The following is a 72,089-nucleotide window of genomic DNA, read 5'->3' on the forward strand; positions in this document are numbered from 1 at the left end:
ATCTCCATCAAGAGCCAGAGTCTGCCACCATTACTCACATTGAGTAGTACCTTAAGTAGTCCTTTGGAAATCAACAGGGTTGCTTGTTTGAGTGACTGCTCCCCAGTATAAAGAAAGGGTTCACAATCTGACCCTATATATGTAAGAAATGCAGCGATAAAAACCTGAAACTGGAGCTGTACCTACCTGTTTTTTTGTGGTATTTGTGTATTACAAAGCTACTTATGTATTATGGCCAAAATGTTCAAATGTGGGAGCTTGTTCATCTAAGGGTTTTTTGTAGCACCCACTACCATCACTCGAATACAATTGTTAGGTAAAAAGCAAGTCCTTACTCACCTCTCCAGCACCCGAGTTCGTGCGGAGTTGGTATGGGCTCACAATCTGTCAGAGACCAGACACCAATTCATTGATCAACGGGCTCACACTATCCTTAGCTTAAAAGGCTTCAGAGTAATGTGGCAAGTTTATTAGGGGTGAGCATCAATATTTATACACAGAAGTAAACAAAGTGATTAACAGATCATAATGGTCATGCATAATCAATCAAGATTCTACAAGATAAAACAGGTTAAAATGTAGATTCAAAAAGACAAAAGGGGAGATGGCTACTTAAGGGGAGGGGGTGTCATGAGTAGTTCGCAGGTCAGAGCTTTGATTAAAAGTTCAGACAGAGACATCAAGTCTGGGTTAAGTTTAAGCTCATCAAAAGTTCAGACTCAACACTATAGTGATGAGTATGGTATAAGAATCTATATAGAGTAGAATTATAAGAGTGTGATTCCCCCGCTCGCATACGCATATTCATGCCAATTCTCATTGAACTACCATGAATATAAATAGCAGTGTAGCTGCAATAGCATGGCTAGCAGCAGTGGCAACATGGCTTAGCCATACCAGATATGTACCCAGGGGGTTCAAGCAGGTTTGTACTCAGCACAGCTAAACTGGCCTGTGCCTCTGCCACCACTACCTATATTATGGCAGCTAAACTACTATATATACTGGTGATAGCATGGAGTATGTTACCTAATCAGAGGAAGTCACACCCCTAGCTCATGGCCTTAGACACCTAAATGAAAGTGGTCTGAATGTTAACATTCCTGAAAACCTAATGTTCCCATAAAAAAAAAATAAAAAAACAGGTCACCTTCATTTAGGTACATAAATGAAGACAAAAACAATGAGGAGTCCTTGTGGCACCTTAGAGGCTAACAAATTTATTTGGGCATAAGCTTTCCTGAGCTAAAACCCAAGCTTATGCCCAAATAAATTTGTTAGTCTCTAAGGTGCCACAAGGACGCCTCGTTGTTTTTGCTGATACAGATTAACAGGGCTACCACTCTAAATTAAGACAGACACTGAACCTTGAAAACTTTGGATATATACTACCAAAAGAAAAGCTAATCTCCTTATCTAGACACTCAAACTTCCCTAAACTCTACACTGTTAGAAAGATAAGAGCCTCAGAGAAGTGTGTGGAATGCTAGTAGCTCATGAATTTGCTTAGAAGAGCTTTTGTTACTCGTGTAAGAGCAAATTTGGAGTCATTAGAGCATGGTGCTTTTAAGAATTAAGGTTGCTAAACAGATTCAGTTATAATTTTTTTTAATGGTCATAATTTTCTGAAACCTTCACTCTTTGAACTGAAAATGTGCATGGTTGATCTATGCCTTGAGATTAAATTTTTGGAACGTTAAAGCAAAATCATTTCAGCTATTTGAGTTCAGCAAGTTAAAAAAAATCACATTTCCCATTATAATATTCAAATTATATTCTTTTTTAGACGGGGCTACACCAAAAAATAATTAAGTTTGAAAATTGGCTTGGAGTGCTCATTCAGTTCTAGTGCCTTTGTTGGATCAAAAAAATATTTTTACAAAGATCTATGACCTTTTGAAAACTGTATAATTGGTGTATGTAGAAAAAAGTCCTTAAACATACATACACTGTACATGAATGCACAGCTAGCTGATAGCCTACTTGTAAATTGCATACATCAAATAGCTGTATAGCAAGGAATGGTATCAAGAGGACAGTTTGGCCCCAGAAAGGTAAAGCTCTGATTTCGTGTGTCCTCTCAAGGCCCAAAGCAAACAAACTGAAACTTACATATTTTTGATTTAAGGTTTGGGAAGGCTAAAAAGATGTGGTGGTTGGGGAGAGGTGAGAAGAACAGGCAGTGGGTTGGTGAGGTGTGCAGAGGACATAAATTTGTGAAGGATGTATGAAATAGGTAGGGGGTGAAGACTGGTGAAGTGTGGGTGAAAGATGGCAAATGAGCCAGACTGGTGAAAGCTGGCAAGGAGAGACAGGTTAATGCATGCTGGGTGAGGAAAGCAGGGAACAAGGTTAATGATGGCAGAGTCAGGCAAACAGAGGAGAAAGGTCAGTGAAGAGATACATTAAACAAAGCAAATAGGAGCAAAGCAAATGTGAACAGAAGGAAATCTTAGTTTTGCTTCACACTCCCTTTTAGGCCTGGTATAGAGGAGCAAAGTGTCTTAGCAGTTAAAATTAGAAACATACTGTACATGGCAGTACAAAAAAGCCATGACCAATGTAGCACAATCCAGCTGACCTAAAGCCATCACACAATGCACGCTCAGTGTCCTCTTATCTATTTTCATTTTTTTAAACAGAGGTGTGTTAGTTTGAAAGGTGGGGGCAGGGAAGGGAGGAGAGCAAAAGAAAGAAACCTAATTTGTGTGGACAAAAAAACCTAGAGAAACAAAGAAGTTTTATAGAATTACTATAAAAATGAGCATATTGTAATTATTAGAAAACAATGATTGTTCTTAAAAAGGTATGCCTCAAGGTGAAGCTTTTCAATGGGAAATTGGCATTTAAGTTCCTAGACCAGAGGTGGGCAAACTACGGCCCACTCGCCACATCCGGCCCATGGGACCATCCTGCATGGCCCCTGAGCTCCCGCCTGGGGAGGCTAGCCCCCAGCCCCTCCCCTGCTGTCCATTCCCCAGCAGCCACGCTGCCGCAAAAGGAGCACTCTGGCCCACCGCTCCTGCCAGGCTGTGTGGCTTGTGCCCGCCCACCTCCCAGGCTTTCCAATAAGTCAGTCCTGCCGCTCTGAGTGGCATGGCAAGGGCCGGGAGATAAGGGGTTGGGGTCCTGGGGGGCAGTCAGGGGACAGGGAGCGGTTGGATAGGGGGTGGGGTCCCGGGGGGTGATCAGGGGACAGGGATCAGGGGGCGGTTGGATGGGGAGGAGGTTCTGGGGTGGTGGTGGTCAGGGGATGGGGAACAGGGGGGTTGGATAGGCATGGGAGTCCCGGGGGGCTGTCAGGGGGCGGGGTTGTGGACAGGGGGCGGGACAGTCAGGGGACAGGGAGCAGGGGGGAGGGGTTGGATAGGGGGTGGTCCCGGAAGGGGGCGGTCAGGGGACAAGGAGCGGGGGGGTTGGATGGGTTGGGGGCTCTAAGGGGGGCAGTCAGGGGGCGGGAAGTGGGCAGATAGGGGGCAGGGGCCAGGCTGTTTGGGGAGGCACAGCCTTCCCTACCCGGCCCTCCATACCATTTTGCAACCCCGATGTGGCCCTCAGGCCAAAATGTTTGCCCACCCCGTCCTACACTCTTTCGAATGTCCCAGCTTAATGCCAGGAGACCATGCTAGAACACTGATGCTTGTAAGTAATTCCATCATGAGTGTAAAGGTGTGAAAAACGTCTGCTCTTTGATATTGTGCAGTTTTGCCAGGAACATTTTGCAAAGGATTTGCAGGGAGAAATGTTTCCATGTTTCCTCAAATGTCAAGAATTTGACATCATTTCAACGTGTGTCACCATCCATTTTGCCAAAAGGTGTGGAAATTACAAGTTGGAAAAAACAAAGCAACTTTAGCAAAACTGTCTTTTACTTGTAGCAAAATCATCTGAAATGTAAACATTAAAACATGAGTCCCCTCCCCCTTCTGGGGTGTGTGTCTTTATTTCAAAAGCCATGAAAAAAGCCCAAAATGTGTCAGGTTTACTGTGTGAAACTTCAGGCTTGGTCTGCTCACACTGAAATCGATAGCAAAACTCCTAATGATTTAAATGGAGTGAAGATCATTATTAAATAATAAAGCTATCCCTTTACAGTGTACTTCAGAGTTAGCATGTGGTATATTTGAGGAAGGCTATACTTAGGATTATTGTTTACTTGTTAGTAATGATCAGTGTAGTATGGTTTCCTTCGGGTAGGCCTGTTGTAGATTCTAAAACACAATAGTCATAGGAGACCTGTTCCATTAACCATTGAAGTAAGTAGAAAGGCTCCCACTGAACTCAATGGGCTTTGTACTTGTCTACAGTGGAAAAGGAACTGCCAACTTCCTCAATCCTGTCAGTCACTACAAGGAAAATCAAGTCAGCCATTACATAATCTGTTTTAAAGTGTTAGCCCAGGATTGTCATAGTCTGAACACTTCTGCAACTACTTCTCTGGCAAATGCTGGAAGGTATTCTCATTACGAGTAAACACATTGACCTGAGACATATAATTCAGGAAACCAAACTCCTGATTAAGTACTCCTTCTAGGCTCAATTGTGTCACTTCAGCACAGCACAGCACTGGGGATGGTAAGGAGCTGCTCTGTTCTAAGGCAGCTTGGGAAGAATTAAATCTCAGGAAGGCAGAATTTTTCCTGGAGCTTCATGTCATGCCAGAAGCAAATCCAAGCTGCGACAGTCCTTCAGGGTGCAGCACTCTCCTATTAACAGCGATCCTCCTCCACTGACCTGGGGACACTGGTTTCTCCTCCTCTTGAATGTCTTATGACTCACTGGGAACCCAGAGGGAGCAGTCTTTGTGCTCCAAGGAGTGCAAGGAAAGCAATTGGGCCTGGCGTTATTTATTTATTTATTTTAGTTGTGTCTTTTTATTATTTTCTCTCAGACTACAAAGGTGAGGGGGTTGATAGATATCCCCCTGAAGGCAACATGCCAACCAATAGCCAGGCAAATGTTTCCAGTCCGATATGATCTGCTATACCTGACCCCAGGACAACTTCTATCCTTCAGTCTGATATCATGAGGCATCCGTAGGTAAAAGAAGGGCAGGAGGATGCAATTGATGTGACTGGTGATCATTCACATGAACCTCATGGTTCACCTTCTCAGGACAGAGCAAGTCCTGAGATGAGCAAAGAGGACTTACGGAATGTAGAAAAGAATGCTGTAGGTAATTGAGCTATGGAGGACTTGTTTCCTGATTTGAAGACTCAAAAGACAGTGATATGGAATCAGGTGATGTCATGGATACAGCTAGTGGAGATGAAACAGCGGCACCATCTGGACTTAGGACAATAAGAATGGCCATATGGGGTCAGATTACTGATCCATCTAGCCTAGTATCCTGTCTTCTGACAGTGGCCAGTGCCAGATGCTTCAGAGGGAATGAACAAAATAGGGCAATTATCAAGTGATGCAGCCCATCATCCAGTCCTAGCAGGTGGCAGCCAAAGGCTTAGGGACACCCAGAGCATGGGATTCCATCCCTGGCCATCTCGGCCAATAACCATTGATGGACCTATCCTTCATGAATTTATCTAATTCTTTTTTAAAATCCAGTTATAGTTTTGGCCTTCACAACATCCCCTGGCAACAAGTTCCACAGGTTGACTGTGCATTGTGTGAAGAAGTACTTCCTTATGTTTGTTTTAAACCTGCTGACTATTAACACAAGAACCAGGGATCACTCGGTGATATTAAGTGTTATTTACCCTTTCATGTATTCACTTTCTCCACACCATTCATTATTTTATAGACCTCTATCATTACTCCCCCCTCCCATTTGTGTCTTTTCCAAGCTATCTAATCCCAGACTTTTTAAATTTCTGCTCATCTTCCTAAACAGGACCTCCTGGTGGACGGCATACTGAACCCGTACACAAAGCTAGCATTGGAGTAGCTCAATGGAATATTTGCTTTTCTCATCTAATATTTATGTTCTGGAAAGGGTTTACCTTGAAGGAAAGAATGGCTACCAGCAAAGTCTGAAGGACATTCTGTTGAGGGTGAAAGGCCCACGGAAACTCACAACATATACATTTAAGTATGCAGGCCAATCCACTAGCAGTTGTATGAATTCTCTGTAACCTGATGTCCTTAAACCATGATATAAGGACTTCAAAAACTCAGCCAGAGGTTAGGGGTCTATTTCAGGAGTGGGTGGGTGACATGCTCTGTCCTGCAATCAGGGCTGCCCAGAGGATTCAGGGGGCCTAGGGCAAAGCGGGGGAGTGGACATAAAAAAAGGCGCCACCCGCTGAGGTGCTTGTACTCACCGGGCGGCGCTCCGAGTCTGCGGTGGCGGCGGGTCCTTCACTCGCTCCATGTCTTCGGCAGCACTGAAGGACCCGCGGCCAAAATGCCACCGAAGACCCGGACCGCCGCCGGGTGAGTAGCCAGGGAAGGAATTCTCAGCCAGGGCTTGCGGGGCCTCTGTAGGGCCTGGGGCAAATTGCCCCGCTTACCCCCCCCCCCCCCCCCCGCCCCCCGGGCTGCCCTGCTTGCAATGTGCAGGAGGTCAGACTAGATGATTATGATGGCCCCATCTGACCTTAAAGTCTAGGAGTATGACAAACCTATTTCTGGCCCCCTGACAGTGCAGACAAAAGCAGTGCAACTGTCAGCACCTGGAGTACTTGTTGTGATGAGAATAATTCCAGAGAGTAAATGAGAGAGACATGAATATCAAGCACATGAAGGACTTGCTAGGGATGGCCCTACAGACATAAAACCACAGAAAAATGAAGCAAACAGCCAAGTTGGAGAGGAGAGGAAAAGGAAGACGCAGATCTCAAAAGGGCACCAGAGGATATTACAAAATGTTCATTAAATTATATTTCCAGTGTCTTGAACCTGAGTGTAAGCACTTGAGTTATAAGGGGCATGTGCAGTTGCACAATTAACTGTTGCTTAAATGTGAAGTAGCAATTGCATATTAAATTGTTCATTTTTTTCTACTGAGTAAGTATTCCTGATTCAGAAACACTGTTGTGCTCTTTTTATTGTAAGAATTACTATAAAATGAAGAGTGCTAGACATGGCCATGAAATCCACTGTTCTTGATTAAATTGGTTTAATTTTCATTGCACACCCAGGTAATTTCCTGGAGACAACATTTGCATTTAAGAAGACTATGAATCTGTTATCTCTTGTCTTTCCATTATCTAGGAGAGAAAGAACAAGTACAGCACTTGGTTAAATGTAGACTGTTCCCATGCTTTTTTTACTAGGTGATGCACATGTGCCCAAACTCTACATACCTGTTTTCCTTGTCAGGCAGCTTCTGTATAGGAGCCAGCCTCTATATTTTGAGTCCAAACTTACACTATCAGCATATTCTTTAAATTCTCTGAATCTGAGATTCCACATTTCTGAAATGGGGATATTAATGCATACCTGATAGGGGTCTTGCAAGAATTAACTAACTAGTGTTTGTACAGTTCTTTGAAAATGCTAAGTTCAATTATATAGGGAGTTTTTATTGATTTGTACATGTATCAAAACTTCAGTACACACACAATTTTTTCAAGCACGTTTGCCTTAGTGGTGTTTGTGTCATTTGTATTTACTTGACATGAATATTATACCAAATGACTTATTAGGAGGAAGGTTTGCAGAAACAGTAAATTGTATGACTAGTACAGATTAACAACAGAAAGCATTTTTTAATTCAAAATTCACATTGTACTATGCACCGGAGAGCCAGCTCATCCAATCAAGGAACAGAATACCATCATGTAACCTATGAATCGATTCCAAGTCATCCAACACCTCATGAATATTAAAATGATCTTCAATGACTACTTTGTTTGTATCAAATTTCTGCTTCCAAACAAGCTATAGACTAAGAATTATTCAGTGAATAATTTTGAATAATGGATACATTTAAGAAAATTGTGAACAGAAAAAAAAATAAATATTTCCAAATAAGTGATTTGCCATAAATAATTTATTCACCTCTAGTCAAAAGTGCATAGCATGAAGGAGAGAGAAGAAAAAACATCTCAAAGTAGTAATTATTGTCGTTATATTAATCAAAGGAGTCATGTGTGACAAGTATGCAAAATAAACTTTACTGGAAATCCACACACTTATTTGTCCTCAAAAGAGGGGGCAGGAATGCTAGATCTTGATTTCAGGGAGAGTTCTTGATTTCCGGTCATCCAGCTGATTGATGGTTTGAAAGTGAGAGCTATGCAACACTAATATTTTCTCACTTTCTAGCAGTACGGTTTAATTCGTGTGGTAGTCTCTATATTTCTTTACGCCCTGCAGAGGTCTATAACATCCAACAATCAGATTAATCAAAATATGTGGTGCTCAGTGTTCAAACATTCTTTAGAAAGAATGCAACAGAAAAATACTGTGTTGAAGGAGGAAAACATTGGAATTTTCAATAAATACACGCCAAATAACCATTATAGGAAATGAAACCACATTCAGATTTTACAGTTCTTCCATAGCAACTTGTCTGTGTGTTATTTTTAATGCTGATACACTACTTTGAGGTAAATCTTTAGTTAATGCAATGTTCCGGGTGAGAATCATGATGCTAAATGTGTATAAGTTATGAACAACAGGCTATCTAGGAATAGCTACTTCACAGTTCTGTAGGCTTTCCTTTTCATCTAGCATGTCTTGCAAAGGAAGGAAAGGGGAAAGGAAGTAACTGCCCACTTCTTCTAATTTCCTTTCAATTCTCCTGGGAAGGAAATACTACGACATCAGGTTTTACTAGCTCTTCAAAAAGTTTGTTTTGGTCTCTAACAATAGTGTGACCTGCTGGAAAACCAGGGAGATTTCCTTGTTTTATTTTCACAAAGCAGTCAGCTAGACCTCAATTTAGCAAAATATTTAAGGCTGTGGTTAATGCTATCTGTAGAAAGGGACTGGTAGGTCAGAGCCCTAATGATCAAACTCTAAAGACTAAGGCTAGGTCTACACTACCCGCCTGAATCGGCGGGTAGAAATCGACCTCTCGGGGATCGATTTATCGCGTCCCGTCAGGACGCGACAATCGATCCCCGAATCGACGCTCTTACTCCACCAGCGAAGGTGGGAGTAAGAGCCGTTGACGGGAAGCCACGGAGGTCGATTTTGCCACCGTCCTTACAGCGGGGTAAGTCGGCTGCGATATGTCGAATTCAGCTACGCTATTCGCGTAGCTGAATTTGCATATCTTAAATCGACCCCCCCCGTAGTGAAGACGTAGCCTAAGTATCTGGAATCAATACACGTTGAAATATAGAACAATATGTACTTCCTAAAACTGAGAGATAATTACTCAGAACTATTTTAGCTGCAGCATTTAGAAACTTTATAGCTGAAGAGAGGTGAACTGAAGCCTTGACCTTAAAAAAAAAAAAAAAAAAAGGGTTTTGTAAATGGGAGTCACTGTCAAATTCAGTGCCTGGATAAATGAAGTCAAATTCTCATGCTTTGAGGAGAAAAAAATATGGTATAAAGTGTACTAAAATGTGGGAGGATCAGAAAAAACACTAGAGAGACGTTTTTCTTTCATAGAGAATTGCAGGAGAAGTGAATAGGAAGGATCATGGGACAAGAGAAGCCCCAACAAAATTAATACTGGATTTGGCTAGGTGGAGTATGGAGAGATGTGTGATAGTGAATAGTTCCCATGTTTCAAAACAAACTAATGACCTTCTCCCCTACCCCACGTTTGGGTATATATTTTTTCCTACTTTATCTTAAATACAGTATCATCAGACATAAAAAGGTGTATTGGAGCAGCAGCTAGACCACTGAACAGTCTGCAAGCAAAATCTAAGAATGGCATATTCTGACGCATGCTGCCTTGAATCGCCAGTGAAGGCAGATAAGTAAGAACTACCACAAGTCATGACCATGAAGTGGAAAGGCAGCGTTTACATGCAAAAACCAAAAAATGATCAACATGGAACTCCAAACAGCATCAGGATAGTTATTACTAGTACAATGGCAATTGGAAAAAAGCCAGATATGTTAAGGGCAGCAGAAATACAGCACAAAAGAGTCTGATTGTGAAGGGGAACTTGGAGAGTAATGCCCACGGTTCCTCACTGCCTTCATGCCATGCCTCAGTCAATATGCATGAATAATATGCAGCAATAGTTAAGAAGCCACACAAGACAGAGACCATGACTTAGAAAATAGCAGGAATATTTCAGATACTGTGATGTGGGTAACCATTCGTACATTTTAACTTTAGAATGAAGATTACTGTTCTTATGTATTGCACACCTGTGTCTTAAAAACAAAATTTTCTAATCCTTAGAATCTCTTGCTCATTTCCACACTCCATACAGCCATAAAGAGAGAGGGGGAGTCATCCCACCATCATCTTGTTAAAGCAGAAAGTTTCTTCTACATGTTTATAGAAGGAGGTTGTCATTCAGAAAACATCTGGGTAAGAGTTATCCTAGGAAACACTGTTCAATACCCTATAGCTATTTTGGCCAACAACAGTCTGAGAGGAAACTTCCACTGCCAGCAATAATTCAGCCACTCCAAAAAACAACAGATCAGGAAAAGCAAGTATCAGGACTCAGCCAGATATCACTTCTGCATTCCATTACATCCTGCAGAGCCTTTTAAATTCCCAAAGGCAGATGTAAACTGATCATTTTCTGAAAGGCTTCAGTGTGTCAGTGGCTTGACTTTGGGGAATTAATTGCACCAAATTGACATCTTAATATACTACCTGAGAACCAAAGCAACTGTCATCCTAAAGAGCCTCTGACTCAGCACCATCCCATCTTAAACTTAATACAGATAAGAACTGCAATGCTATCTGAGCCCAGACAATCTCTAATATGAATGATTTATTTACATTGTTTAATGATTTACTCTACTAAATACTGAAATCTTTGAAGAAATTTGTGAGCTGCTACTAATACATATAATTTTTTTATGTGAATTGAGTTTAAACTGAGGAGGAGTATGAGATATTCAATCACATTTTCGAAGTTGTTGGGAAAGGCTTGGGTTGTCTCCCACAAAAACAAGTCGGCATGGACATGGAATACTTCGTTTCAGGTAGAAATGATTGTCTGAAGAAATGGATTACCTGGTGATGTAGTCTCTTTTCATAGCAGTATTAACAACTAACTCAATTATTTCCACCAAATGTGGAGTTCTGTCTCTCTCTCGTTTATCTTGACATTAAACTGCATTCACACTAATAAAAAAAAAGGTTAATATAAATGTTAATAAGAGTACCTCCATAAAAGAGCATGTCCTTTAAAGCAAGAATTAGGCACTTCACCTGGAAAGCCATACAGTCCCTAGTTAATATTCATGGTAATTTATCAGTCTAAGCTGCTTATAAGTCCCCCTTAACTATAATATCAGACAGCCTCAATCATTACTGTATTTATCCTCACAACACACCTATGAAGTAGGGAAGTGCTATTGCTATCATTACCAAATGGGGAACACAGGCAGAGAGAGACTATCTGACTTCCCCAAGGCTACACAGGAAGTCTATGGCAAAATAAGAAAATGAAGCTGGGTCTTCAGAGTTCCAGACCAGCACCCTATTTCCTCTCCTTCTAATTTAGGTCTTGAGACTGGAACTGCTCTTCACTTGGAACTCCCATCGAAGTCACTGAAAATTCTTTGTGCAGAAGGACGGCAGGAGTTGGCCCTTAAAATTATAGTCCCAGATTCAGGGCTGTGCCCTCTCAGGAGGTGTGGCACATACAGCACAGCCCAAGCATGGGTTGCTGTGTTTACATCTTCTGTATTTGTTGGCTGGTATCCTGTATTGAATTAAACTGCAGGGTGGATTTGAGTCCATTTACTTCCAGGGTGCCTAGAGCTGTGGTATAGGTGTCTTTCTAAATCCAAATCAACAAATGGTGTACAAAGGCTAACTCTAGCTTTAAATTAGCTTCACGGGGCTCTACTATTGTTCCCAAGAATACAACAGGAATATAGAGAATTACAAAGGAAGAATTAAATAGAGGGTAAATAAAGTCTATCCATTTTGTTCATAACAGAGGCATGCATATCAGACTGTTTTGTTCAAGAAAAAGATGAGATGAATATTTCTAAAGTTTAGCTATATGTTTTTACAGCATCTATTTAAATGTCTTAGCATGTGTTAGATTTATTTGGTCTGGGCAAAAATGAAAATTATTAAAATTGTTAGGGCTGCACCCCAGATTGCTTTGTCTAGTTTCAATAGCTGTAGTGCTTGGTTTGACTCACTACTGCAATGACAAATATGTTTAATGCAATTCAGGTTGTGGACACTTGGGGCCATATTAGCAGCACAGCTGCACTATATTTTTAAAACATGTCTTTTTTCACATAGCAATCTTAAAATGTAAATGTCATATGTTATGATATGTGTATAGATCTCTTTCCAGGTTTGGTGGAGACAGTGAGAAAACCCTTTAACAAAGTAAGGGTGTAATGGGGAAGCGTCTGCCCTTGCTGCAAGTTTTACAGAGAAATCTTGTGTCATGAAGAAACAGAGCTGTTTCAACTACTGACTATTTCCCTTTTGAAGAAGGAAAGCACATAAGGCAGCAGAGAATTTAGGAAATCTCTTGCTTTAGGACTTGAACTGAAAAAGGAGCAGACTTTCCCTGAGACTAGGTCATACGTAGAAAGACTGCTATTTCAAAGCCCTACTTAATACTTACAGATTGTTTTTACTTTAATTAAGGAAAGTCATTTATTTTGTGTTGGATTTTGTCCTTAGGAGATTGGTATTAGCCTGTAACAAATGGGCAGTAAATACTGACCACTCAATTCCAGAGGGGGAATGCTAGTAGATTAGTTGTGACATCACATACAGTGATGCATTAGCAAAAGCCACTCCTAAGAAAAATCAGACAGACAAGTATGGGTGTGCGTGTCCGACCGTCCCCGTCCCCCTCCCCCAGATGGATTCTGACCTCCTACTCTGTAAGGAATACATGCATCTCAAACCCTAACAAAGCACAAGAAACCAAAGCAACAAAGAGAAAACAGCCCAAGTCTTCCTTTGGGTGGGGTATAACAAACAGTCCAACAAAATATCCTCTCCTTTCCCAAGCCGCATTCAGAGTTTTAAAATAAAAATTCTTCCTTTTGTGGCTTAAGTAACAGCACAACTTTCTCTGATACCTTAACCTGATTACTCCCCTCTCAACCTACCACCATAGCTTCACCCTATTCTACCCAGCAGCTGACCCTGATTGATTAAGGAGAATAGCTGCAGGTGCCTCACACACCTTTTAACTCTGTCTGCTTCCACATTCCAGCAAAGATAAAAGGAAAACAAAGATGATTTAGCTGCCTCACAGGATAAATACACTCTGTCATATACATATGCATATCTAGTATGTAGTGAGTCCTAAAATGAGAAGATAGGTATAGCTGAAATAAAGGAAGGGGAGGAGAGGCGCAACTGTACGTTATTACAAAGAAATCTGTGTAGCAGTCAGTAGTCTCCCATATCTTAAATTACTGCCCACAAATATTTGAGTAAGGGCAAAATTATCTACCATATGTTGTGACAGATTTGGAGATATCAGGGCAGTCAGTTTACCTGAATCATCATTTTATGGGGACAAAGGAATTTGTGCCAACATTAACAGTGTGATCCAGGGCTCCTTTGCTGTGCTTTAGCTTATAAGAAACAAAAATGATTATACAATCACGCCCACTATATTTCTAAGTGGTAATTCTGCCTCATCTGTCACCTGGGAGGATAGTGAAGTATCACAGCATACGGAATTCAGGAGTAAAGGAGGGGGATGAGGTTTATTATAAAGCCACTCACATTTCATTTTAGTAATCCTGTCTACTTCCAAGAAGATTTCTGAAAAGTATCAGTGTTCTGCTGGATAGCTTTAATGGGATTACCTTTAAGGCTGTTCTAATAAGTGGTGTTATTAAGCTGTCTGGCTCATACTGAGACTTATGCATAGCCACTAGAACTCCCCTGTTTCTCCTGGTTTTGTTACAAATTGGAATTAGTGTCTATCTAGTGTAGGGTTTCATGTTTTAAAGAGGATTGGGTTAGGGGAAAATCTTTTGGTTAAAGCCCTTTTTATTTTGCCTATGTTGAAAAATCCCATTCTCTCAGCCTATAAAGTATGTCCTAAAAGGGATTAGTGACACTGTTCAGTACAGATCTGCCAGAAATTCTCAATCAAGGGCTCCTACATAAGACACCATATATTAATGTGATAAACAATTTAGATTTTACAGGAGAAAAAAATATCTGTTTTAAGAAGAGTGTTTGAAACGCCATGAAAAATTAAAAAGAATGTGCAGGGGTTGAAATGACAAAGACTCATTCTTTCAACCCTTTAAAGTGAGTCCTTTTAAAAATGTTTGTATTTAATCAGTTTTAAACTGTTCATGCAGAGAGAATATTGATCAGGAAAATTTTGAATATGATAGAAAACCCATAAATGTCAATGGAAAAGACTCACATTTACTTCACTGGGATTTGGATCAGGCCTCTTTAAAAAAGTCTGAAAATAAATAAATACATATTAAAATAGATAGAGTTATGGTACCACAAAGATAAAAACCAACGTTAACAAGCTGAAAGCCTCCTCTCCCTGGAGATGCTCCATGAAAAAGACAACAGAAAGGCCAAAATAATTGAACCCATTTAAGGATTTATGGAAATGGGAAGAGGGAGAGAGCTGGAAGATGCACGTGCCACTTAAAAGGAGGAAAGAGTCCCTACAGGATAGAAAGGCATGAGATACAGCTAAGATACTTGTGCTGCTGTGGCACACTGTATTTCTAGGCTGTCAAAATCAGCATAGCCATGGCAGTATTGGTAATGCTATCTTCATTGACAAGCAGTTTAACCTTGAAGGGATGGGAGGCAGGCCTGTGACTCTGGGAATCTCAATGGCATCCTTGAGGCCGAGGCTTTGAATTATTTTTTTTGGGACTTGGTCCTCCTCCCATTTATACCAATGTCAAAACTTTCATTGACGTCAGTGGGAGCCACAGGAGGCTCTAAATATAATGGTTTAGAGGTACTGAGATGGTGGCTGACTGGGAAGTTGTTGCTCCTGTCTCTGATTCATGTTTCCACATTCCCAGAAAAGAAGCTTATAGTTATTCTCTGTTAAAAAGTGTCTATTGGCCTTTGGGCATTGATGCCTTAAGAATTAAAATGAATTTGTATTCACTGTAGTAAAGCTTTTTTAAAAAGCTGTCTCTGAAAGTAATGAGCATTTGAAAAGGAATCTTCCTACTAATAGTTCAAAACTTCTATTTAGGGTTTCCAGGCTGGGACACGGAACCCCGCACATCACTGGAGCCACCAGTGGAAGAATGCAAATAGAATACAAGAAGCTGGAGGGGAGCGTCATTTTTCAAATGGGAAATAAAACAAACATTCTAATTTTAAAACTATAATAAAAATCATTGAACAGCTGCCATGACTTGTAAGTCATGATCTGCAGATTTAGCTCTCAGCACAAACCCTCTTGAAGCTTTGCTTGTGATTTGTGAATCAGCTACTATTTTGCTTTTGTGTAGCTATCTGCACTTTAAACAATATGAAGAAACCCTTATGGAAATCAAATATTTCAGTCTCTAATCTGGATTTTTCTCTAGTACATATGTAGGATTCTGTTTTTTCCTTAAACAAGTAACCCTGAACTTTGCTGCAATGCTTCCCCCCCTCCTTCCTTTTATGGATTTGGGGTAGTGAAATCCAAGTGGTGTTTCCTAACTACTAGAAGAAGGCATTCCAAACAAACAATGGGGCTCAGATTCTGATCGCTTTACCCGTGCTGCATAGATGTTTTACTCTGTGAGAAATCTTTTGGTAGACCACTGCTGACGATGAGGACAATATTGTCGCAATTCTCATCTATGGCTATGCATATGACTCTGAAGTCTGAACCCTGATACACAGAGTTGGCCACACTGATGTCATGGGAAGTCCACATCTATGATGTTTGATGATGCAGCTCTGTGTCACCTTTCACATGCAGCCTGGAGACTATTTTGTCAATCCCACTCAAAGTTGTTACGTGGTGATCTTCTCAGAGACCACCAGTGAGTTCTGTTCGGAGGTATTTGCTCGAGTTCTTTGAGATTGATGCCAGCCCAGTGGAGACTGCTCTTCAGGTTATCTTTGAAGCACTTATACAGATGACCCTTCTTTCTTTTGCTCTGCCTAAACTCCACATACAAGTTCTGTTTTGGGAGACAGTGGTCTTCCATTCTGATGGCATGTCCAGTCCACTTAAACTGTGCTCTTAATAATGTTTCCTCAATGCTGGTTGTGGTTGCTCTCTTAAGGACTTTAATATTGGTCACTGTCCTGCCAGCAAATGCTCACTATTGAGCAGAGGGAGCACATGTGAAATTGCTCAAGTTGTTTAATGTGCCATCTATAAAGAGTCCATGTCTCATATCCATACAGGAGAAGTGTTAGAACAACTTACTGTGGATCTTCAATTTGATGGAGATACAGATGTTGTGTTGGTTAATTACTTTTGTTCAGAGTTGGACAAGTGGTTGGATGGCTTTACTAATTCTGGGGGCAATTCCCTTATCAAGAGAACCATCACTCGAGATAGTGCTGTTCAAATACTTGAACTGATCCACATTTTTTCAGCTGTGTGCCTTGGGTGAAGATGGCTGGTGCATCGGAATGAGGTGCTGGTTGGAACAACACCTCTGTCTTACCGACACTGATGATGAGGTAAAGGAGCTGGGATGCTTCAGAGAATCTATCAACAATGACCTGAAGGTCGTGGTCTATGGGTCATCAAGGCGCAAGTCATCTGCAAAGAGTGCTTCAGTGAGAAGTGTCTTCAGCATCTTGGTCTTAGCACTGAGTCGAAGGTCAAAGAGGGAGCTATTGAGTTGGTAGTGGATGTATATCCCCTGATCCAAGTCCCTTGTGGCATGGCTGAGGACACAGGCAAAGAACAAGTTGAACAGCACTGGAGCAAGCATGCAGCCTTGCTTCACTCCATTTGAGATTTTGAATGTGTCAATAAAGTCACCATTGGAGAACAGTTACACTGTCATGTGGTCATGGGACAGATGATTTGTATGAACCTTCTTGGGCTATCCAGTTTATGCATAGACCCTCTCTGTTAACCATATCAAAGGCTTTGGACAAGTCAATGAAGGCTGCATACAGGTCCATGTTCTGCTATAAACATTTTTCTTCGACTTCCCTGATGACAAAATATCCCTAGTACTACGAAATGGTCTGAAACCACATTGTGATTCTCAGGTTCTCCTCAGATATGTTTGCAACTAGTCTGTTCAGTAAAATGTGAGCTAGTATTTTCCCTGCTGTACAGAGGAGGGAAATGTCTCTGTAGTTTCTGCAGTCAGCTTTGCTGCATTTGTTTTTGAACAGTGATACAATAACAACATCTTTGAAGTCTTATGGCATTTCTTCTTCCTCCCAAATGTTACTCAAGATGTCATGAAACACCTCAATAGCCTTTGGACCTGCTGCTTTGTACAATACTGCTGGAATACCATCCGTTCTAGACGCCTTGCCAGAGTTCAATTGTTTGATGGCTTTTGTGACCTCTTCCACAGATGGAGGAAGGTCGAGATCCTCTTTGATGGGTTTCTTGGTAATCGATCAAGGATACACCGATTGACTGTGGATGATCTATTGAATAGACTACTGAAGTGTTCAGCCCATATCTGTATAATTCCCTCCTTATCTTTGATGAGAGTTATGTCATCTGCAGACTTCAGGGGAGCTGTGCCAGATTTAGATGGTCCGTAGACTGCTTTGAGAGAGTCAAAGAACATCTTGGCATTGTTTATATTCATGTAATGCTGAACTTCTGCAGCTTTCTTCTTCCACAACTCATCCTGCATTCTCCTCAGTTCAAACTGGGCCTTGCTCTGTAGGTACTTAAACCTCTCTTTCTTTGAGATTGAAGTGAGATTGTTTTGCCATTCAAACAAACGCTTTTTGCTTGTAACTTAGTAGTTTGGAAACATCCTCGTTCTCATCAAACCAGTCCTGGTGGACCCTTTTCTTTTGGACCCAGCACTGATTTAGCTGTGTCAATAATCACATCTTTCAACTGGTTTGTAGACGATCGGACTCACCCCTGCGGCGCCTCCTGCTGGTCGTCTCGGGAATTAGCTCTTCCAGCGTCTCTGGAGCGCCCCCTGCAGGCTGGTGATCCACCTGTCCCCTGGCTCCGTGTCCCTCCCGGACCCCGGTGCCCCTATTATCTGGGGCGCTGCCCCCTGGCAGTACACCCCACAGATCTGGGTCTCCCCTCCCTGGGGAACCCCCACCCACTATCCCCACCTTGCCTCAGCACTAGGCCACTGCCTGTCACCAACTAGCCCCCGCTCCCTGGGGCAGACTGCAGTATAGGCCACTCATCAGCAAGGGGGGTTTGGACCTGCTGCCTTGGCCTAGCCCTGGGTGCCCTCTGCAACCCCCAGTACCTCTTGGCCTTCCGCTAGGCCACAGCCTGGGGCTATCCAGGCTGGAGCTCCCCAGCTCCTACGCCTGTCCCCAGCCCTGCTCCACTCAGGTACGCTATCCCTAGCTTGCTGCAGCCAGGCCCTTCTCTCTCTGAAGGCAGAGAGAGACTACTGAGCTTCTGGCTGCCCTGGCCTTTATAGGGTCAGCTGAGTCTGTTTGGGGCATGGCCCCAGCTGCAGCCACTTCCCCCAATCAGCTCAGCCTAAAAGCTGCTTTCTCCAGCCACAGCCCCCTCTGGACCGGAGCGGGGTTACCACCCCGCTACATGGTTCCATTTTTCTGTTGGGTTGACAGTTAATGGTGGGCATGAAAAAAAGTTGTCTTCAAGTTACTGCTGAAACTGCACCTGATAGTCAATGTTCTTGACCTTTCCTATATTGAAGGCTATTCTGTTGAGCTTGGGGTGCTTGCACTGTGGGGGGGGGAGGGGACTATTTGCAGGTTGAGCACTGCTCTTACCTATCTGTGGTCTATTCAGCATTCTGTGCCATGAATGGCTCTGGTAATTCTGAAATTGTGGATTTCTTGTTGGCGGGTGATAACATAGTTGATTGGGTGCCATTGTTTGATAAATATAAAACGACATGGATGCACCCACAGTCCATTTTGCCTAAAGATGGTGTTTGTGACGAGCAGACTATGTTATGCACATTTACCCAAGAGGAGGAGTCCATTGCTGTTTATCTTTCCCACTCCATGTCATCCTATCACACCTCTCCAGTCACTGCTGTCTCTACCATCTCTAGCGTTGATGTTTCCCAGCAGGATGAGCTTGTCATATGCAGAAGTCCAGGTCAGAGTAGAACTGCTTCTTACTCTGTGAGGAATCTGACTGGTTTTAAAGAGACTCCTCACGAGTAAGGTATTTCTCAACATTGTAAGACCCTACGTGCAAAAGGAACAGTGCAGATACTAGCTGTGATTGAGAGAAATGGTTGGCAGCCAATAGCCACACTGGTTATCTAAACTGCAGTTTCTATGAATGAAGATATAGGAGATGGAAAAAGTGAAGAATTTGTCATCAGCAGTGACTTATCAAAACTGCAAACAGGCCAATTCTGTGGCTCAGTGCCAACATGGGACCATGTTTAGGATATTTTTGCGGCCCTGCATGTATACCCTTCTCTCTGAAGAAAGGAGGGAATGCTGTATGTGTGGGCAGAAAGGCTCTCTTTCATCTAAATCTACACCTGTGTTTCCATTTCATAGAACTTCAATAGATGTGGACCATTCCAGTTGAATTTGTCCTTTTGCTCTTTTTTAGACAGATGTACTAAAAACATCTCTGTTCTCCATAACTAGTTTACATTCCTAAACTTCATATGGTGCCTATTAATGGAGCATAAATATGGAATGTTAAATCTCTGTATATTTCAAGCTATCTATAGCCCTCAAGGATCAGGGGAAAACTAAACAAGAGAGCAGGCAGCCTTCCAGAACTAACACAGCTTTAACAAACACATGGAATATTTATAGCGCACGGAAAGAACAAAGGAAATGCAGCACTTCCGCTATTTACAATTTCTTTCAGTGTTTCAGGAATTCTGGTCCCCTGCCATGTTGTTGCTCTCAGCAGAGGGCCACTGCTGAGCTATTCTATGCACTCTGAGGCCTGGTCTACACTATGAGTTTAGGTCGAATTTAGCAGTGTTAAATCGAATTAAGCCTGGACACGTCCACACGACAAAGCCCTTTTTTTTGACTTAAAGGGCCCTTTAAACAGGTTTCTTTACTCCACCTTCGACAAGGGGATTAGTGCTAAAATCGGCCTTTGCGGGTCAGATTTGGGGTAGTGTGGACGGAATTCAACGTTATTGGCCTCCGGGAGCTATCCCACGTGCTTCATTGTGACTGCTCTGGACAGCACTCTCAACTCAGATGCACTGACCAGGTAGACAGGAAAAGCCCCGTGAACTTTTGAATTTCATTTCCTGTTTGCCCAGCGTGGAGAGCACAGGTGACCACGCAGAGCTCATCAGCACAGGTAATCATGATGGAGTCCCAGGATCGCAAAAGAGCTCCAGCATGGACAGAACGGGAGGTACAGGATCTGCTCGCCATATGGGGAGATGAATCAGTGCTAGCTGAACTCCGTAGCCAAAAGACTGTGGCTTACACCATGGCTGCTTGCAAGTCGAAACCTGTTGCCTGGCACTGCGTGAGTGATCTCTCACACCAAACCGGCAGGCCCTCAATATAAGAGGAAAAATGCGACCTTGTAACGAAAGCACATGTGCTGTGTAATGTGAACAGCAAAATTTAACGTGAAAGAGTGTACCCATTGTTCTCTAAAATGTGTCTTTTTTAACCACCTCTCCCTTCTCCTCCACCAGCTGCAAATGTTTCTCCTTTACAGAGGCTAGTGAAGATTAGAAGGAGAAAACGGCGGACTCGGGATGATATGTTCTCGGAGCTCCAGATGTCCTCCCACGCTGACAGAGCACAGCAGAATGCGTGGAGGCAGTCAATGTCAGAGTGCAAAAAAGCACAATATGAACGAGAGGAGAGGTGGCGGGCTGAATCGTGGGCTGAAGAGAGCAAGTGGCGGGCTGAAGAGGATAGGTGGCGTCAGCTTGCTGACAGAAGGCAAGGGTCGATGCTCCGGCTGCTGGAGTATCAAACTGATTGCTCGTGCTGCCTTTCCTGCAGCTCAACCATACGCTGGAGCATGAGACCGCCGCTACAGCCCCTGTGTAACCAACAGCCCTCCTCACCAAGTTCCATAGCCTCCTCACCCAGATGCCCAAGAACGCGGTGGGGGGGCCTCCGGCCACCCAGCCACTCCACCCCAGATGATTGCCCAAGCATCAGAAGGCTGGCCTTCAATAAGAGTTAAAGTTTTAAACTGCAGTGTGTCCTTGTCCTTCCCTCCTCCTCCCCCACCCCACCCAGTGCTTCCCTCCTCCCCCACCCCTCCTGGGCTACCTTGGCAGTTATCCCCCTAGTTGTGTGATGAATTAATAAAGAATGCATGAATGTGAAGTAACAATGACTTTATTGCCTCTGCAAGCGGTGCTCGAAGGGGGGAGGGGAGGGTGGTTAGCTTACAGGGAAGTCAAGTGAACCGGGGGTGGGGGGTGTGGGAGGGTTCATCAAGGAGAAACAAACAGAAGTTTCACACCGTAGCCTGGCCAGTCACAAAACTGGTTTTTAAAGCTTCTCTGATGCGCACCGTGCCCTGCTGTACTCTTCTAACCGCCCTGGTGTCTGGCTGCGCGTAATCAGCGGCCAGGCGATTTGCCTCAACCTCCCACCCCGCCATAAATGTCTCCCCCTTACTCTCACAGATATTGTGGAGCGCACAGCAAGCAGCAATAACAATTGGAATATTGGCTTCGCTGAGGTCTATCCGAGTCAGTAAACTGCACCAGCGCGCTTTTAAACGTCCAAATGCACATTCCACCACCATTCGGCACTTGCTCAGCCTATAGCTGAACAGGTCCTGACTCCTGTCCAGGCTGCCCGTGTACGGCTTCATGAGCCATAGCATTAAGGGGTAGGCTGGGTCTCCAAGGATAACGATAGGCATTTCAACATCCCCAACGGTTATTTTCTGGTCCGGGAAGAAAGTCCCTTCCTCCAGCTTTTGAAACAGACCAGAGTTCCTGAAGACGCGAGCATCATGTACCTTTCCCGGCCATCCCACGTTGATGTTAGTGAAACGTCCCTTGTGATTCACCAGGGCTTGCCGCAGCATTGAAAAGTACCCCTTGCAGTTTATGTACTCGGTGGCTTGGTGCTCCGGTGACAAGATAGGGATATGGGTTCCGTCTATCGCCCCACCCGTTTGGGAATCCCATTGCAGCAAAGCCATCCACTATGACCTGCACGTTTCCCAGAGTCACTACCCTTGATATCAACAGGTCTTTGATTGCGTTGGCTACTTGGATCACAGCAGCCCCCACAGTAGATTTGCCCACTCCAAATTGATTCCCAACTGACCGGTAGCTGTCTGGCGTTGCAAGCTTCCACAGGGCTATCGCCACTCGCTTCTCAACTGTGAGGGCTGCTCTCATCCTGGTATTCTGGTGCTTCAGGACAGGGGAAAGCAAGTCACAAAGTTCCATGAAAGTGCCCTTACGCATGCGAAAGTTTCGCAGCCACTGGGAATCGTCCCACACCTGCAACACGATGCGGTCCCACCTGTCTGTGCTTGTTTCCCGGGCCCAGAATTGGCATTCCATGACATGAACCTGCCCCAGTAACACCATGATTTGCACATTGCTGGGGCCTGTACTTTGTGAGAGGTCTATGTTCATGTCAATTTCCTCATCACTCTCGTCGCCGTGCTGCAATCGCTGCAATCGCCTCCTCGCCTGGTTTTGCTTTGGCATGTTCTGGCTCTGCATATACTCCAGGACAATGTGTGTGGTGTTCATAGTGCTCATAATTGCCACGGTGATCTGAGCAGGCTCCATGATCCCAGTGCTATGGCGTCTGGGCTGAAAAAAGGCACGAAACTATTGTCTGAGGGAGGGAGGGGTGAGTGACGACATGGCTTACAGGGAATTAAAATCAACAAAGGTGGCTGTGCATCAGGGAGAAACACAAACAACTGTCACACAGAATGGCCCCCCCAAAGATTGAACTCAAAACCCTGGGTTTAGCAGGCCGTTGATTTCACAGAGGGAGGGGGAAGCAAATGAATACAGAACAAATCTGGTCCATCTATTTTTTACATCTTAAGCTGGCAGCAGACAGTGCAGCATGACTGATAGCCATCGGCATCTTCTGGGTGCTTGGCAGAAAATGCTGTATTATGACTGCTAGCCATCATCGTCAAGACGGTTCAATAGGACTGCCGGCAGGACTGAGTCTCCAGGAGACAAAACATGTCTGCCCAGGTGCCTCTGATTGAACTCACTGAGGAATATGATGATGATGGATATCAATCGTAATACACCATCCACTGCCAAAAGGCAAGGAGCTGCTGCTGTGTAGCAATGCAGCCCCACGTCTGCCAGCACCCAGATAGCCAATGATGGCTACCAGTCATACTGCACCGTCTACTGCCAAAAGGCAATTAGCTGCTGCTGTGTAGCAATGCAGTACCACGTCTGCCGGCACCCAGATGACATATGGTGATGGTGAGCTGAGCTGAGCGGGCTCCATGCTTGCCGTGGTATGTTGTCTGCACAGGTAACCCAGGTAAAAAGGCGCGAATCGAGTGTCTGCTGTTGCTCTGACGGAGGGGGAAGGGCCTGACGACATGTACCCAGAACCCCCCGCGACACTGTTTTTGCATCATCAGGCATTGGGATCTCAACCCAGAATTCCAATGGGCGGCGGAGACTGCGGGAACTGTGAGATAGCTACCCACAGTGCAATGCTCCAGAAGTCGACACTAGCCTCGGTACTGTGGACGCGGTCCGCCAACTTAATGCACTTAGAGCATTTTATGTGGGGACACACACAATCGACTGTATAAAACCGATTTCTATAAAACCGGCTTCTATAAATTCGACTTAATTTTGTAGTGTAGACATATCCTGAGTTGCCTTGATTTTGTCTAGAGCCTCATTTTAATATTTCTTAAAGGGACTCATTTGCCAATGCATAGCTATTTTGTCATCACTTTAATTAACTTTTTATAAGGGAATCCATATATTTAGGTAGGGTTTTTTGTGGCGGGGGTGGGGGGGAGGGGAGAGGAGGTTTTTTTTTTTTTTTTTTTAAACATTTTCAATTGCAGTGGTCACTTTTAAGAATATTGTCACATTGCCTTAAGGTAACCAAATGTTACTGCTATACTGTCTTATCCAGCCATTAAAAATGAACATCTTTTAAAGAACCATGAAAATTAAAAGGCCTTATTCCTACTAGAACAGTAGAGTGGAAACCATAGATTTCTTTACTTTCCTACAAGGTCCACAGAAACACCAACTTTCAGACTCCTGCTTTGACAAATACTGAAAGCAAGTGTTCCCCTGTCTCCACCATAAAGGGCTCATGCAGTGCTCAACATCTCACAAGAATGACCCCGGTGATTGTGTGTCAACCAACAATCACAATGTTATTATTAGGCACAGAGGTAGCATATCTATGATGGAGACATGAATCCAATCTGAAATCAGTGCTCTGTGATGGGCATCTTGCTACTCCATCTGCAAGTTGTACAAATACAGTGGCTGTTCAAAATGTAAGCCCCAGACTGCAACTTTCTTAGTATTCTTGATCCCAAAACACCAAGTCTTACAAAGCTGTCATAAAAAGGAAGAAAGGAGGGAAGATGGGAGCAAAGTTAAGATAATCTCAAAAGAAACCAATAGATTGAAAGTAACTATAATTGAATTTTTAAAGATTTTTCTGACCAAAAAGTTATTGAAGGATTTTTACATGCAAGTTACCAACATTTATTCTGAACCTTAAGTTCATTTTTTCCTAGGTTAATAGAAATCTATTCTAATCTATAACAACAGCATTCTAGCTATAATACAGTGAAATGCAAAGTAAATTTTGAGTTGTAGAGCTGTTTATAACTTGAAGGGTAAATACAAATCCTATTTAGTTTCCCTATCACTGTTCATAACCAGTCATGCCATGAATAGAAGCACACTGAGAGCTTCACTTGCACACTTTTATCACCACATCATCTGAACAAAGCATTCCTCTTTCAGTTTCAATACCATTTTTGGAAGAAAGAAAACTTTTGTCATAGTAGAAGATAAAACTCTATATTCTAGATCACACAAACTGCCCAGACTAAACAACAACAAAATTTCAGGTTTCACAGCTGAGATGTTTTATCATTTCTCAGCTTTGAAAACTGCAACTGTTTGCTCATCCCATTATCCTACTGATTGGAAAGGCAGCACAACAAAAAGGTGAGTATTAGTACTGTATGTTTGCTGATGCTGGAGAGAAAACGCAAGAGACACAGTACAGAGATCAACAACTTCCTGTAAAGGAACTTGTAAAAAAATGGACTGTTATCCTCCTACAAATTTACAGAGATCCAGGTCTGTTTGTGGATAATACATGGACATTAAAAGGAGCCAAACACTAAACAAATTGTTCATTGTCATTAGTTCATGAGCTGTACTCTAAATCCTGAACAGCATAAATAAAGGAAGCTTTAGCATTGTAGAATGGCCTCACATCTCTTGCTTTGTGGACTAATAGGACTGTGTACTGGTGAATAGTATTTGGGGAACTAGTGTTGCAAAGCCAACAGCAAGAGCTGCTTATTTTGGATTTTTAAAAAGTGAGTATATGTGCGCGCATACACACGGGACTGGCAGAATTACATAATTTTTAAATGGTCACCCAAATTGTTTATTCCAATCACCATGGGTAACAGAAATCTAGGCCCCAAAAGAGTCCAAGTATGGTGCTGCTATATTAATTCATTACTACACAATACATTGAGAATATCTACTCTACTTTGAAACTGTGAAAGAGAGCAGATACAAAATATGGGAACTGTTTTTAATCAAAGGTAGAATGGGACGTGACCTCTTATCACAGAATAAACTCACATAGCCTCCTGAAAATGAACTGCAGACAAAGCATGGAACAGATTTATTTAGGAAAAACTGTGAAAGATCATGTACTTGGGGAAATTGTGATCTTGGATATTCCTTTATATTTCCAGGGTAACTCCACCAACTCACATCCGGTCTCTTAACTGTTGTATTTACAGAGTTCATAAAGCACCTCTTTGCCTGTCTGTCGTATTGCTAACTGATTTAAAGAGTCTACTTAGCAACCTTTATTGTGAGAAATCAAAATATGGGTATATTGGCTCAGGCTACAAGGGTCACGTGCATATCATTCCTTCCTTCTTGAAGCACTGTCAAGCCATTACACGGGTGTAACGTCTCCCTATACAGTGTCTAGCAACACAAAAGTGGAAATAAAAATGGGGAGATGCAACACTATTATTTGAATAATCATGGATTAGCTTAAAGTGACCAGTCTATTTTAAAAACTTGCCATTGTCTAGGTCAGTGGTTCTCAGCCAGGGTATGCAGAGGTCTTCCAAGGGGTACATCATCTCATCTGGATATTTGCCTAGTTTTACAACAGGCTATCTAAAAAGCCCTAGCAAAGTCTGTACAAACTAAAATTTCATACAGACAGAGTAAGAAAGTAATAAGAAAGTAATAGTGTGCTGTGACACATTTATATTTTTACGTCTGATTTTGTAAGCAAGCAGTTTTTATGTGGAGGTGAAAGTTGGGGTATGCAAAACAAATCAGACTTCTGAAAGGGGTTTAGTAGTCTGGGAAGTTTGAGAACCACTGGTCAAGGTAGAGTATCACAGATGTTTCTGAATGGAGGTTCATTTGTTATGTGGCTAGGTTTGCAGAATTTCACCTTTTGGGGATTTATATAAAAATCTTAGTGGGCTATCAAAACACTGGTGCAAATATGAAGAGATCATTTATACCAGATGCAATGTACTCTGCCAGTAGCTTGCTTCCCGCTTTACTATTATTAAATATATTCAGGCAGCTATAAGACTTTTTCTACTCAGCACTCAGTTATTCCTTCTGCTTGATCCTGCGATGTCTTAGCCCTATATTTATGATGTCACAGTCTGGTGCTATAGAAATGTTTATGAATTCACAGAGTATTCTAGTTTCACTATGGGATCCTTGGGAAGGAAGAAAAGAGGTGAAACCCCTTATCTCTATACACCATCACCACCAAAAGGTAGTCTGGAATGTGTCAGGAATAATTCTTACGAACATGTGAAAGGAAAATATAATTATTTTTCAAGAGTATATATTTCAAAGTTTGCCTCAATGGCAATGTACCTCTATACTTCAATTTTAATGTAGCTTTTTGCACTGAGGTTTTTTTTTTGTTATTTAATAGAAAAAAGGAGAAAGGAAATTATTTCATGGAAACATATGAAGGTTGATTGATGCCCCTAAAAGTGTCAGTGTCTGAAACACTCAGAACTTTGTAGGAATAACACTACATGTCAAAATCAGAACTCTTTGGTGGCACTGTTTAACTTCACATTCAGGTTTCCTAATTTGGGGAGCTGGTTGGTGAGAAAGAGAAAAAAGAAGTTTGTCAAGCAGTCTATGTGCTTCCATGACAGAGGGCTGAAGTTTGCCTATTTATTTATGGTAATTGCCACCTTTCTAAAGGTTCAAGAAGGATGGTGCCTGCTCAAAGAGGACTCTAGGGAGGGGTATGAAGTAAATGATCCAAATCTCCTGAAGAGAACTAGTATTGTGGATTACACCGGTAGATTTTATTGAAAGGACTGCTGACTGTCTAAAAACCAAGAGGATAGACTGATAGGCTTTGAGCCTAAAGCATTCTCTCACTCCTAGAGGAGGGTCAGCTGAGGCATATTAATGACTAGAGCTGGGCAAATAATTGATTTTTTGGTTCACTGGCAGTTCCAAAAAATAAAAATTGTGTCAGGTTGAATGAAACATTTCATTTAAGTGTATATAATTTTTTAAAAATAAAATTGAAGGACATTTTAAAACTAAAAAGTTTCACATTGAAAAAGTTAAGATTTTATTTTGAAAGTGCCAAAATGAAATATTTTGGTGTTTGGGGTCTTTTCCCCTCCTGAACCAATTTAGCGAATTTGACATAAATTCACAAAATATTTCAGTCAATAAGAAACTGCATTTTTCACTGAAAAGTGTGTCAATTCCCCCCCCCCCATTTCTATTAATGATATGGAACTGACAATGTTACACTCTTTTCTACTAAATTACACATGCAACTTTAGTCTCAAGAAGCAGCAGCTATAAGAACTTTACCCTAAATATATAAATCATAAAAATAGTTCAGTAAATCCATAGGTCAGACTTAAGGTTGCAATATTTATCTTAAGACCCATTTGTTGATGAGACTATTGTGCAGAAGAGACTGTCTCTGCAGGAGCCCCTGGTACAGCCACTACACATGCAGGAGCTTTTTATGACCTGCAATAGCATATAAACTATAAAAATGTGTTTCAACCAGGGAATTCTAGGACACCAGATAGTAAAGGTAACAGAAAAGAAACAGATGCTTAATTACATAAAAAAAAATATTGGGTTAAGCTACAGTGTGCCTTTTTCAAGTATTATATTTCAGTCTGGGCTCTTATACAGCCCTCAAAAGCATAGGGGCTAAGATCTTACTGGCATCTTTTTGAGTAAATTGGTTAGAAAGGCATAAACAAAAGAGAATTTGCAGAATGGCAAATATCTTGAAATGAACTGTCAGGACAATTGGAAGCAGGGCTATAATAATGTTTTATACTGTACTTATTTTTATGATCCCTGCATAACATATTGGAAGCAGCTGTGACATTTTTGAACACCAGAGAGATGTGATAGACCTATTTAATAAAGTGGGTTAAACAGCCCCAGGTGGTCTGAAGATTTAAAGACCAGGAAATACCACAGACAAATGAGAAAATAGGATGATCTAAACCAGATTAGGTCATTGAAATAGATTCTGATAAGATATGGCCATATAAATTACAGATTATAAGGTAGGTATGTCATGTCACAATACAGCATTATAAAAGTACAGTATGCTGTGCTAAGGTTGATTATTATATCACCTCTGAAAAACAGGGATATAGAGCCTGTCCATACAGATTCACGTTAGGCTAATGTTTGGTCTATACAGGCCAATTATAGACACATATTTTTATACAAATTTTTCCAAAAACAGATGGGATCTTTATATTTTAGAGCTATAAAGTCATTATATATCCAGACTCTGTATGTATGCTTGAAAGGAACTTCCATGGTTTAAACAATATTTAAAACACATTTTTGTTTGTTTTAGCTTTGCAGCTAACAGCAGCAAACACTGAATCACGCTCTGCCTTAAAATACATATCTGCCATGCCATTGAATTAGGCCTTTAAAACTGAAATGTATTTTAAATCAAATTTGTTTCTGTATTTATGGGATTTGGTGGTGAATGCAGTAAAATGGAGGCTTTTAAAAATATTCTTGTCCGTGTACATCTGCTTGACATCATTGCTGTGTAAACGTACAGGTGTTCTCAAAATCATATCTATAGATGTCAATTCAATTATTTTCCATTTACATGAGTGTAATTGATATTAGTCTACTCAAGGAATTGTTTTCTGAGACACTGGTACTCCCAGAAACTAAGTACAAGAATAGATTATTTATTGTATGTTTATTGTATGTTTAATTGCTCCTTTTGTACCTGAAAATATAAGTGTAGAAAAATTTTAGAGTGGAGAATAAAAGTAAAGCTGATATCTTATTTTATTGCAGAGAGTTAATTATACAGGGCATAGCATCCCACTGAATTTTAGACAAATCATTCCCCCGTTAAAATCAAATTAGTGGAGAAGTCTATATTAAAAAACCTCAGCACCAAGGTTTTAATTCTGACCACGTTGAAGAAAATGGCAAGACTGCCATCAAGTTGATTAGGGCCATGATTTAACCCTTAATGTTTTAAGTGTCCTATCATGCCTAATGATGCCAAAGGTCTGTATATAGATTGCTCCCAGGCGTAATTTGTTTGTCAATAGATTTAATGCACCAAATACTCGGATTCCCAATTACCAGGGTAGCAATGGTCTCGTATTATCCTTATGTTACTTCCTGTTTACAATGTTTGCCTACACAATGTTGTGTATTCATTGCTTACTTGTTTATATACTATCCTATAACTATCCTTTTGATACACAAATAATGGTGGGTAAACAACAAAAGCAGATGCACAGTATAATAAATGGATGTAGCACATAGTAGTTTAAATGTAAAGTAAATTGATCCCGATAATTTATTCTAGATTTACTCTTACCCCACTGAAAAAGAGCAGAATTTATCCTCCTTATAAATTACTGCTGTGTAGCAATTGCTTCTTCAGATAATCCAAAAGTCATACTCATTCTAGAGATCTCAAATCAGCATCTCAGCTATCACAAGTCCATACTGGGTGAACACAAAACTTGTTGATATTTCCTCATCCAGAATACTTGGGTCACAGTAGGAAAAAGTAAATCATGTGTCCTCTTATGGCTGGGCATTGGTTACACAGCTAGCCCTTTACGTGTAACTGTGGTAACTCTTCCTTAATAATCACCCTACCTCTGCACATTCACCTATTACATTCATAGCATTAATGGGATCAGATGATTCTATGGAGGGATTCGTCAGACAGGAGCCTATCAGTTGAGAGTTCAGAACAGCTAATTATTTTCAAATTACCACAATTATGTAAATCTGGCCAGGAAACTCAAAGTGAAGGAATTTGCATAAGGGAAAGTGGAAAAAAAGCTATACATCAGTATGATACCAGTGCAGTATCACCGTGGTCTGATTGGCTGACAATTCCACTTTATCATAATTTATATTCATTTTTATGTTTGACTATAATTTAATTAGGTAATTAAATACAAGCCCTAATGATTAGTGTTCTTCTTGTGGAGAATATTGCACAATTAACCTACAATCAATAAAAAGTGCATTTGCAGAGAACAAATCATGCTTTTGTTACAAATATTTCCTTCTTCCTTTTTTAAGCAGATTCTTTATCTCTCTCTCACAGTAATACCAAAAGGGCCCAGTGGACCCCAGTGTGCTATGCACTATACCAACACATAGCACATAGACAATCCGGACCATGAAATGTTTCCAATCAAACTAGACAAGAGAGGGCGAGACAAAGGAAGTATCAGCATTCCTCTTTTACAGATGGGAACGGATACACAGAGAGCGTGAGTGAAGGAAGTCTGGGAACTGAACTGACCCCAGCTCTCCTAAGGCCCAGTCCACTGCCAGTTCACTCAGAATTGAGGCTGGGATTTAAGGGAATTAGGCAACCAACTCCCACTGGAAGTCAGAGATTTGGGTGCCTAACTCTTTTAGGCACTCTCTAAAATCCCAGCCTCAGTGTCCCACCATCTGCTGGGACCCCAGGATCTACTGTGCCATCACTGGGCCTTTGTTGTCCTGATCCTGAAAGATGTCCTGACCAGACAGGGGGACACAGCTGACAACACCGCCTCCACTAACTGGCTAAATCATGACCGCCATCTGGGGATGTGAGTCTTCTCTTTCCTCTCTCCCCTTTTCCCTTCTGTTTAAGTCTAGTTGAGCCATCTCAGACTGTTATACTGCTGTAAGCCTGTGATGAGACAAACAATAAAAAGCAATGCTCTGAACAGCCTGAGGCTGACACAAATTTGCCAGATCTGAGTGACTAAGACCAGGTGTCACGCCCGTGTTTCTCCTCTCCAGCAGTGAGTTTGCAATTGAGAGCTAAAACCAGAGATAGAGGCTGCATCTTTTCTCTCCCCTCATGTGTGTGTTGGTGTCATTTTGTCTTTTTAGGAAATGGGATTGATTTTAACAAAAGTAACCGCAGCAGCTCCAGCCCATCTCAACTAACTGTTCCCCTTCCCCACCCCACCAAAAGACAATTCTTACCCTCCTCAATGCCATCTAAAAGACTTAAAGGGGGGGGTCCTTCTAAAAACTCTCTGCAGCTAAAGGGAAAGGGAACAAGGGATGTTAAATATTAAAGTCTTAACACTTCATTTCAAATGTTTTAACTATGTTTTTCTTTACTGTATCTTCAATACAAGGTTAAACGTGTTCTTAACCATAGGATTGTCAGAATACTAATCAGGCTGAAGTCTCTGTAGACCAAATCCTGAAGCTTGTTTAAAACTATTTAATGTTGGACATTTCAGAGTCACACTGACACTTTTGATCCCCATTTACTCCAATCAAAATTAATTCAAGATCAGGTCTGTTGTAAGATACCAAGCCCCTTCAGCTCCCACAGGAGTCAGTGGGAGTTTTAAGATCAAGATCACACAAGATTAGAGTCCAACTAATTCTATGACAGAAAACCAAAAAAAACACTTCAAAATCATGAAAGTTTAATGCCCCGTAGATCAGACATAATGCAGCAAGCACACAACCCAATATGGGCACTGGCCACATACTGTAACTTTGTACTTCACTGAGTCATTTTAAGAAAACATGAGCTCATTGTTTTTCTGATGATAGAGAACAAATCCATTACATTTTTACTGAGTCAGTACAATGCTGCTAAGAATTTTAACACAGTGAGCCTGAGACAGGCTTTGCTTTATATGAGTAAATCAAAAGAAGAAATAAGTGAGGCCCAGATCCTGCAATTCACTGCATGGGAATGGAGCAAAAGGCTTTGTGCAGGCACATGGGTAAGTGAGTTGCAGGATCAGAGTTGAAATGAATACACTTCACTGCAGTTTTTAAGTTCTGTAGAAGCGAAGGGCAGTTGGGCCTACTAGGACTAAAGCTAAATTAAATATAAACATTTCAAAAGAGATTAGTAACATGATTATATGTGGCCATTTCAATGAATTTATTAGGATTAAAAATAATGTTTTCACTCTGGACATTATTTCTTTGGAGCATGCACCACTGTCAGTTTACAAGGATTGCAGCTGAATGCTGCCACTTGAAATATCTGTCTATTCTGAGCCAATAAAAATCCCACTTGTATATAATTTTTATATGTTCTTGTGAGTGTAAACCATGACTTAGGTTTCCAGGGCAACACAACAACAAAAAAGCCAAAACAAAAAAGCCATCCATTTATGGGAGAAGAAAATTTGCTTAACCTTAAAGGCATTTAATGATCAGACTTTAAAATTAGATTAAAACTAAACTAAATGGAAGCTACAAGAAGTTCTTCTTCAAAGTTAGAACCTGACATTATCTTTCTCTCTTATTTTAGGAGGTGGTAGAGGGAAGGCACTTGTTACCCCCCCTAACAATTTTCATGACTTTTAACCAATACAATTTCTGTATGCAAATAAAATAAAACTCAACTATATGGCAATTGATTTAGTCAGCTCTGATGTCACAATCCCTTGATCTTTGTTTTGAAATTAAACAGTAAGTTAATACTTGTGGTCTTAATGCAGAAAGTAGTTCTGTTGAAGTCTCCTGAATAATTACCACCGGATTTAGCTTTTTAAGAGTAAAACACCCTGAGATGTGTTTCTATGAAATGGCAAATTTGTAACAAAGAGAATTTAACAGACAAACTCTGATAAACCTGTGGGTAAACGAGGAAAGGGAAAGATTTCCATTAACTCCAGTGATCTTTGGGCCAGGCCCTGTGTCCAGTCACAGGTGTCTTCCTGTAAACTCTAGTATGATTCATCAATTTACAACAGTTAGGTTAAATGTACACAAAGACACGATGACATAAAAACACAAACCTTAGTCTAGTGATTGTCATGATGTTATCAATATCAGTAGAGGGTACATTTAGCATATAGCTGTTTGTTACAATAAGACTGCATTGTCTTCTTTGGTCTTATAATTTATGGGCAAATTAGAATAGTTGGTAATCTGATGTCTTTACATGCAATTTAGCACCTGACAAAACAACTCTGCTTTGGATCTTAATCCAATATAAACACTACACACTTCTATTTAATGCTTAGAGTCATTAACCACCATAAACATTAATAATAAAATCCTTTCACTCTACCTCAGAGATGGGTTAAAAGTACTTGCTGATATTGATGTTTTTTGAAAGTCAGTTTCTACTACCCAGATAATCTGAGAGACAAAATGCAATTTAAGATAATCATTCAAGTGAGCTTCCTTGCCTTTAATTATGTTCTTCTGTTAGTTTTCATGATCACAATCTCTAAAGCAGAATGCGCTGAATTATTACATTTTCATCATCTTGAAATTTTTCATTCTTTACTACTAACAATATCATAATTGTAATTAGGATCTAGAAATCCATCGGAACTGGATGAGAAATACAAAGTGAATAATTTACTCAATTATTCTCTTTTTTTTTTTACTATGAATTACTCACCAAATATATTGATTTTCTAGAATGTGTTTAATATTTGCAATTATCCACTATGTAGTTTCAACAAATTATTCATCTACAGTTTCTTTATGACCAGATTGTTGCATATTAAAGTCTGAAATTCAAGCTCTTCTGATTAGACTGGCACTCTCATGGTATGTTTCTATTCCTTTATTGGTTACTGTAATTTTCAAGTCAGGTTTCTAATACAAATACTCATTATGAATTCTAAATATGATTTACATAAATATTCTGCAATATTTGTGTGATGGGTTGGATCACAGAAACCCCCTTGGGAACTGCCAACTGTGCCAAAACTACTGCTGCCCCTGCTTTCCTGCCCTGCGAGCTTGGGACTCCAGCACCCTGTATTGTTGAGCCAGACACGCCAGTCTACTCCAACACAGACCCAGGGTCTGAAACACGTGCCTCAAAGCTGCAGACTTAACTGAAAGCAATTTAAGAAGTGTTCCTGTCTTTAACACTCAGATGCCCAACTCCCAATGAGGTCCAAACCCCAAATAAATCCATTTTACCCTGTATAAAGTTTATAAATTGTTCACCCTCATAAATTGTTCACCCTCTATAACACAGTTAGTCCTGGTCTACACTACGAGTTTAGGTCAAATTTAGCAGTGTTAGGTCGATTTAACCCTGCACCCGTCCACACTACCAAGCCTGTTTTGTCGACTTAAAGGGCTCTTAAAATCAATTTCTGTATTCCTCCCCAGCGAGGGGTTTAGTGCTAAAAATCGACCTCGCTAGGGTCGTGTGGACGCAATTCGACGGTATTGGCCTCCGGGAGCTATCCCAGAGTGCTCCATTGTGACCGCTCTGGACAGCACTCTCAATTCAGATGCACGACCCAAGTAGACAGGAAAAGTCCCGGGAACTTTTGAATATCATTTCCTATTTGGCCAGCGTGGCAAGCTCATCAGCACAGGTGACCATGGAGTCCCAGAATCGCAAAAGAGCTCCAGCATGTACCGAACTGGAGGTACTGGATCTGATCGCTGTATGGGGAGAAGAATCCGTGGAGGCAGAACTCCGTTCCAAAAGACAAAATGCCAATATATTTGCCAAAATCTCCAAGGGCATGATGGACAAAGGCTACAAGTTCCCTAGTTCTGCTTCCTTAGTGAATTAAAGGCACAGTAGCTTCTTCAAACCCTTCTCCTGATTTTAAGAGTTATGCTCATCCAATCAGGAAACAAACACCACCATGTGACCTGTGTGACCAATACCAGCTAAACAATTCAGCTTACATATCAAGCATTGAATACCCTTAGCAAACTGATCAATCCTCAGCGTACAAATTAAAACAAACACACACAATTTTGCTGCGTTAATCCAAATGATCAATGAATTCAGAAAAGTTATAATCTTTTGGAATGCATTATGCTAATACCAAGAGAATTAAGTAATTATTCATCCCCCTCTACTAGAGAGCACTTCCACAACCTTAGGTGCCAGGACAATTTATTTTCACAAACCTTTATACTTTTCAGTTGGCAGTATAAGAATACTTGTGCTATCAAAAGTGAACGATTGCAAAATACTAAGTGAGGAAATAATACAAAGAAGAATTTTCTGTCTAAGACTCATGCCCGCTGTGCTTGTTTGTAACATAAATCTTACAGAAGAATTTTATTTTTAAATACATCCTCAACACAGAATTTTCACATGAGCTGGTCCTAAGCTATGGAACACAAAACTGATTTTGTTTACTTAGCTTTCTCATGATAGTCTCCTCTCTCTCTCATGCTTATAAAAAACAACAACCCTTATAAACTAAGCTAATGATTTTCATGTAATCTGGGAGGAAGGGTGAGAGATTTTTAAAAATAGAAGAAACAACTTGGGATGCACATAGATACTACAGCAAGGGGAGGGGGGCTAAATAAACAGAGAGCTATAAAATATATTAGACAGATAGCATATACCCATCCACTCTGACCACAGCAGCACCCCTCCCTTCCTCGCTCCCCTCCCCCCCGAAAAGTTTGTGAAACCTTGGGTGCAAACAAACTTTCTCTAGGATCAGAAGTCCCTGAGGTGTCTGTCCCTAGTTCTGTCTTGCCCTTTTGGAGATCTCACTCCCTGGTGAGCTAGTGGTGTGATCCTCAGCAGTCTACAAAATGTAGTATTACTACATCTTGTAAGTGTCACTTAAAAACCACGATAAGGTGATTGATGTTAGCAACATTTCATCACTGAAGGCAGAACATAAAGGATTTTAATCTCCTTGATCACTTTAATTCAAACAGTACAATACCTGTATATACTAGAGACAGGCCCAAACCAAAACCCCAGATGGACTTTGGGGAAGTGGAGCAGATGAAATCTGACTCCACATTTGCAATCAGATTTTTGGCTGGCTACTAGCATTATAATGGGCCAACCCCCCACCCCGAAACATTTCTGAACAGTGGACGATTGAAAATTTAGATCGGGATGTAACTGTAGTGTCTTAGGTCCATCTATACCGCATAACTCTTTTCACAGAAATATTACGACTGATTTTTCCAGCCGAATAACTTTTAAAATATTTTCTTGCCTCAGGACTTTTATCAAAGAGTGCAGCAAGTATTTTTAGGCAGAACTCACCTTCTCAGTACTGCTTAAGTATTTCCATATCAAGGATTCTGAAATAGATTGCTCTTGATGGTATATATATCTTTATATGGTTAGTATAGTCAGCAGGGCACTTTAAAGATTTGTGAAAAGAAACTATGTCCCATCACATAAGGGATAGCAGTTTAATAGGATCATTTAATGTTCAAAAGCACTGCCAGGATGAGTCTAAAAAAAAAATGCTTGCCTTTGCAATCCATTCCTGCCCTCTGATCCTAGCCTATGATGAATGAAAACATGACCCATTTCTCATGTGATAAACATATTAAATAGCAGCTGTCTTACATTTTTTAGCAATTAACAGTCAGAAGGTTTAAAAAAAAAGACAAAGAAGTACTTCGTCACACAACACACAGTGAAACTGAGGAACTCATGCCAAGGGATGTTTTGAAGGCCAAGAGTATAACTGGGTTCAAAAAAGAATTAGATAAATTCAGGAAGAACAGGTCAATCGATGGCTATTAGCCAAGATTGTCAGGGATGCCACCCCATGCTCCACGTGTCATTCAACCTCTGACTTCCAGAAGCTGGGACTGGACAATTGATAATTACCCTATTCTGTTCATTCCTTCTGAAGCATCTGGCAACGGCCACTGTCACAAGACGGGATACTGCACTAGATGGACTGCTGGTATGACTCAGTAAGGCTGCTCTTATGTTGGAACATGTTTATCCTATAGTCTAAATGTAATTAAAGGTTTTTTTTAATATAAAGGCCACCATAGAAATTAAAACATTTGACTGTGGCTATAACATTCTGTAAATAATACAGTAAGAGCACATTCTCCTTATCTGTTAAGAAAATATTCACAGGCTCAGTGTGTAACAAAAAAATATCGCCCTACAAAACAAATATTTTCTGAAGCAGAAGGCTGGGGTAGTTTCCACAGCTGAAGGAGGTATTTTTTCCTCTGAGCAATTGTATCTTCTCTCCACCTAGCTGGAGCAGTGTTCAAGGAGGACTCCATGGCAGGGTTATTCTTCAGAGGAAGTAAGGCAGCAAAGAGCATCTCATACTACTCCACCCAAGGTTCTTCTCCACATGTTCACCTTTCCAGTGCCCCTCTCTCCTGTCCCCCTATTTGCATAAACTTCTTGTGGGAAACAGGAAACTGAATTTTCCCACATTTTAAACAAGGTGCCTTGAGGAGCACGAGGGATAGACCTGTTGTTCTCTCCACCCACAGCATATAGAACACCGATCAGTAATGATATTCAGAATCTCATTGTTCTCACATGGACTATTTCCTAATGCATACTAGTGTGTCTTTTTGGTCATGTGATCAAAAGTTAACCTGAATTTTTTTAAAATAAAAATTCCATTGATGTTAGTACTCTTGCCAAAAAGATTAATATTCTCCATTGTACTCCACCCAAAGTACTGCAGTATCACTATTGTAAACTGTAATGTTTTAGATTGTTACTGTAGAATGTTGTCATACTATTTTATAAGGTTCTTTGTATAACATACATTCAGATAAGTGTAACACACATATAAACACACTAGCCAAGAGCAGCATTTTCTTCGAGAGGCGAATTAAGGATGAATGGCAAGGCTAAGCACTGAGGTCTAAGTTTGAGGTCCAAGTTTGGTTTCTGACTTGGACAGACTTGGTCTCCTTTTTGAAACATTAAAAATATATTATGGTTTGCTCCCATCTATGTGTTCTCCCTCTAATTCTCTTCTTCACTCTCTAAGTAAACTTACTCTTAAGAGTTCCCCCTCCCCTTCAGTTACAATCCTCTCTTACTCAACACTGGCAGGCACACAAGTTTCTCTCTCATACTAACCGCAAATGTTACTGTGTATATTGTTCACCCTAGCTGCAGCAGACCAGCCAGTAACTCTAAACTTTTCAAGCTTCATGCAGAACACATTGTTGCTTTTAACTACATGATTTGCAAGTGTGACCAAGTGATTGTGACAGTGTGACTCTTTCTTCTCTGAATGTCCTGCAAAAAAATTGCCTATATATGCTCAGAAAACAGGCTATTCTCTGGCACAAATCTCCCCTATCTGGCTTCCCATGTCCTGATTGCTCTGTCATTTGACACATTTCTGCCAACTACTGCCAACCCAAGAATTTGCCTTCCAGTGTTTTTCTGGATTTGAGCCGAGACTGTTACCAACCACAAAGCTGGGTGTGGTATTCTGCCTAACCCTACAGTCAACTGGTTTCTATGGGTATTTCTATGTTTAATTGTAGATTAAAAGGAAGAGAGATGGTAAAGGACCCAGGGCACGGAACAAATTTTAGACTTCATTCCGAAGATGGAAGCATTGTAGCAGCAGCTAAGGCCATGGGTTGGAACACATGGGGAAGAGACAGAAGCATTAGATTCAGTTTTAATAAGTGGGAGAATAGGGAAGCCTCAGGTAGCCTTAGAGAGAAATGGGGCCAGAGGATCAGCAGAGGAAGGGATGAATTGTACACACAAAGAAGCAGCTGACCCCTGGAGGAAGCAATGGTCCAGGAGGAATATGAGAGATCCAGAAAGACTACTTTAGACATCATCATACTGGTCCACCACAGAGAGTAACAGGGTTCTCTATTAACACCAGTCACCAACTTAACTGTTTATGCTTCAGACTTCATTCTGTGGCCTACCTGGTTAACGGTAAATATGAGAAGCTGAACAGCAGACATTTCCAAGAGAAGGAGAAAAAAAGAATCCATGGCCCAAGTTAGTGCATTGGTTAGCAAGGAGGAGATTAATGATAATGGGCAGGAATTTTTACTGATTCAATGTTTCTGCAGTCTTGCCATCTTATCACTAACCCCTCTCATTTATACTTAGATTTCTTATGGCATAGTTCTTTGGTTTTTCCTTGTTATGCAACTCCATGCATCCTCTCTCATACACCCATCTATTCTATTCCCCCTGTTTCAGCATGAAACAGAAAAGAAGTCTGTAGGTTAAGTGGCATTTATACCCATTATGATATTCTATTCTGATGGTGTTATCTTTAGTGGAAATTAGCTATTATACAATTTTATAATGAAGATACGGCAGAAAAGTCTTTCATTTGTCACTCATATGCATCATAGATTATTTTCACATGCTCACCAGTATAAAATCTGCCCTAATTTATTCTCCATAGGACAACGTCTCAGTGACTGATTGAAGTAAATTATAGATTTGGACACAAAAGAAAACTATAAATACAAAATGGGAAGCATATAAATATAGGAATAGGTACTTCATAATTACCCTAGTGCTGCCACAAGAGAGATGCGTCTCCAGTGCCAAATAAAAGCTCATATATTAGTTGGCACTGTGGGTTATTTCACACCTGAAACACTTTGCACTGGTCATAATGAAGTATAATTATTGTGGAGGGCTCAGGATATGCCCTCACATCATAAAGCAAGTACCCATTTTCAGTATGTTTTGGTATGAATTAGCAGTAGATTTGCTACAAGTATGTTTTCTGAACCATAAGAATTCTACCATTAACAAATCATAGTTGCAGAACTGAGATCTCTCATGATAAAAATACCATGTATCTGGGTTTAATAGGCAAATCTAATATCACAGCACTTAGATAATACTGTGATGCTCACTATATAAATGACTAAAATATAGAGATAGGAAACTTGGCCAAGATTTAAAAAGTGGGAGGAGGTCTAAAAGTGAAATAGGAGCTGATGGAAGAGCTGTTAGGGAACTTTAATCAGAGAATGGCAATTTGTCAAAAATAGTTTCTCGGGCCCAGGATGGAGTTTCTGGTCAAAACAAGAGAACCTGTTGGTTAGGGCAGTCGCTTATCTGCAAAATGAGAGACCCAGGGTCAAGTCTCTGCTCTGCCTAACCGCTAGGTTATAGAGTCTCTCTCCTGGATCCAATGAATGTTTATATAAAGTGGAACAGAGAGATTGAGAGCGCACCCAATGCTTGGGGTCCAGGATCAGGCTCCTGCTGTGAATCAAGCAAGACCGAGGCCTGATCCTTGGTCTCCCACAAATCAGATGAGAGCCCTATCCACTGGGTCATTGACTATTTTGGAGTCTCTCTCTCTCTTTTTTTTTTTTTTGGTGAAAAATTTCTGAAGATCTTTTCATTCCACATCAGAATGAAAAATATCAAAACCTCAATTTCTCATGCAACGGACATTCTTGTTTTTGAGACAGCCCTGTGGTTGGGTGCTCAGCACTTTTGAAAACCAGGTACTTCAGTATGGACTTGGAAGTGAGGATGGGGATTTTAGGAGCATAGATCTCATTGGAAATCTATGGGACTTGTGCACCTATTTCAGAGGCTTGTCTACCTGAGAAGTTAGTGTTGAATAAGCAAGGGTATAAATTTGAAGTGCAATAGCTATTCCACACTAACTTTCTGTGCAGACTGATAGTCACTTTTGTAAGTCCCATCCCAGGAGCCTAACTCTGGGTTCCCACTTTTGAAACTATTGGTCCTCAATTTATTCAGAAGAACTCCTGTTGGAACAGGAGGCTTCTAGGAGTAACATGGCATTAGCTGAAAATTCCCTGGAACAGTAATACTAGCACCAGACGTGATATTACATCACTTCATGTAAGAGGATATTTGCTAATTTTCACTACATATTCATTAAATATTACAAGAAAATATCACTATGAATAGGAAAGGATTAGAAGCAGTTAAGGCTACATTTACCTAAGACAACTGATACATTATGTTTCAAGCCAAGAAGCTAAGAGAAGAATCAAAGCTGGATAGTTCAAATTTCTTGCAAGTTAGAACAATATCATTAAATTATTCTCTACCTTTGCCTATTAAAAGAAACAAACAAACCCCACAACTTTCTCACTAATTGGAGCATCAGGGGTTTGGAGCATTAGAGGTTTTGATCTGGCAAGCCAGTTTGCCCGTCCAGAAGATATGTTCTGTACCTTCTGCCAGATCATATGGAAGATAAACGTAGGTGCATAAAAAAGGTAGCAGAAGCTATAAGCTATACGGTGAAGCTTGGAAAATTTCATGCTTCATTAGGAAAATCGTGCTGAATACATGTCTTATGCCATTATCAAGGAGATAAAGCCTTACAATGTGATGAAGACTGATTTAAAAAACATTCAAACTATTTCCTCAGTTAGCCTCCTTTCGGGGGTGTGTGTGTGTGTGTGTAAGATATAATCTTTATACAGCTGAGACATTTGTTTTGCACACTCACAGCACAGTATACATAGTTGCTTACTATTGCTTTGGTAACAGCAAGAATAATTTATATTCCAGCTCATTCTGTAATCTATTGATTCTTTTTGCACTACTGAAAAAAATATAAAAATCTCAGCACAAACTGGTCAAAGTTCACCCCAGTTTGTTACACCGATTTGGTGAGCAATGCAATTATTTGTTATAAAATTCTGGAAAAGCAAAAGCCACTTAACTTCAAAGTACTGTATTATTGTGAGAGATTAATAAGCATATGTTAAAATTAATGCTGGCACCTTGGTACATATCTCTATTCTACATTTCTTGCTCCTAGACAGTAACACCCATTACTGTTAATGATAGTTACACCACATTATAGAAATGAACATACCTGTAACGATGCCAATATTTTTAAATTAAATGAAAAAAATTGAACCTTGAACAATAATAAATATAAAGCAGCCTTCACAAGGTTCTACAGCTGGATTCAATTTTCAATAGCAGACCAGATTCATTGTGAAGCTTTCACATTTACATGTGATGACATTTAAGGCAGACAAGTCTGGAACTGAGCCACTAAAAGATTTACTCTGTTTCAAATAAGTCGATAGGAATTTACATCACATTAACACCTTCAGCAGAGTACATGTCAAAAGTACCTTTCGTGTTTAGGAACTGGCCACATGGAGCCAGATGCAAAGCCTACTGAAGTCAGTGGGAGTTTTTGCACTGATTGCAATGCAGATTGGATCAGGCCCAGGACTAACTGAACTGCCTCCCTAACATGTTGACAAGCAACACAACCACTGCAGAGCATGTCTGAAATCAATGGTAAAACTCCAATTGACTTCAGTCAGGCCAGGATTTTACCTCATGACTTAAGTCTGGCTTGTCTATATTATTCACTTAAGTTCTCCCCAAGTATATCCTGGAACACGATGGCGCTGGGGCTTCTGCCCCGTGGGTTTAAAAATACTTACCAGAGCTCTGCTCCGGTTGGCTCTGGCTGAATTTAAGCCCTGTAGACAAGTGAAAGATTAGAAAAATCAAGATAAGACTCTGACAGATTTATAAAGAGTTTACTCTTTTAGCTATTAAAATAAAATATTATTCCACACTGACAAACTGCTAAAGTTCTGTATCTTCCCAAACTACTTCCTGGCAACTTCAAATAACACCAGAGTGGATTATATCTGTCATGTTACATCCAAACATTGTTGGAGAGTGGTTATCCAGCCAACGTACAAGTGTTTCAATAAGAATGGCCATACTGGGTCAGACCAACGGTCCACCCAGACAGTATTCTGTCTGACAGTGGCCAGTGCCAGATGCTTCTAAGGGAATGAACAGAACAGGGCAAACATCAGTGATCCATCTCTAGTCGTCCAGTCCCAACATCTGGCAGTCAGAGCATGGGGTTGCATCCCTGACCATCTTGGCTAATAGCCATTGATGTACCTATTTTCCATGAAATTTATCTTTTTTTAACCTAGTTATACTTTTGGCCTTCACAACATCGCCTCGCAATGAGTTCCACAGGTTGACTGTGTGTTGTGTGAAGAAGTACTTCCTTTTGTTTGTTTTAAACCTGCTGCCTATTAATTTAATTATGTGACCCCTGGTTTTTGTGTTATGTGAAGGGGTAAATAACACTTCCTTATTCACTTTCTCCACACCATTCATGATTCTATAGACCGCTCTCTTATCCCCCCCTTAGTCATCTCTTTTCCAAGATAAAGAGTCCGAGTCTTTTTACTCTCTCCTCATAGGGAAGCTGTTCTATACTCCTAATAATTTTTTTTGCCTTTCTCTGTACCTTTTCCATTTCAAAATATCTTTTTTGATATAGAGTGACCAGAACTGCAGGCAGTATTCAAGGTAAAATAAATAACTAAAATTGCAAGGACACAGTCATGGGATCCACTCACTGCTAGAGTGCCTCCTCTTGGCCACTCTGGGGATTAGCTCCTTCCAGATGCTGTGCCCTCCTCTGGCAGTCTCTCCATCCATCTCTGCAACTCCAGGTGCTCCTTCTTCATGAATTAGTCATGCAGCCAGGTCACTGAACATGTAGCCCCCTTCTATAATATCAAAGTCCTTCAAGGCAAACTATACCAGGCAGTCTGCTCTCCACCACCTGGGTCTGAGCCACTTCCCCAGTGGCTGGTAGGGGAACCTGGGCCCACCCTCTACTCTGAGTTCCAACCCATATGCCCTCATGAGTGGTCAAGGTCTACCCTACCTCATATCTTGCTGTTTCCCCTGAGTCTTTCCTACCTTTCTGGCTCTCCCCGGGTTTGCTATCCCAAACACCCTCCTTTGTAGTCCCAAACGCACCTCCCTTCTCTTAGGGAGCGACTGCAGACTACTTCCCTCTCAGCTCCTGGGCTTTATACAGGCACCTCCTATTTCTATTCAGCTGAGCATCATCTAATTAACCCATGCTCCCTGGCTTCTCCTCCAGTTGCAACCTGGGCAGTTAATTGGCCCAGCTAAGTCACCTTAACCTCTCCAGGGCTTGTGGGGGGTGGACACAACATAACAGATTCAATAAATATTTATGTAAATAATAATAAGTATAAATTATGAAACATGTAGCCTGTTTCCTCTTCACAAAGCAATTACAAATTGATCCGGTTTCAGCAAATGAATACATTACCCATAAGCAGTAACTGAATACTGTGGAAAAACAGTTTATAGAGTGTACATAGATTGTACATGAACTGCTTGCTTTGACCATTCATTTATTCATTGTGGTGTTTGGTTACTTAATTCACATGGTATTTTTGCACTCCGGTTGGATGATAAGCTTTTAAAACAGTATAATAACCGACGATGAATAGCTATTTGCATCAAATAGCAAATAATCAATGAATAGCATCTACTCTTGCCTGCACATGAATACAAATGTTTTCATGCAATTGTGTATTGGATTGAAGGATAGTTATTAGAGAAACATTAATGAAATCAAAAACCTGTTTTTGTAAATGTTCAAACCCATTACTCTATTTTTGAACATGATAGAATTGAATAGCCGGCCAGCCTTAAATGAAGGTGTAAAAACCCTGTTTTTGCAGTAGCTGGTCAACTCTAAGCTTTTAACTGTGCGGACAGTTGGAAACCAGATACACCTCACTGATGATGAGACTAAGGTCTGCTAGCTCTTCAAGCTACATTCACTTGCTTACCAGCATCACTTACTCTACCCTGGACAGATTTTGAGGCAGCTCTTTCTAGCACAAGTTCCTAATTTCTTTTAACCCGGGAACAGCGGGGTGACAGTACTGTCTTTATATGACCAGGGGACATAGAAGTTGGAGACATCTGGCCCTCTTCTCTCCCATTTCAGCAGAAGGAAAATAGATGCCTTTGAAAGATTTTTCTCTGACTGCCTAAGAGCACACAAAATGAAACTCCTTCCTTTGAGAAAGTGGAGAAAAATGGTTTTGACAGCTGGGAGCAGAGTTCTACTCCTTCCATGTTAAATCTACATCTATGCCATTATATTGCTTTCCTCACCATAGCACAGGATTGCTTGTTGGTTTACAAATGGCTTTGTTACTTTTTATATGTAAATAAAGCTGTTGCCATATACAAACTCAGCATACAGAAAAGAGTATGGTTTCTTTGAGAGCAGGAAAAGAGGGAGTAGATTAAAGGGCACAGGTCAAATTCAGTATTGCATTAGAGGATACAACTCCCATTGAAGTGCTGCAGACTTTTGACTACTGACTTTAATACTGGTAGGAACTCCTATCTTCTCTCCAGTCTCCAAATATGCCATAGGCTTCTCTTTCTTCTGAATCTGTTATGGCCACTGATTTATTTACAAACACAGTGTGACGGGTTGGATCACAGAAACCCCCCTGAGAACTGCCAACTGATGTGCCAAGACTGCTTCTGCCCCTGCTTTCCCTGCCAGCTCAGGACCGCAGCACCCTGTCTTGCTGAGACAGACACGCCCGTCTGGTCCAATACAGACCCAGGGTCTGAATTACTTGCCCCACAGCTGCAGACGTAACTGAAAGCAGCTCACAGAAATGTTCTTGTCTTTAACACTCAGATGCCCAATTCCCAATGGGGTCTGAAACCCAAATAAATCCGTTTTACCCTGTATAAATCTTATACAAGGTAAACTCATAAATTGTTCGCCCTATATAACACTGATAGAGAGATATGCGCAGCTGTTTGCCCCCCCTCCCAGGTATTAATACATACTCTGGGTTAATTAATAAGTAAAAAGTGATTTTATTAAATACGGACAGTAGGATTTAAGTGGTTCCAAGTAGTAAGAGACAGAACAAAGTGAATTACCGAGCAAAATAAAATAAAACACGCAAATCTAAGCCTAATACAGTAATACAATTGAGTACAGATAAAATCTCACTCAATAAGTTTCTTTCACAGACTGGACACCTTCCTAGTCTGGACACAATCCTTTCCCCTGGTCCAGCCCTTTCCCTGGTCCAGCTCAGGTGGTAGCTAGGAGATTCCTCATGATGGCTGCCACGCTTTGTTTTGTTCCACCCATTTATATATCTTTTGCATAAGACGGGAATCCTTTGCCCTCTCTGGGTTCCCACCCCCTCCTTCTCAATGGAAAGACACAAGGTTAAAGATGGATTCCAGTTCAGGTGACATGATCACATGTCACTGTAAGACTTCATTACCCACTTGCCAGCACACATGTATAAAGGAAGACTTACAGGTAAAACAGAGCCATCTGCAGTCAATTGTCCTGGTTAATGGGAGCCATCAAGATTCCAAACCACCATTAATGGCCCACACTTTGCATAATTACAATAGATCCTCAGAGTTATATTTCATATTTCTAGTTTCAGATACAAGAGTGGAACATTTATACAATAGGATGATCACACTCAGTAGATTATAAGCTTTGTAACGATACCTTACAAGAGATCTTTTGCATGAAGCATATTCCAGTTACATTAGCATATTTTCATAAAATCATACAGAGTGCAACGTCACACACAGTATATCAAAAACAACTGAAATCCATTGATCACAGAATATTTTTGTGACATTTAATATCTGACCTTGCCAGAAAAATCCTGGCACCAGAAATATTCTGAATAAAAAAAAGCAAAACAATGCTTTCTGTTCCCTTCCCCCAAAGTACATCAGCCCATCAATCTGAAAAACACTGTCTCTCCTGTAATCACCAAAATTAAACTGAGTGTCTACATAAAGTCAGAGTAGACAGGCCTCTAATTTCTTCCTGGAAGAATCAGAGATATAGAAAGGAGGAATCAATGGGAGCTGTGTCCATTTATGCCAGGGCTGAATGTATCTTGCATTGCCAACAGTTTTCTGTTAGAGTGATATTACTATAGTTAAGTGGTTGCCTTTATCAGATCTTGCTGAGTGTTCTGTACTGCAGTAAAGCAGAGTGTTCTTGATGGTACTGAAAATGTGGCAACTATCACTATAACCACATGTTTTTATGTGCACAAATGCTGAGATGACAGACATATTTCTTGGGAATGGATAAACCTCAGAGTCAGCTGTTGTGATTTACAGTGAAGAACCTGAAGGTTTGCATACTGCTGCTTGTTAACTTTAATGGTGTAGAAAAGATGGGTCTAAACGGGCAGAGACAGCCTTTGTACTTTCATTCATTTTGTACAGTGGTGAGATTTGGAAGTAATTATTATACTTTACTAATCTCTGTCAAAATAGCTTGTTAGTAGAACAAAAGCCAGTCCTTGATTTTCCCTTTAACTTTGGGGTGTCTTAGAGGAGCTGTCTATATACTATTGGAGTAAGTTATAATCATAAACTTGTGTTTTAATGTGCTGCTCCAGAAATTAGGAACAGCACTTGTCTTCACAGTGACTAATGGCCCACATGTTGCCCCTAGGAGATTGAATGGATGTAACGGCCTGTTGGGTGACCTTAGGCAAATCACTTAATCACTCTCTGCCTCAGTTTCCCATCTATAAAACATGGATAATGATACTGACCTCCTTTGTAAAGCACTTTGAAACCTGATGAAAAGGGCTAGATGAGACCTAGATATTATTGTTACTTATTCAGGGCAATATTTGGCCCATTGACTCATTTAGACATATTTTAAGAGATGCTACTGAGGGTTTGTCTTTACAGTGCATTAGTCCGCACTGCCAGGGTGTATATTCTTATGCAAACTAATTGGCCCATGTGGACCCTGCTGGCGTGCACTATACATTTCCTAGTCCATGTTAACTGTTTCAAACAATACTACATTAATGAGCACTAGAGAACTTATAGTGCGTGCCAGCAGGGTCCACAGTTAGTGTGCAACACATTAGCACTCATTAGAATCCACACTCCTCTACTGCGGACTAATACATTGTGTATTTTCACTCTGTCCAAGTATGTATTGGAATCCAGCCTTCTTAAGGAATAGTTCCAGTTATATTCCTGATATACTCTGTGATAGAATCTATCACAACACTGCTGGATTAACTCTTCCTGTCTACTGTAGTTCATTGTACAGTATGTACTCCCTGCAGTGCTTTGTATAGTGCAACTGCAATGTCATATATCCTACAAGTTAAAATAGTATTAAAAAAAAAATCTTTAAAATGCTTTCAAAATCAGAGTAAAATAGGTTTGTTAGCTTGTCTGACTATCTACTTTAGGCAGAACACACTGCATTAAATTCAGTGATAAAACTAAGACTTGGAGCTGAAGTAAAGCTGTCAATTTTTACACTTTAAATGTGATTTTAATTTCTACCTCGTTTTTTTGGTATGATGTTTTATTTATAACTTGAATTACACATGTAACCAATTTACTATTCTGGGATTGTCTAAGGCCGGTACTGTATTGGTGCCATCCTTAAACCAATAAGTTCTTATAAATTCAAAGTAAACAGTTCTCACTTGATAGTGCATACATTCAGTAGTTAAACAGTCTGCTTAGGTTTTCCAATATGCATTTTTAATACAAAAATGGTGAGTGATTTAATGACTAGGATATCAGTTAAACTAATGTGAGCCCCTGTCCTTTCATACAAGACCGTTTTTCATCTTGTGTCCTGTAAAGGCATTTCAGTTTCAGAGACAGGAACTCTTAAGTCACAAAAGCATTTTTTCCACAAATACTTTTGCTAACTTTCTATTTCTCAGTATTTCGTGGCTAATATGGATTAAGACGCAATGAAACAATACTGTTTTATTGCGTCTGGTTGACATATTTCCTGTTCATTGACACTAACAGTTTGTGAGAAAACAGTCTCTATTACAAAGGGTGTGCTTAAAAAGTAATTGGAATACATAGAATTTCACAGGGTGAAAGGGTGTATTGGTTTACATCCAAACAGAATACCCACAAACATACTAACAAAACAAAATACTGCTGGGTTTTTCTGTTATTACAAAGTCAAACCCTGCCTGACTGAAAGGAGATGAGATCCGTCATTTTGAAACAAGAATGTCACTTCTTTCTAACTTTAGCCTGGAAAAATTACAAGTGACCAGATAGAATAACTGATTATGCACTTGTTACTATTCCTTGCTCATTCCAAAGCCTTTGTTCTACATTGTTACATTACCTGGGAAAGAGAGAGTTAAACCTCCTATGAACTATTAGTGATGCAATGCTTTATCTGGGGCCAGGTGATAAGTACATACTGAGAGGATAAAAGTTATCAGTGCCTTCCAATTCCACTATAGTTCTGCAGGTTTTTTTTAAATGGAATGTAATGAAATATCCATGGAGACAACGTTATAGAGCCAACAAATCTTAACAGAGCTGACTGTTGTGGTTTGCTTTGAAAATTGCAGGTGTTTATTAAATGCCAGTCAACTGACTTACTCTGAGGAGAACACATTAGCTACACAATGTTATAAAAAAGTTAGCAGCAGGTGTTAACAATAAGTCATTTTTATCTAACTCTAAACAACTAAACAATCTCAGTGGCTTAGACTCCAATTTATTTTCAATGGCCAAATCTATAGATCAAATTGATTATTCAGAAGGGACTGAAATTGATACAAGGCTACTTTATAGTTTTGACATTTCTTCTTCCCCATTAAAGGTTATTGACCTATTTAGGGCTAAGTCCATAGAGACGATGTTAAGGAACATTCTGGCACTAAAAGCTATAACATTTCCTTAATTTGTATGACATTTTTCTCATAATAGCAATTATGGTTACTTTTGCAGTTTCATATTTAAGGGAATGGGGAAGAATTTACATTTACAGTTTGATCCCCAGTATGCTTTGATATAGACATGCGTTCCCTATACTGTTGAACTTGAGAATGTTTGACCAATTACAGTTTTGCAGTCTGACTCTATAAATTTTAGCTACACTGACTTTGTCCAAATGTCACAGGAAATCGGAGCGTGTTTTTTGAACCATGAAGAAATCAATGTTTAAACCATAGCCTGGTGTAATAATGCATTTATTAAATAAGGCTAAGATCCGTAAACAAAGGGTCCCCTATTTTCCAAATCAACATGCTTTGGGAATCCTCTCCTTGTATGCAAGTGTGTATAGGGTGCAATGGAGAAATATTTTTTTTCGCTTCTGGCTATTAATGAACAGTGATGATGGGAAGGGAGCCCTGCTGACATAGTACACTACAGAAGGGCAACATGATATAAAAAAATCATAGTGTTTAGGGTTCAGCTGTTTCAATAGATATATTGATATTGATGCCAAGGATTTATTTTCAAATACTTTTTTTTTCCTCAGAAGAGTATACACTAGCTGGAAATTAAAACTTAAGGGACAAATTTCTATTACTAATAAAAAATTTGAAATGTCCCAAGGATATCCCTGCCAGGTTCCTAACCAATGAAGGGACTGTTGCAGTTAATCTTTAGATTTTACCCTGAAATATAGGTCTTTTGTTAATGCTGTGTGGCTACCTATGATCAATAAAGTGTATACCTCTCCATGTCTTGATTTAAACAGCCCCCAGTAAATAGGGACATAACAGAAAATTTGTTTTTCATTGGGTTTTCAACAATTAACAACATCACTTGAAATGTTATCCTTCCAAACCTAAAAAGGAATATAAAGTATTGTAATGGTGCACTTCCCCGCTTCTCTCAAAAAACAGCCAGAGATTGCTTCTGTGCAAGCACCTGTGCCCTTTTATTTGCAGTGTTTGTTCCAACTACCGTCTATATACAGTTCATTCAATACAGCCAGCTAGCTGGGAACTACAGGCTCCTCCCTTTCCTGTTCCTCCTCCCCTCCCTGCTTCCTTCCTGCCAGCTCTATATAGTCTCCTCGCTGATTAGGCCAGCAGGTGTTGCTCCTTAACCCCATAGGTGAGCCACACCCAGCCAGCTCCAATTAATACTCCTTACTTGGAGCTGGGCTAACAGGGGCCTGGCACAGATCTACTGGCCAGCCCGTTACAAGTATGCATTAAACATAAGTAGTCATGTGTTGCGATCTGAGCATTGACAGAAGCTGCATTCATGTGCTGACAAGGGTTTGTGATGGACACCTGCAACGTTTTTCACAGAGTGCCCGTGTTGCGCTTCTAAATGGGTACATAATTGCACTTGCTTTGTTTGACATTCTTAACCAGTAGTGTACAACAGACAATATTGAAAACTTAATAGGAGCACAAAACAATCAAGCAAGCCTGGGTACAGTGCAATTGCATTTTCAACATAATTAGCTGTCTTATTTTGAACCCTAAACTAGTCGATGCATTTGCACATGTAATTAAATATGATTAATTCCAGCTCATTCACCCTGTTCTTGTAATGAGCTCTTCGTTTCCTATAGTTCAATTACTGAGGGCTAGATTCCGACGAGGAGTTAAAACATCTATTTTATTGGATGTTTTACAAAGTTAAAGAGAAAATTCCTGTGAAACACACAACTGCGGACCTGGTGAACTGGATTAGACAAAGCCCCATCTTTCACCCCAAAATTTTCCCAAACTCAGATTAAACATTAATTTTTTTTAAAAAAAGTCCAGTTAACATTTTTTACACTACTTTTCAATTTCACCCTGCTCAGCGCTTCCCAGTTTATCTGGGATCAGAAGCAGAACTGTCAAGACATTGTGAAAACAGCTATCCTTGTGCTATTTTCAGCAGAATCAGAAACAGCATAAATCTCACGAAAAAGGCTGTCCTGATATTTTCAGACAAATCCCTGATTCTGCAATTGGATCTGCTAGCATGACAGAGTTCCAGAGCAGTGGTCTGTTCTAGCAGACTCAGTTTCAGGATCAGGGCTAATTTTTGCATACCTCTAAGTTTCAGGCATACTTCACTATTTAAAGCAGCATTTTATTTTTCCACATTTTCTACATTGAGTTCTACCCATTACTGCACAAAAAATGCATAAGATAGAAAAGTTTGAGAGAGACCGAACAACCATTTATATAGTATCTTCCCATACAGGTAAATCTGAAAAGGTTGACGAACATGCCCGCAAACTCTTATGTGCTCATGATGGTACATACAAGTGATTCAATGTTAACTGTAGGAAACTTACAGGATTTCTTATGAGGCCAGATAAGAGGCACTCTGCCAGTGATCAGGGAAGTTTTAAAGATACTAGAATATCTGGTAGGTCAGGACTCCTACCTGTTCTAAGTTTATGCTGCCTTCCTTTTGCAGGAAACACTCATGCCAAAGATCAGTGAACACCCCATGTGAGCCAGCTTCCTGATGATGATTATTATTTATTTATGTCACAGAATGTATTAGGCACTTTTCAAATAAAAAGAACAGGCATGGCCCCCACCATGAGGAGCTCACAATCTAGAGAGACAGAGCGGGGTGGAAGGGATAGAACATATGCACAGAATAGTCAAAGTGCTGACATATCATCATGGTAAGTACTGTAGATGTTAACACATTGTGGTGGTAATATTTCTTAAATCAGATATATAAGCTATTCTCTATTACTTCTCAAACGTGCAATTACCAGTCAGTTAGTAAAAAAGGATGCACCAAAAGAAACAGTGAAGGAGCACCTAGAGAGGAAGAAAGACAGTCAGGAAAGCACACTGTGTCAGAAGCCCAGGATGGATAAGAGGAAAGTATGATCAACAACGTCTAAAAGCCACAGAGAAGTCAAGGAAAATGAACATGAAGTAGAAATCCTGAGATTTGCCCATGAACATATAATTAGAGACCTTGGTGAGAACAGTTTCACTGGAAAGAAACCATATTACAGGGGCTAAAAGATGGAGTTGGATAAAAGGAGTTTTCATGCAACGGTTGTAAACAGCACAATCACTGCGCTCGTATTTCTAGCAGCATGCACCGACTGTTGTCTCTTGGTCTCCTCCATTACTTGTGTTTGCAAGTGCAAATCAAACCACATGGTGATGGGAGAATTGCATTACTTTTTACATTGATTCAGTTCTCCTCAATGATCTCCCTCAGGTGAGGGAAACATTTACTTTTTTTTTTTTTTTTCAAATAAAATTTCTCGTAAGACTGATAGGCAAGATATTTTATGAAAAATCTGAGTATGTAAGGTTAGCATAAAACTTTGCATTGGCCTTAAAGGAATCTGACTTGCTCATAATGTTTTTTATGAGGCAAGAGAAGACTCAGTAACCTCATTCAATGCTTTGCAAATTACTGCATACTTTGTAACTGCACTGCTGATTTCACTGATTTATCTTTTTTTTTTTAAACTTCTGGGCTCCTAGTATTTAGGGAATCAAAGCCATACTTCTCTAGTGTGTACTGCTTTGTTGTCAGAGATCAGCATGAATGCTCTAAGAAATCAATGAAAACTTTTCAGATAACATAAGCAACACACACTCAGGAATTCTTGCTTTAATCAATACCCATGGAGAACATATGGATCCCCCCTTCCTTCTGTCTTTTCTGAATTAGGTACTTTATAGCTCATTACTAAATCTCTTCAGCAACCTTAGAATGTGGACGGGTAAAACCCAAAGTTCAAACTGAGGGTTTGGTTCAGAGAAGATCCAAAAGCTTTTCTACAGAGAACTTTTGCAATGAAAGAACCAGGTACAATCTAGCTTCCACCTATTTATTGTAGAATTCTAAAATCCAGAAAACACCTAAAACATTTTAACAGGATTTGCTCAGAAACAAAGAAGAGTATTTACTAATTCCAGGTTATATATTCACCTCAAAGTTGAGTTGAAACATCTTCAGTCTTAACAAGGAATTACAATAATAGCCAAAATATCTTTAAAGAGAATCAATTGCTTTAAGGTTTGATAATGTGATATGCAGCCTATCACCTATAGTGTTTGTAAATTAGATTAAACAGCTTTTTAAAGGCACATTTGATTCTCTGTCTCATGTTTCACTATACCCCAGAGTTAAGGTTGTCTTGGTGAACTAATTGTGAACTCCTGTCCCTTAACATGTTTGGATTTCATTTAAGTTTGACATTAACTTTGAGTTTCCTGGGTTTGTAATGGTTGTTTGGGGGATAATTACAACATCCCAGCAATAGTTTTATTCTTAAATTACTGATGAGTACTCAATCTTAACCCTAGTCTAACTTTTTTTATTTGGGAATATTTTATTAAGATTGGCAGACTAGAGAATACTTCAAAACCGTGCCCTTAATTTTCCATAGCAGCAATTTGACCTTGGAATTTCATTTGGGTTTGGAATTATTTTATCCCAAACAATACAAAAGTGATCCTCAAATTATTGCCTGTCTTTTATGATTGATAAATATTGCACAGTACTTATATAATTAATATGTGCAACAATGTTGTGCCAGGAAAAACAGTAGTCATATTTATTAAATATTTTGTTCAATACCAGAGAAATTCCTCAAACTCCATTTTGTGTGCCTGGCTTCCATTTAAATAAGCAGAAGTCTCTCCACCATTCGAAACCCTAGGTCATGTACCATTGGACACTGGGTCACATGGTACTTCACAACTGAGAGTGGGCTGAGGTCACTCAAAGGCCACTTCAGCCAAGTTAAACAATAGCAGTGAGCATGTGCTGAGTATTTGTCAGGCATCCAACAATGAGATAACGTTGGCATGCATCCAAGCCAGGGGTGGCCAACCTGTGGCTCTGGAGCCACATGCGGCTCTTCAGAAGTTAATATGCGGCTCCTTGTATAGGCACCAACTCTGGGGCTGGAGCTACAGGTGCCAACATTCCAATGTGCCAGGGAATGCTCGCTGCTCAACCCCTGGCTCTGCCACAGGCCCTGCCCCCACTCCACCCCTTCCCATCCCCTCCCCTGAGCCTGCCGTGCACTCACTTCTCCCGCCCAGAGCCTCCTGCACGCCACGAAACAGCTGATCTGGAGGTGCAGGGAGGGAGGGGGAGGTGCTGATTGGCGGGGCTGCCGGTGGGTGGGAGGCTCTGGGAGCGGGGGGGGGGGGAGAACTGATGAGGGCTGATGATGTATTACTGTGGCTCTTTGGCAATGTACTTTGGTAAATTCTGGCTCCTTCTCAGGCTCAGGTTGGCCACCCCTGATCCAAGCTGATGAGAATATGTGGCAATGAGCATGTGCAGAAGAGATTTGATAAGACAGAATGTGCAGTATAGATCTGATAGCAATGGGACAGTATAAAAGGAGTGTGTTAGCAGGGAGTTAGTTAGTTAGGAGCAGCAGTCAAGAGAAGAGCAGATGAGATGCTCCTGGAGGAGAGAAGTCAGGAGAGATGTGAGGAGTTGCTAGAAGATTGGAGTGAATCTGACTGACCAGAGCAGATGGTGGCAGCAGCAGCAGACAACAGAACAGAGTAACCTACCAGTTTTAGTTATAGTTTAGGATAGTATAGTGTAGAATTTGTGTTAGTATGTGTATGCTTGAGATGCATGTGTGTATGTTAATTGTAATTCACATATGTAAAACAAAGTACAATTTAAGAACTGTTGTCAGCAATCTGTTGCAGATTGGCCATCTGTAACAGAGCGCAACCACTTAGGATCATTTAAACCTGAGGTAGTCAATAGGTGGACTGTAAGCCAAATCTGGACCACCAGACGCTTCTGAACAGACCCCAAAATATTTTTATTTATTATTATTATTATTTTCTCCGGAGTCTGGACCTTGACTATACCTTGACTAAGAAATTTGGACTGTGACAAAAAATAATTGACTACCCTTGATTTAAACTATATGATATTGCAGTTTAAATGCTCTTTAACTTGCAATAAGGGATTTGGGTTTGATTTTTATTTTTAGATTACTCTATTAGGGATTATTAGTTATATTAATAAAAAGATGCAGTGTTTTTCAAAACAAAGTCTGTGTCAATCACTTATTGGAAGGCTTTATCCGTGTCCTCCAAGGGTTTCCTTAGCTACTCTGCAGACCCATACCTTCAGAAGGACAGATTAAGGGGGCAATAGGTAGGTTATTATAGGAGCTCTTCAAAACCTGTTTTTTGGGGCAACATGTTGTAATTTCCAGCAAAGAATTTGGAAAGTTCATGGCTAAAATCTTAGTTAAGTGCCAATATAAATTCAGTTGTTATTAATCTACAATCTGAACTGCAAACTGATTCTGACATACCATATTCCTTTTTGCTGATTGGTGAATTAATTTTGTAGATACAAGTGACCATAACAATTTACTGGTAGAATAATTTTATATTTCAAAAACAGCTTAATTTTAGGCCTTGTTTCATAGTGTCACTAATGTACAGGCATGTTTATACCAGCATGTGCTATACTGGCTTCAGATCTTAATTTTTGCTATTTTTTACTTGGCAGATAACTAATCACTCAAAGCTTGTGCTGCCTTCCTACACTTTCTGATCGTTTTGATTTCCGGAGACAATTCTCATTATATCTTGCTTTTTACATTTTGTTCACAATCCCATATAGATTGCACAGCTTGTGTGGGTTTTTTTTAGTCACACTACTGACTAAGAGTTTCAGTGCCTTCTGATAGGTAATGGTGATATTTAGAGTATGGCACTTGTGCGTTTGAGACAGTGCTGAATAACTGCCCAGTGGGGACTACAGGCAGAGATCAGAACTTTCTAGAGAAGAGAGAGATTGCTATCAAGGTCCACTCCCTATGCTGATTGATCCAGGTAAATTTCAAAACACACTTACAGGAAAAAAGCAAGGAATAAGAGAATGTGAGCTACGATCACTCACTGCCTACTGCCGCCGCTACTCTGGCTCTGAATCATCCTTTCCTCCAGTGCCTTTACAGAACACTGTAGTTCTTAGGTGTATATCAGAAATAGCAGGAGAAAGAAAAATGAACAATTCTTGCTTTTCTGAGCTGATGGATAACATAGAAAAATTTGGCCCAAGGAGTACTTGCTAACCTACTCTTCTATCCTCTTCACCCCCACCCCGCAAGTCCCTCTTACATACCTCTATCACCAAGGCCACAAAATGATCTCCTGATAAACTATTCTGGACTATTAATCATTTTGTCAACCTAGATTGCTTCCAACCTGACCCAAGATTGTCTCACCACCATGGATTATGAGTCTACTATACAGAGAATACCTGCACCTTCACAGACAAGGCTTCAAGAGAGCTTCTTATGACACCAGGAATCTCTTGCTGAATGACACATTGCCTTCCTTCATGTTGGCCTTTCATACAACAGGAAATCCTAACAGGAAGCATAAGACTCCTCAGATCAATGTTCCTCCTGGCTGGTAAATGATAGTTAGGGCTCTAGATGCCCTTCACTAAAATATTATCCACATTTCCTTTGTGGATTAAATCTGCCATCTACCACAAAGAACACAATAACTCAGCTGGTCCTTGATTAAACCTCACAAACCAGTACCAAATCTAATGTCCCATTTCTGAGCAAGCCACTGAAATATTAGTCATCTAACTGAGTAAACAGCCAGCTCCAGTTTCACCTGGTCACTGCCAATACCTTGGATTAATCCCAGCCAGGTTTGAGGCAGAGCAGAGATCAGACTGTGGTAGTATTTCCACTCCCTGCCCTAGACTAAATGAAGTACAGCTGAGGTATATGAAAATAAATCAATAAATAAAATTACATGAACCTCACACACGATTGTTTTGGGGCCAAGGTCTAAGGTAATTCTTATTTAAATTGAAGTGGTTCTTTCTATCCTAATAATCATAGATTACTTAGATGTAGTGAGGACACTGATCTCTCCACATCATGAAACCGCTTCATCAGTCATGTCAATCAACTTTTATGGCACAAGAGGAGAGTAACAGGGTTTGCTAATCACCCCCTGAGGATCCTCCTGGTGGCTCATCTGAGGATTAGCTCTTGACTAGTTTGATACCTCCTCCTTCAATTGCTCACTCCACTCTCTCTCTCTGGACACAGGTTGCTGCCTCTTTGTGACTCAGCCCAGGTTACAACAGTCCTCCCCTTCCAGGGTAACAAAATGCCACTGGACTAACTGTCTCAGGCAGTCTTCTGATTCACTATCCACTCTGTGCCACATTCCCAGAAGCAGGTAGGGGAATCCAGGTCCACCCCCTACTCTGGGTTCTAGCCCAGAGACCCTATGTTCTGCAGCCACAGTCTGCTCAAGCTCCAATCTTGTTACTGTTTCTCTGGGCTCTTTCGTATTTTTCTTCCCTATTGTCTAGCCCACCTCTAAGCTACCATTCAAGCTTCCTCTGTTTCCTGAAGCTACTTCACCTCCCTTTTCAGTTCTTGCCAGAATCCATAGTCAAAAGCAGGATACCATGGCTTACTCCCCACCTAAACATCCTCCTTATTTCTAGCCAACACTCCTTCCTACAGCCATCTCTTACTACCAACTTTCTCTCTATATGAGCCTACCCATTCTCCCCCTCCCCCCCACTGGGCTTCATCAGCTGTTAGGCTTTATCAGTCTCTGGCTCTTCCAGGTGCAGCCTTTCAGGTTAATTGACCCTTTTTAGCCTGCTCGGTCTTTATGTGGGCTGGATACCCCACCACTGAGAGCCTTCACTATGCTCTAGACTACAAGGAAAACTATCTAAGAATAACCACTAAGCAATTCAACTTCTAAGATCTCCTATGCTAGCTATTAGCATCAAGAAATCCAAATTTCCTGGGCATCAATAATGACTTCTTTCATTTTTTCCCTTATTATTATGGTAGAAAACGCTGCAAAAAAACCCCAAACTATAGTTTGGGAAATGGCAAATATATATGGATAGTATAGATTCACTTAATTCTATTTTTGATACTCTAATTAGCAGATTGGGCAATAGCAAGAAGCAGATAATTTTTATAATCAAATGGCTTTACAGATTGCTATGTTTCTTATTTCAGAAACCACACAGCTCTATTTTAAAATCTTTCTTCTAAAATATTCTCCCCTTGAATGCAGCCAAAAGTTTTCCTGAAGATTTATAATACAGTGACAACATGTGAGTTCAGCTAACTTATAATCAACTATTCAAATAAAGGAATTAGATGTGGCGGAGACAATAGGGGTTAGAGTGTTAGAAGGGATGGAAAGGAAGACAGACACCCACATGTCAGGGGAACAGCAAGGAGATATTGTCTTCACAGAATGTTATCTCCAGTGGTCCCCCATAAAGTGCTTCGCCTGCAGGACAGCTGCCCCCAAAAGAAAAATTGCTTATCTGCCAATAGCGACAGCAAAGGCAAATTTTTCAACTAATCTGCCCCTGAAACATCAAACAATTATTTCTCTGATTTCCTCTCTTGATCAGACAGTAGAATTGAATGCACAGACCTCACTTCCATATGACACTGAATATGTAATCCTGTTTTATATATTCAAACTTACTTTAGACAACAAATAGAGGTTTTTCTTTACTGTTGTTTATGTTGGTATTTGCCAGCCTCCTGCAATACAAAAATTTGACGTCATCACTTGCTGATGGTTTTTTGAACATTTGTTATTTTTTGTAGGTAGGACAGAAATGCACACTAATGCATTTGATCAATCTCCCCTTTCAGCTGTCACTTTTAAAAGTAGAATGTTGCACTGTGGAAAAACAGAGCTCAAGCCTGAGTATAACTAACTGCAGTTTATCAAATGTAAATTACAAAATAGTTTATCCTAAAGAAAGAAAAAGCAAATAAATATTTTCTAAATGATTTTTTCAATGAATTTATATGAAGTACCAGAGAGCAGCCAAGATGTTATAGTTTAACATGCTCTTAGAACATCTGCAAAGCTTGGAGTGTCATACATAAAATGAATATTATTATAACTTGGGGGTTTTCTTATCTTTTCTATAAAAAAAGAACCACCAAATGGGAAACAGGAATATTCTCAAAAGCCAACTCTGAAACTTCAAACAAATAAAATCATAGATCAGTTACACCCAAATCCATTCCCAGCATCCAGTCCCAGTTGCTGCTATCAGAGTACAGGTCTTTACTGCATTCTGGCACCTTTGCAGCAGTCTGATAGCTCACAGGAAATGGAAAGAAGCTGGACCTGGCCAGATAAGAATTCTGTTAGCCTAGGTGAGTTCTCAGCTGGCACAGCATTGTCATACCCAACTCCTGTGCCATCATCCCCACCTGGATCTAGTATGGATTATAGAACATATGCCGGGTATTGTGGCAAGAGCACATTGTACTCTGACCCTCCTCAGCTGGAACAATGCCAAGAGAAAGGGTCTAGGGCCAGCACAGGTCTGTCCTCAGAATCAAGAAGCCATAACAGTTTCACTGAAAGACCCCTATCCTTTTGCTGTGCCAAGAGAAAACTTACCAGAGCTGAGACTCTCTATGCCCAAGTGTTTACTTTGAGCCAGCAGATGTACACAGTAAGCCTGATTTTCAGTCCTTATCGTATGTACTTATCAGTATACAATTGTAGTTATGACTGTGTGCATACACAAATAACCAGTTATGGATCTATGTAGCCATTTGCCCATGCGGATACCTGATTTGTATATGTAATCACTGTAAATCTGCACACAAGTTAGACATGCTATTGTATGTGTGGTTTTAAAAAGTACACGCTATGTCTACTTCTCTATGTGCAGCTGGGGGTGTAATTCCAAGCTCTACTAGACGTTCTCGTGCTAGTTCTCATCAAGTTAGTACACTAAAAATAGTAATGTAGCTGTGAGCATGGGCAGCAGTGAGTGGCAGCATGTGCTAGCTCTCTGAGTATCTGCCTATGGGGTCCAGGCAGGTTCTACTTTGGGCAGATAGCCCATGCTACCATAGATAGACTACTCTTTTTAGTGTGCTAACTCAGTGACAACTAGCACAAGTATATCTACTCAAGCTAGGAATCACTCCCCCACCCAAATCCAAGCATAGACAAAGTCTATAAGTCTTCCTGAGTGTCACCCTAACTACACCTCTAATATCTCTCAGTTGCTGCCAAAACCTGAGTGTAGAGTTCTGCATTTCTCCTACAAAGAATGATGCCATCGCTACCACTTAGGCTTCGTCTACACTGGAAGTGAAAGACAAAACGTTTGTCCTTCAGAGGTGTTTAAAAAACACCGCCTCCCCCGAAAGACAAAAGTTTTGTCGACGACAAGTGCTGGTGTGAACAGCGTTTTGTCAGCAGGAACACTCTCCTGCTGACAATGCTCATGCCGCTCGTTGGGAGTGGAAGGTTTTTGTCTGCAGAAGAGCTCTCTCCTGCTGACAAACAGCGGCTACACTGCGCACCTTTTAACAACACAGCCATGTCACTAAAAGCTGTGTGGTGTAGACATAGCCTGAGAGCAGTTAGAGAATGTAGCTCCCTCCTTTGTTTGAGTGTGAGTTATGCCTCCAGCTACTGCAGTAGAAATTAGGGTACAAGGAAAGCAGGACTATTCCTCTCATATGCTTTTGCCTACCTCATATTAAACTGACATTAATGGAATTGGTAATTGACAGTTTGTTCAGATTTGATATTTCTGTATTTAGAGAGCTATTTAAATAGATCCAAAAGGTATTGTAACAGACCCAGACCAGTGGGGTTCAGGAGTCTGGTAGAGGGCAAATATACTGGTCACTGGATGAGTAGTTTTCTGTTCCCTGAGTGACCAGAGCAGGGGCTGCACTAGAGTAACCAGGAACCTGCTAGAACCAGTTAAGGCAGGCAGGCTAATTAGGACACCTGGAGCCAATTAAGAAGAAGCTGCTAGAATCAATTAAGGCAGGCTAATCAGGGCACCTGGGTTTTAAAAAGGAGCTCACTTCAGTTTGTGGTGTGAGTGTGAGGAACTGGGAGCAAGAGGTGCAAGGAGCTGAGAGTGAGAGGGTGTGCTGCTGGAGGACTGAGGAGCACAAGCGTCATCAGACACCAGGAGGAAGGTCCTGTGGTGAGAATAAGGAAGGCGTTTGGAGGAGGCCATGGGGAAATAGCCCAGGGAGTTGTAGCTGTCATGCAGCTGTTACAGGAGGCACTATAGACAGCTGTAGTCCACAGGGCCCTGGGCTGGAACCCGGAGTAGAGGGCGGGCCTGGGTTCCCCCCAAACCTCCCAATTGACCTGGACTGTGGGTTCTTCCAGAGGGAAAGGTCTCTGGGCTGTTCCCCAACCCACATGGTGAATCTCTGAGGCAAGAAAATCCGCCAATAAGCGCAGGACCCACCAAGATAGAGGAGGAACTTTGTCACCGTATTAATAGATTAATTCAAATTTCATTTTATTCAGTTCCCAGACTTTGAAAGACTATTGAGTTTGCAAACCAGTCATAAGTTGTTGTTTAATAGCAAAAGAATTAACCCAAAAGAATGGAAAGAATTTTATTTTTCTCACACTACTTTTTTTTTACTTAGGTAAAATTGTATGTTATCATACCAGAATGAGCCTGGGAAGGAACCATGAGTTTTTAAATGGCTGTAATAAAATGACTGTATTCTTGAATAGAAACTATTAGACAGATGGATGGAACCCTATTAATGGTCAACAATGCAATTATACACCATGCCCTGTTACTCATGCTTTGTTAGGTGTAAGGTTATACAGGATAAAAATTTTCTAAGGCTGTCATAGAAATATTTTCTGTTTTAATATTATAGTATATGCAAGAGCACCTTGTGATATATACATTAATTATTCTATTCTATGTAAGTTCTGATAGTGTACTCATCACTGCAGTATCTGAGCTATTTCATGAAGTATATTATCCTAACAAAGGATAATAGGAAGCTATGTGTATTTCACCTGCTGTTGTCACTACTAAAACATCAGGACAGGATGAGACCACCATTTGAAATCAGTTACACAATGAACAACAATGTATTAGTCTCCAAACTACTGAAGTCCTATAGCTAATTTTAATAACCTCTCTTTACCCAACTGAGATGTAAATGCTTAGACACACAATGCTGATGCTGAACCATCTTAAAAGTCAACTATTGCCATTTATCAAGAAAATGATAAATGTGAAAGCCAAGCAGAATCTGCAATCTTATATCAGGGGCGGCTCTAAGTTTTTTGCCGCCCCAAGCATGGCAGTCAGGCAGCCTTCGGTGGCATGCCTGTGTGCGGTCCGCGGTCCCGCGGATTCAGCAGCATTTCTGCGGGTGATCTGCCGGTCCCGTGGCTTCGGCGTACCCGCCGCTGAATTACCGCCAAAACCGTGGGACCGGCGGACCTCCCGCAGGCCTCCTGACTGCCGTCCTCACAGTGACCGGCAGGCCGCCCCCCGCGACTTGCCACCCCAGGCACGCGCTTGCTGCCTGATGCCTGGAGCCGCCCCTGCATTATATACAGATACAGCTTACAAACTATGTGCTAATTCTAAATGGAGTGAAATGTTCAGAGAAGATTATTTGTTGGGAGCAATGTCTGATCCATACATCAAAGGAATAAAATTAGTCTTGGAAACTAGTTATTGGAAAAGTGTTTTGAGTGGAACAAACATCCCTATAGGCTGCCTCATCTCTGCCTCCAGATTGTACTTACAATTTTCTGTGCACAAAATTGTAGAGCTGTGACTACTAACATCAATTTTGCTTGCAAATCAGGTGGTTGGGCATCTAACTACTCATAACTGACCATGCAAAATTACAGATGCAAATGTAAAGGTCATTTAATCATGATCAGCCTTCTTCCAACTCCTCCTCACTCATTTGACAGGTAAACTACTGTATATACTTTAAAAGAACTTCTGATGCATCTGATTTTTGCTTATTTGTTTAGTTTGCATTTATATAGTGCCATTCATGTAAAGATCTCAGTGTTCATTAAATGGATTTAGCCTAACAACTCTGTGAAATAGGTAAATTTTATCATCCTCATTTTATAAATGGGAAAACTGAGGCATGGATTTTTTTTTTTAAGAGCCCATCCCTTTTTACTACTAATGACAGCATTATCTTCTGAATGTTTGCACATTTTTCAACAATCACCACCCATCAATGAAACTCTCTCTAGAACACTCCCTCAATAGCATCAAGTTCTTGGACACCAGGATCAGCTTCAAAAATTGAGCCTGACAGACAACTATATACAAGTAACCCATGGATCACCAAACTTACCTTCAAGATCCAGTAACCACCCCAAACACACCAAGAAATCTGTTATCTACAGCCAGCCACTCAGATACTACAGAATATGCTCCAAGGAGAAAGTGCAGTATATACACCTTAACACACTTAAAACCACCTTTACCAAACAAGGACACTCCACCAGAGAAGTAGATTGCATCATGGAACTGGCAACCCGAATACCCCAAGAGAAACTGCTTCAATACAAAAATAAAATCCCCTCCAATTGCATCTCTGGTTACTACCTACCACCCCACACTGGAACCCATACAGAGTATCATCAAACAGTTACAACCCATATTTGATGGGGACCCCATCCTGAAAGAAATCTTTCCTGGACCCCCTCTTCTGGCCTTCAAACAATGCCCCAACCTCTCCAAGCTCATCATCAGAAGCAAGCTCCCCACAGACAGTCTGTGAAACCAGACAATCATTATGCTCTCAAATGAACTCACATTGAAAAATGATAAAAGAAAAGAACACCGTAACACCTCTGCCTGAACACTTTTCATAAAGCAATCACTCAATAGTTGATTTCTCAGTCCTCATCCTCAAAGGAAACTTGCAAAACACCTTCAAAAGATGAGCCTACGAGCTTAAATTCATAACTTTGCTAGATACTAAAAATCATGGATTGAATAGAGACTCTAGATTTATGGTTTATTACAACAAACTATAACCCACTTAACTCCCATCCCCATCTTTTTTTTCCCTTTCCCCCCCTAAGACTGGAAAGATGTTAACAAGCCACTTCACCTTGAATGATCTCTTGAAATATGTAAAAACAAAGAGGAATCCTTGGGGCACCTTAGAGACTAACAAATTTATTTGGGCATTTGTCTCTAAGGTGCCACAATGATTCCTTGTTGTTTTTTCAGAGACAGACTAACAAAGATACCCCTCTGACATTTGAAATGTGTTAACTACTTATGCTAAACAATCTGTTCCATCTTGTATGTTGTTGTGACTCTTTGAGTACCTTTCCCAAACTTGAAGAAGAGTTCTGTGTAAGCTCAAAAGCTTGTCTCTCTCACCAACAGAACCAGGTCCAATATCCTGGGACCAACATGGCTACAACAATATTTAAAATACATGACATTTGAGAAAACTAAAGAATTAAATGTCTTCATTTTTTCTGCACTTTTCTTCCACATATTCACCATATCAATTTTTTTGTTTTCATTAAGGGACTCTAGGATGAATTGTGTGAACTAGTATGAGACTTAATTAAAAGCAGTAGGATAAAGTGGACCAAGCTACTCAAAACCCTATTTTCTCCAGCTAAAGTATGTTACAAGCAATTTAGCACAGGAAGCCAGTCAGTACAATTGGGAATTCTTAATGATTAACACAGCATGTTGTAAAAGCAAGTGGATAACTAGGGGTCTCTTCAGAGATTTGCAGCTTTCACTGCTGTGTAATCCTGTGGATAGCTACAGGCCAGAAGCTGTAAATCTGCCAAAATGATACACCAGAAATTCCTGTAATGTATTTGTTATTATTTTACATATACACACAGATGTGGATGACACTTTTTAGATGCATCTAAATAAATAAATATGCCAAAAATGAGGATCCATGTATTCTGAGGAAAGTTTGTGGTATGAGCTCTCTTCTTTGATTCTAGAAATATTGTTTTCAGAATAGCAACAAGAAGAAAGTTAGGGAAGTGTGGGACCCTTACTAAATGGAGGAGGCAACATAGTGACAGATGATGTGGAAAAAGCTGAAGTACTCAATGCGGTGTGTTTTTTTTTTTGTTTTTTTTGTTTTTTTTTTTTTTTCCCTCCCCTGGGTCTTCACAGACAAGGTCAGATCCCAGACTGCTGCACTGGGCAATACAATATGGGGAGGAGGTGAGCAGCCCTCAGTAGAGAAAGAACAGGCATATGGCTCAAGGTGGGCTTCGCGCTGTCACACAGTAGCTGCATCTTGCCAGAGCCCACGGCCTTCCTTCAGCCCTCTGGTCACTCCTGTCTCACCGGGGCGCCATTTCAGTTTTTGGGGGGTTGGAGGAAACTTTAACCATGATTCTAGGGACAGGGCCGGCTCCAGGCACCAAGCACCCAAGCTGGTGCTTGGGGCGGCACCTGGAGGGGGGCGGCGTGGCGCTCCGGCCGCCGGGGAGAGCGGGGCCACAGCCGGGCTCGCCGCCCTCCCCCCGGCACTCTGGCCGCCCTCCCCCCCGCGCCCCCCCCCCGGCCGCCGGGGGGGGGGGGAGGGGGCGGGGCCCCCGGCGCTGGGGCGGCGGGGGGGGTGGGCCGAGCCCCCCCCGGGGGGGGGCCGGAGGCTTTTTTGCCTTGGGCGGCAAAAAAGCCAGAGCCAGCCCTGTCTAGGGACTACTTAGGCACCTGGAAACTCTAGGTTTTTTGCATATAATAATTTAAGAATTAGTTGACAGGAGCACTCTAATTGTTATATAAAGAAAGAAATATATACAAACGCCAATTAAATCTTTAAAGTTTATATATAAATTTAGAACAATCAGGAGATAGTATCTTGCTGTATTCCCAGTCCCAAGCCTTGAGATATCCGTGCTGGAGCTTTAACACAGATATGAGAAACACACGTTTGATACTTCGTACACTATCTTTAGTAGAGATAAATAAAATCTGCTTACTTTCTCTAACAGACACACACTCTGTGTTACTGTCATTATCCACTCTATTTTAGTCAATTGTTTTTCACTAAAAACATAATTTTAACATATCTGATTATTTTTTTCTTTTATTAAGAAAGGGAAGCTATTTTTCTAATTATTTTAGCATTTATGTTTACCAACCACAATCACGTATGTGACTCACTAATATTTGACTCCATCATTGCTATTGGTATCATAGTTGGAAATGCATTTATTTTCAAGCAAATTTTAAGTTATTTTACAGATATAACTAAAAATACAAGTTGAAAATAGGCAACCTTCATCTGCCCAGTGTCTAAAGTTATCCATTTAGCTGATGTTTTTTTTTTAAACTGGCACTGCTAAAGTTACATTCTAGGAGGATACTATTATTTGATTATGCCACTTTAAATAATGAATGATGAAGTACAATGTGGTAATAAAAGTAATAATGATAATTACTCCAGCCAGGTTCGGCATTTTAGAACTCATCACTCAAAGAATTAAATTTAAGTATAAGAGAGAAATAAAATTGTGAAACGCACAGACCAGTCAAAAAACAAAAACAGCACTTTGAAAGAATAAAATTACAGAGAATATATGTGCATTGCAGGAAGTACCAACAAGTAACAATAACAACAATATAAGTATGTGTTGGGGGTGAGTGTGAAAGAGACAGAGTGTGAGAGCTGGGGGAGTGTATGAGAGACCATGTGCTGCTCCTTTAAGAGAGCCGCACACACCAGTCTGAAGAAAAGCTCGTTCAGACACAGCAGAAGCCACCAGCAGTTCCATCCCACTCTTGAGCCCTGTACACCCACCCCACCCTGCGGAGATGGGGTACATGGGCGGGGAGGCAGGGGACACCCTGATATCACCAATCCTCCCCACACCCTTCCCCACTCTGTATAGCGGACAGGAAGCTCCTGGGAGCAGCTGGCCAGGGGCAGCTCCAAGGCAGAGGGCAGGAGCCGCGGGGCTGCAGATGCCAGCAGAGCAGCAGGGGGAGAGGCGCCCCTGCTCCCGAGGCGCCCCATTTATAACAGCGCCCTGGGCTTTCACCCAGTTCGCCCGTACCTAAGGCCGGCCCTGGCTGGTGGTTATCACACCACTGGAAGGCATCATACCCTTCTATCAAGGAGCAGAGTTGTGTATTTATTTCCAGCCAGGAAACACACTCTCAAGCCTGTCTGATAGCTGCCAATGTCCAGGTGAGAGCAGGGCCGGCTCTGGCTTTTTTGCCGCCCCAGGCAAAAAAGCCTCCCGCCGCCCCCCGCGGGGAGTGCGGCAGGGGAGGGCGCTGAGCCCGGCTGCGGCTCCGCTCTCCCCGGCGGCCAAAGCGCCGAGGGGAGGGCGGCGAGCTGGCCGGGGCTCGCCACTCTCCCCGGCGGCCAGAGCGCTGGGGGGAGGGCGGCGAGCCCGCTGCGGCTCCGCTCTCGGGCCGGAGCACAGTGCCGCACCGTCCCCCTCCAGGTGCCGCCCCAAGCACATGCTTGGTGGGCTGGTGCCTGGAGCCGGCCCTGGGTGAGAGGCATTTTCTTTTCCATGACATCCTTACATAATGAAGTGGGGACAACAGCTCTGAGTTGTTGAAATATGATTCCATCCTCCACATTCAGCTCATCTTTAATTTGAAAATATAGTTCTGCTCCTACCAGTACTTGGCTTTTGTCTTCTGGACATCCTGCTAGTATTGCTCTCTTGACTGCCTGTTGCTGGATGTCCTTTTCTGTAGTCTTTGATTTCCAACAGTTTCATTGTGGAAACAGGGAGACCGTGAAGCTAATGGATAGTTAATTGATTCAATGTCCTGAGCCCCTTCCCACAGCTCGCTAATACTGGGTATATATGACTTGCTTAGGGTGTCAGCTAAAACTGGTAAGTGGCTGAGAAAACATCCAATCTCTACCTGGTAGAGCTGGAGGCACATCAACATGTGCTGTAATCTCTTTGGAGCACTAATAAGGTGCTATCCCCTTCCAGGGCCGGTGCTACCATTAAGGCAAACTAGGCGGTTGCCTAGGGCGCCAAGATTGGGGGGGCGCCAAAAAGCGGTGCCCCCAATTTATTTTTTACAGTGTTCCTACACCCCCCTCCCCGAGCACACGGTCGCCGCTCCACTTCTCCCGCCTCCCAGGCTTGCAGCGCCAATCAGCTGTTTGGCGCCGCAAGCCTGGGAGGGGAGGAGAATTAGAGCGGGGGTGGCGTGCTCGGGGAGGAGGTGGAGCAAAGGTGAGCTGGGCTGGGGAGCTGCCGCACAGCTCCCCAGAGGGGGAAGCTGCCACGGGGGGGCACCTCAGGGCAGGGGGCTGCTGCAGGGCTGGGGTGCAAGGTGGAAGTTTCGCGCCGTAGGCGAAACTTCCTTGCACCGGCCCTGTCCCCTTCGATGGGGTGGTCATCGATGTATTGGTGGAATTACTACACTCAACATACCACAGCCAGAAGCTTTTTTTCTATTTGTCCTTACCCCTATTCACCTTCTGATAGGGCTCAGCTGGCATAAGCAATTACCTGGTTCTGCAAAAGAGCTATACCCAATTCTTTCTCCAATGCATCACACTGAGTGTCAGGGGCTTTCCTGGCTGGTAGCACTTTAGGACAGAAACATGTGTTATCATTTGTTTCAACATGTCAGATGCTTGCTGTTGGGGACCTGCCGAGTATCACCGAGCATCCTGCCTTGTGAGCTGATGTGTGTTCCGGCTGACGAGTGATAAGCGACAAGTGACCTACCAACTGACCGACCAGTGACATATGACTGACAAGCAACTTGAGAGGGGGGACAACAGGCCCAGCCAGAAACTGCAGCCATGTGTAGACGGAACTTGGAAAATTTATCGTTCCTATGAAACGCTGTACCTCTTTCACATTCACTGAAGCTGGCATGTTTCTGACTTCCTTGATCTTGTTGGGCTCAGCTTTCAGTCTCTTTCAGTGAGCAGAGGTCCATTGAATGTCATGCTCTTTGAGTCATATTTTTTTATGGGTTGAGTTTTTTGTTCTTGACCCTACATCAGGGGTCGGCAACCTCTGCCACGCGGCTCGCCAGGGTAAGCACCCTGGCAGGCCGGGCCAGTGTGTTTACCTGCCGCATCGGCAGGTTCAGCCAGTCGCGGCTCCCACTGGCCGCGGTTCGCCGCTCCGGGCCAATGGGGGCTGCAGGAAGCAACACGGGCCGAGGGATGTGTTGGCCATGGCTTCCTGCTGCCCCCATTGGCCCGGAGCGGCAAACCACAGCCAGTGGGAGCCGCGATCAGCTGAACCTGCCGCTGCGGCAGGTAAACAAACTGGCCCGGCCTGCCAGGATGCTTACCCTGGTGAGCCGCGTGCCAGAGGTTGCCAGCCCCCGCCCTACATCATTGTAGAAAATCTTGTAGGTTTTTTTGTCATGATCTCTTTCAGTTTCTGTATCATTGCTCCCTTCACCTATGAGGATATCATTCACAACTATTTTCACTCCAGGCAGTTTTCTAGTGCTTGGGTGAGTCTTCTCTGGAACACCTCTGATGTTAGGCTTATGCCCATCAGCATGCACAGCCATCTCTAGCAACTAAATGGTGTTGCAAAGGTTATCAACATGCTGTACTCTATATCCAGGTTTATGTGCCAAAACCCATTCCTCACTTCAGACTATAAAGATTCTGGCTTTGGAAAGTTGTGGGCAGTGGATAGTGGCATCTTTTCAATGTCAGGTTCAGTGGTTTTGGGTGTATTCAGATACGTAAATTGCCTGATGGCTTCTTTATCACCACTATGCTTTCTATTCAGGCTGTACTGGCTTCTACAGGTGCTATGATACCCCTGCTCTGCAGATTTTTGAGCTCCTTGCATAGTGGATTATGTAGTGCCTCTGGAATTTTCCTTTGTGGAAGCAGATGGGTTCTATTGTGCCGTCTACTTCTAGGTGGAGTTTTTCCTTCGAGGCACCTGTCACCTTTGAAAAACATCCCCCTATGCTTTTAAAATTGTCTTCATTATCCATGTGACTCCCCTCTTGTGTCTTGCACTGCAGCTATAAAATTGCTACATTATACACTGCTATTCAAAACAATCCAATTTTGCACACACAGGGTTCATGTACACCAGAAGGGGAATTCATGTTGATAACTGCTCAAAGAACCTCAGTTTTTTCCAAAGAACAGAAATAGTAACAATACAGTACCCCTTAGCATCAGGCTTTGGTTTAGTGCTGAGTCAGAAGGAAGAGTGATACATGCTGAATCTTAGATGCCATTGTCTGCAGTACTTGAGGTATTCCTTAAAGTTCTCCCATCCAAACACTGATCTGGCTTGACTCTTGAAATCTGATCATAGCACAAGAAGGCTACAGGTTCAGTGGCATAGTTTTAAGTAAGAGAAAGATGAACATGGTGCAATAAATACCAGCTATTAAAAGCTATTTGGAGCATATCTTTCAGTCAGTTTCAAGCTACATTAAGTTCAAAACTCCCATGAGTCTTGTTCTGAGTCACTTTAACTGTTTGGAAGTTTGTATTTATTTGCAGAGTCTTTAGATGAAAAGAATGTCTATAACTCTTGAAACATGCATACCAAGATCAATATTAATTAGTATATCTCCATCTGCAGCTGGCTTCCAAAAGATTTTATATGTTTTATAAGAACAGGAAATTCTGTTTATTTTAGGGGAATAAGGACATTTTTCATATATTGGTAAATAGTGGCAATCATTTTGTGTCCTTTAATTGATATAAATTAACCACTGTTTGAAATAATATTGTAGCTCTCTCTTGTAAATAGGGATTACCTTTCCCTTAAAGCTGATTTTCAACAAGGTATATGTAGAACAGTTTAATATCCACAGCATGGAACATCATTATAAAATATGAATGCATAGCTTGTCTTCACATAGACAAGCAATACAATTAGTGCATTTGCTTAAATGTAGGAGAGAGTGACTCAGTTGCACAAACCTATTCACAACTGTACATATTAAATGGGCGAGGTAATATAAATCAGTGGGGATGCTCTAGATTTACACTGATTTCAATTAAGATATTTTGCAGAAGTGAGAGTAAAATTTGATCCATTGTATTTTGTTTCTCTAACAGAATTATCTATTGTTAAAATCA

This window comes from Terrapene carolina, unplaced genomic scaffold, assembly GCF_002925995.2.
Source record: "Terrapene carolina triunguis isolate 2854851 unplaced genomic scaffold, T_m_triunguis-2.0 Scaffold66, whole genome shotgun sequence".
In the NCBI taxonomy this organism is placed as follows: domain Eukaryota; kingdom Metazoa; phylum Chordata; order Testudines; family Emydidae; genus Terrapene; species Terrapene triunguis.